The 71,422-nt window shown below is 46.0% G+C and overlaps 2 protein-coding genes across 3 annotated transcripts in view; both read left to right on the top strand.

Moving 5' to 3' along the window:
• The window catches only part of UBE2J2 (ubiquitin conjugating enzyme E2 J2), a 13,000-nt gene extending 7,585 nt beyond the window's left edge, over window positions 1-5,415 (top strand). The window contains exon 7 of the mRNA XM_048824959.2: window positions 1,628-5,415. Within this exon, the coding sequence (XP_048680916.1) occupies window positions 1,628-1,912 (285 nt within the window). The 3' untranslated portion in view covers window positions 1,913-5,415. The remainder of the gene's footprint in view (window positions 1-1,627) is intronic.
• A 5,745-nt stretch (window positions 5,416-11,160) lies between these two features.
• C1QTNF12 (C1q and TNF related 12) lies at window positions 11,161-51,039 on the top strand. 2 transcript variants are annotated; one of them, XM_048825155.2, is made up of 8 exons: window positions 11,163-12,489; window positions 28,332-28,451; window positions 30,117-30,228; window positions 31,552-31,733; window positions 37,382-37,490; window positions 39,151-39,241; window positions 48,011-48,089; window positions 49,420-51,039. In XM_048825155.2, the coding sequence occupies exons 1-8, from the start codon at window positions 12,319-12,321 to the stop codon at window positions 49,516-49,518; spliced, it is 963 nt and encodes a 320-aa protein (XP_048681112.1). In that variant the 5' UTR covers window positions 11,163-12,318; the 3' UTR covers window positions 49,519-51,039. The 2 variants fall into 2 exon arrangements, with proteins under 2 accessions (XP_048681113.1, XP_048681112.1); XM_048825156.2 differs by lacking the exon at window positions 28,332-28,451 and having other exon boundaries at window positions 11,161-12,489.
• The last annotated feature ends 20,383 nt before the right edge of the window (window positions 51,040-71,422 follow it).

Raw genomic sequence — 71,422 nt, 5'->3', positions numbered from 1 at the left:
CTACGTTATCCGTTACACATCTGTGTGCATTCCATAGTGCAGTTTGTTGCCATTTTTTCCCTTGGGGCCTTCTGAGCTCTGGGGTCTCATCTCCACTTCCTCCTCCCCTCGGAATTAGTCTTGGACTGAATCATTGGAATCTGCTTTCCCTATAATTAGCTAGTGCAGTTACCAGAGAACGTGAAATCCTCTGTCCTTCACAATGCTCTCTTCCTGATAGTCCCAAAATGATTAAGATAAGCAGTTTGCTACCCTATTGTGGTAAAGATATTGTTGTCAGAACATGAGTATCTATACCAGGGGTGGGCAAATTTTTGGTCTGAGGGTCGCATTGGGGTGCAAAACCGTATGGAGGGCCAGATAGGGAAGGCTGTGCCTCCCCAAACAGCCTGCCCCCCCACCCCCATCTGCCCCCTCCCACTTCCCACCCCCTGACTGCCCCCCTCAGAACTACCCACCTATCTAACCCCCCCGACTGCCCCGCTCCCTGTCCACACCCCTGCCAGGCCCCCCAGGACTCCCACGCGTATCCAAACCCCACTGGTTCCCTGTCCCCTGACCGCCGTCCCCCCCGCCCCCCTGAACCGCCACCCCATCCAACTGCCACGTGCTCCCTGACTGCCCCTCAGGACCCCCTGCCCCTTATCCAACCCCCCGGCCCCTTACCATGCTGCTCAGAGCAGTATGTCTGGCAGCTGCGCTGCCCGGTCAGAGCCAGACATGCTGCCCTGCGTGAGCGCACAGCCCCACTGCCCAGAGCCCTGCTCGCGTGGCGGTGTATCTCCAGGGGGCGGGGGCTAGCCTCCTGGGCCAGGAGATTTACTTGGGGCCCTAACCATGAGACGATGCTCTAAGGATTCCTGTTTCTTCCGTTTCAGTTCTTTGAGAATTGTTGGGTTATTCATAACTCTTTAAAAGTACTTGAATTACATTTTGCCACACAAGGGTCTTCATGGTGGTGAATATAGAGGGGGTCTTAAAAGACTTTTTCTGAAAAAATGTGTCCCAGTTCTCAGAAAAAATTCAAATTATACGTTTTCTACACCTGGTTTAAAATTTTAAAAGTGAACATTTAAAAACTAAACCTAGTTTGGCTACATGACAACCACGCAAAGATCTCATAGTTATTGTCTGCAAATATTTGAAGGTGTAAACCTCCAAAGAGTGTGAAGAATTTTTTTAGGTCTATTCAAATGGATATAAATAAATAATCGGGTTATATTAAGAGAAAAACATGTAGGGTGAATATTATGGAAAGGTTGCTAATAGTGAAGTTCATTACTCTGTGAAATAGTTACCTCGAGAAACTGCGCAATCCCCATTGTTTAGGACATTTAAAGTGATACAGAGCATTGGAAAATATAGTATATGGAACAATCCAAGACTAGATGGGATCTATATGACTACATGACCTTCCATCTCTTAACTTTTATAACTTCATTATGGATAACAAATGAGCAAGAAGCTGTCTCTGTGGAGCTGCACCTGGATATACATTAAGAAGGAATATCTTCTGCATCAGTTTTGCTTCTTTGGATGGATAGACTTTTTAATAAGACACAAGGTGACTTGGCAGAAAGCTTAATCCACTTCACTTCCAATGATTCCTCTCATTTTTTTCCTCCAGGAGATCAAACAAAAACAGAAAGCACAAGAAGAGCTCAATAACAGACCTCCACCCCTCCCGTTACCGGATGTTGTCCCAGATGGGGAAGCACACCATGGTCAAAATGGAATACCGCTTCTTAATGGGCATGTACCACTGGCAGCTGCTAATCACCCAGGTCTTCAGCAGGCCAATCGTAACCATGGACTCTTAGGAGGAGCTTTGGCGAACTTGTTTGTTATAGTTGGTTTTGCAGCCTTTGCCTACACAGTCAAGTATGTACTGAGAAGCATAGCGCAAGAATGAGGAACATAACAGAAGTCCAAGACCAAATTAGTGGTAGTTGCAGAATGAGTGGGACTCTGGGCATCAGACTTTGACACTGGGATAAATATTTGTGCTACCATGATGCAGGTAATATATTGGTTGGCTCATGGGTTTAGTTTGGAAAATGAAGCAGGTGTGATTTGTTAGGGAAGAAAAAGGTGTTCTGCTCACAGTTCCTTTGTCCTCACTACAGTTTTAAGTGGTTCACTAGCAAGTCAAAGCATTATTGATGTGAAACTGGCATTCTGAATGCTTTGATTTTTATAGCACTTACCCCCTTGTTTTCTGAAATTAAAAATCTTTTAAGTAAATGAGGCTTTTTACCAGATTGAACAATTTTTAAAATATGACACTTGAAGATGCATATCATATGTTCAGCGTACATTTTCAGCTGAGAATTTCATTTGCGAAGAGTCAAATGGTACAAGTTTGGAATGAGTAAAGTGCAAGTTTCCTCACTGACTTTACTTCCAAAAGGCCTGGTTAATGTGAACGTTGATGTTACAGAAAGCAGCTAGTTCACTTTGTAATAGAGAATGAATGTCATTGCATATGTAGTCAGTAACAGTGATTAGATGAATTGGAAAGTAACACAATGTGTGTTGGTTAAATATGTTTTGTCTAAATTGTCACAGTAACATTTAAGAAGGTTTACTTTGGCTACAAGAAGTGCAGTTGCCAGCCCTTGAAAACCATTTGCACTCAAAAAGCATTTAAAATGGGTTTAGTGGTGGTGCTCATAAGCAGTTTTTTCTTTTAACTTTTTGGTTTTGTTTCCTTAATTACAATTTTCCATTTTGGAAATTAGTGTGATTTAAAAGTGAAACAACTTGTGCTCAAAAAGAAAACATGTTTGCCACTGTTCTGTTTAAAATATCTGCAAAGAACAATGAAGAATGTCGTATATTTTTTCAGAAGAAATATCCTTGGATTCTGGGTTTTCCGGTGAGTGAAATGACATTGCCCCTTTAGGGCCTAATGAGGAAAGAAAAAGGAGACTGAATACTGAGCCAGCTTTTCAGAAGACTAGTGGATTCCTCTGAAGTGCTCTAATTACAGTAAATTTAAGCCATTTATTTGTAATCAGTTCAATTTAAATTACTTGACCCTGTTTTCAAACTCCATTACAAAAAGACCTTATTCTAAGAGACTTCTTATTTTGCTTGAATTATGGAAGCCCTCTGCTTCTATTCAATTTAATTCTTAGCCATGGCATATGTCCACTGGATGATGATTATATTCCAGTGGGTGGTAACGAGGTTATGGTAGCATGAATATGTACTAAAACTATTTGCGTAGTTTACAGACAGAAATGCTACTTTTACAGCTCAGACTTTATTAAAAATTGTAATTAAGGGAAAATCCTTATGACTTTGTCCAAATGCTGTGACTTATCATAAAGGCAGTCTTACTGTGCCTTTCATAATTGGCAATGACTTCTAGTCACCCAGCAAATGAAATATTCCCTGTTATGATCTAGCAAAGACTGTAAAAGAAGTTGGCAGAATGGAAAGCTCTGCGCCTAACCTCATATTGTGTTAAAATGTTCTAAAGAGCCCAATAAATGTTACCTCATGTATTTAAGAATGTGTTTTATTTGGGCTGTTTGTTTTGTTTCCTTTGGCAGGTTTTTGATGTTTGATTTTTTTCTGTTTGGTATTTTGAAATTATTGGATTGCGGGGGAGGAGTGTTAAACCCATGAGCCATGTAGCTTAGATAATCAGAAAATATGTGCTGTGACCAATTCTCTGAAATAGGTATGGATTAGCAGAACTAACAGAATAGCTCCAGACGAAAGACGTCTTAAAACAGATCTTATTTGGAGGTGGGAGGAGAGCGTGTGCTGGGCTTGATTTAAAATGTATTTATAAACTGTTAAAAAATTGGTTTTGTTTTTGATCAAATTTTATTTATAATTGCTCTTTAATTTGCCTCTTGTATGTGCTTAATCTGCTCTTGTAAAGAGAAGCTCTGGTTGTATCTTTTGTTTCTAGAAACTGTTCAGTTCTGTCAGTCTTGGGAAAAAGAAATGTTGTCTTGTCTCTTCTGCAATTATGGTTTTAAAGACTGATTTGCAAAGTATACAGATCTGTAGCAAAGGTTGAGCTGCCTCTTATATCATCATAACATTGAAATACATTTCAGGCTTTTCGTTATGCCTTCTTTTGCTACCATTGTCGTTCCCTATAGGCAGATGTTTAAGCAGACTGCTACCCAGCATTGTGTATCTTTCTCTCATGAAGGCTCTTTGGGCCACAGGAATGAAGATCAAGGCAAGGAGACCTCGGCTGTGGTACATTCATGCCCTGTGTGAGTGTATGGTACTGTAGGTGAAAGAATTAATAACATCAGGAGGATGTTGTTCAAAAATCCACCACTTTTATTGCATGGCAGTAAGTTGGCCTCGCAGTTAGCCCTGGGTATTTGAAAGTGGAGTCCTTTTTTTTTTTTTTAAAGTGCCTCAATTGGGAACGCAAAATTGATATTACTAAAGAACCCTAAATATGCTGCATTTTTTTTTTTGAAAGTTTAATTCTTGATTCTTTTAAAAAAGTGGAGCTCATCTCCGGTTAGTGATTTTTCTTGAACACCCTGAAGAAGGATGAAAAGACTTGGTAGTGATTGGGGGGCCACCTGTGAAAACACGAGCAGACTTGCTGCACCCTCCCAATGTTTTGGTACATGTCCTTGCCTTTGGTAGCAGAATATTTATCCCTTCCTGGGTAGGTTTTAGTGAACTTAAATAGTATTTCCTATGGTATGCCGTATCCGAACTTTGATTTTGTTACCAAAGTCAGTAGATGGAATTAATCATTCTTTGCCATGCAAAAATGTTGATATCATGCCCTGAGGCAGTATGTTATCTTAATGACATAATAAAACTGAAAGTTGTCCTTTTGTGCGTCATACTGGAACAAATGGTGTCTTGACCCTTCACTTCTATGCTGCATTTCTTTAGAGTGCTGTAGGATTGCAGTGCACAGTTGGTGGGAAAGATTTGCACCTCTCTTGGGTCACGAGACATCTCAACTGTAGCCTTCTTAAATTTTTCGGAATTACAGGTTTTGGACTTGTGTGTGATTAAATTTTTCCCCAGTATTCAGTTCACGAAAGTTACATCACCACCTATTCTTGATGCCTCAGCTGCAAACTTGAAGCATGTTTTTGAGGAGTAGAAATGACTGCATTGTAAAGTTATCCATTCATAATAAAAACCAAACTACTCATGTTTAAAATGCATGTTTTTCTATGGGACCTTTTTTTTGCGGGGGGGGAAAGGGAACATTGGGAGAAAAAGCTGGAGATGTTGGATGGACAGGAAAACTATTTCTAAGGCAAAGACAGCTGACTTTTTGCCACTGAGAAAACAGGTGCTGACGACAACATCCCCACTTAAATATAATGACAAAACATCTGGCATACTATTTTTAATGATGACTTTGGAAGAAAAGATGTTCAATAAACCAATTTAGAAATGACAGGTGCTTGGCTTCAATCTGGTGGTTTATTTGACATAGGATGTTCAGGTGCACTAACCTCTACGAAGTACAGGAATTAATGTTTAGCAGCTACTTTAGTTCAGTGAATTACTCTGCCAAAAGTAGTGTGTGTGACTGGCATCTCAAATTGTTGCTTTCCTCTGTACATTAGTGGAGCATCTCATGTTTGTTGTTCTTCATGCTCTACTGTAACTAATCTGGTTTTACAATGCAGAAATGCCAGCTCATATTGCTGATGCACGTTTAAATCCTGACGAGGAATAACTACAAATAAACGTAAGATTGAGCAAACTAGTGTCACATCTGCATCTCTGAATGCCAACAGTGTGTAGCCTGGTAAAGGTAAGGAAGAAATAGCTTATTGAGGCTGGGTTTGGGAGAGAAAACTGCATTTCAACTTTGTGCTTCATTCATGTTTAGTCAATTCATGTCAGCCCAAACACTTCCCTGTGAAAACTTCTAATAAACCATATATTTTCCAAGTCCAGCTAATACCTTGTTCCTCTAGTCCATTTATGCCTGGAGGTGCCTCAATTCCTATGCAAACTTTATTCATCAATATCCTGTCACCACTGCAATGCAGCCACCTCTGTGGTTGGAGCACAGCATCCAGCTAGACATACCCATCAGTCTTTCATCTGAGAAAGGAATGAAATGGTGCAATAAGAAAAAGGACAATGAGTTCTAATTTGTCTTCCGTCTGAGGCAATCCTTCTGTTGAGTGAGGGATAGCGTAGGTTTAGATACTGAGCAGAGTGGTCCTAGGTGACTAAAAATAAAACTTGAAAGCTTGTCTCTCGCCCACAGACGTTGGTCCAATAAAAGAGGCTACCTCACCCGCCTTGTCTCTCTGAAAACACAACTTTCTCAGTCTGAAACAAAATATTTCATGTTCCCAGTATTCCCTCCTGCATCTATAGTAGATGGCTATTTCCATCCTCAAGTTATGTGCTAGGTAAAACAGGTTAATGGCATTGTGTCACATATCTTTTAATTACAGGTTTCAGAGGAACAGCCGTGTTAGTCTGTATTCGCAAAAAGAAAAGGAGTACTTGTGGCACCTTAGAGACTAACCAATTTATTTGAGCATGAGCTTTCGTGAGCTACAGCTCTTCTACTCTATAGAATTTAGCAGTTTGTAATAATGGGCTAATTCTAATATGTTGCATTTGTTACTCGAGAAAATCCATGGAAGTCAATACATTTGATCTGGATTCACACCAGTAAGACACTGTGGTCCATTTGTATCTTCCCCAGTTTCCTTAAACTAGTTCTTTCCTCTTCAAGATACCTGCATTCCTAACTTTTGTCCAAAGAATTGTATAAAGACTAGAACAGCATATGTGTGTGCAGAGCACTTAGCCCTGGAGTGCTTCTGAACTTGGTTGTTTAGAAGGACAGAAGCACCCATCACTTCGGCTGCCCTAAACAAAGGATCCAGAGCCTGCCAGTACTTGTGAATTTAATAGATAATGCATCCGAGACATTGAGTCCAATAGCCACGGCCCAAACATAAGGCCTGCTTCTGAGGTGAAATACATATTCATAACTATATCACTTGTTGTAGCCTCCCAAAATTTTGGGTCTTGTGGGAGGATAACCCCTCATGTCATTCTTCAAAACTACCCCTCTTTGCCACAAATGTGGGGAATAATTTTCCTTTTGCTGCAGCTGTATGAATGCTTAGATGTGAATCTAGCCAGTAGGGGGCATTGGTGACACACCACTAGAACCATAACATGGCAAGTTTCAGTTGCAGAAAGTCAGAGAGAGGAAGTAGAGGATGTGAGAAATTGATCTCCGCCTGCCTGCCTGCAGCAGAGAGGAAGAAAACTGTTAGGATAAGGAAGTTGCAGTTACCAAGAACTGTTCCTGTTTGGTAAGGACAGTCTCAATTTTAAGAAAGACATAATGGTTTCCTGCAGTCACACTGGAAAATACATCTACTTCATTGCATTTCAGAGGGGCTAAAAGTGTGTCCATCTTCTACATTCCAATTATCCCTGCTAATAGCTTTCACCTGTTGACATCTATGGAACCAAACAACAGCAAAGGAACTGGTAGGGAAGGAAAAGTGTGCCTCACTCTAAATTCCTTGTTTGTAGGTTGTGTGTCCTTCCATCAAAAGCCCAGAATTTTTAAAAAAGCCATAAATCATAAAAATAACATTCACTGTTCCGTTTATCAGAGAAATCTCTGCTTAGGTAATTTTTTTTTAATGTGTAATACTCCAGGAGATGGGAACAGATCTTTTGATGCTATTCTGGTTTAATGAGTAAATGTTTACAAAGGGTTTTTAACCCCTTCCCCTCTTATTACAGGATTGTTCCAGTTTGGTTAATGGTCCAGTGAAGATGGAAAGACTCAGTGGGAGTTGGACTGGGCCCTAAATATCCCGCCCCATATGTCCCATTTCCATAATGAACCATTCTGACCTGTTGTGTAATTATGTATTTAGGGTGTATGCTGTAAAATAATTGAGAATTTTTCTTGATCTTACAGTAGCTTTGAAATAGAAAGAATTTGGCAATTTCTCATTCTTGCAAGATAATAAAAGCTATCAGACTATGCGATTCATTAATTGCTTGCCAATGGTCCCTTTATTTTTTTAATTTAAATCACTTGTTTTTAAAGTTACTTGGGAACAAACAAAAGCACCTTTCCCTATTGCTCCTATAACCTTTAAAAACATTCCATTGGATTTCGTTGTCTTCAAAATTAGTAATAAAATAAAAACATGGAGCCCTTCACTGAGATTCTCTGAGTCCTTTTCCCCATGCCAGATTCCTGATCGTGTTTTAAGGACACAGAATGACAAGAGAAACTCGAGAGTAATGCCCAATATCATAAGATTGAGTCTTGGCTTAGATGTGCCTTTTGAATTGTGGTGCTTTAGTCACTGGGTGGCACTGTAACACCATCTAGGTCTTTCTAAATGAGATCTGGAACCAGATGGGTGGAGAATAGAAGGGTGTTTATGTTGGAATCAAAAAGAAAAGGAGGACTTGGGGCACCTTAGAGACTAACCAATTTATTTGAGCATCAGCTTTCGTGAGCTACAGCCCACTTCATCAGATGCATGCATCTGATGAAGTGGGCTGTAGCTCACGAAAGCTCACGCTCAAATAAATTGGTTAGTCTCTAAGGTGCCCCAAGTCCTCCTTTTCTTTTTGCAAAGACAGACTAACACGGTTGTTACTCTGAAACCTATGTTAGAAGTGTACAAGGGATCCATGGAAGGAGACTTCCCGAAATATTGAATGTGGCGTATTCTGTCATGCTAAAGTATGTTATGAAAAGTGATTGCAGTAACCGAAACCCTTGACCTTTCTTTGAAGCGGCTGTTTGTTTCAGACTTTCTATAACCCTTTGACCTAGGACTGTGAAGCTGCTTGTGTAAGCACCCAAATTGTGACTGGGTTTAAACAATGGGATATGGGCATCGGTAAGCCAAAGACCTCAGCTTTCAGGGCTGATCCAAGTTGTTCTCCTCTAGATCTATATAGTCCATGCAGCAACAGTGTAACCTGGCACCTGCAGAAGTGTATGTATGGGGCCCACTAGCGCATTAGCAAATGGAAAGCAGGATCATTAGTACCCAGGCCTAGGGTCTAGGCCCCATTGACTATATCTGGAGCAAGCAGTGCCTGGGGGATTCCAAATTTCTTCATATCTTTTGAGATTTGGAAATTGCCACCCTGTCATTGTTGGCAAGATAAAGTGACTTTGGAAGTAAAGGTGAATCACAGAGGTAAAGATTCATGAGAGTCAGGGAGGGGGTGTGGTGTGGTGACCAGAGCACATGACTGTACAATTTCCAAAGGGGGTAAAGCTGGGAAAAATTCTCCCTCTCAACTAGTTTGGGTGGCTTTAATATTCAATAACATATGCGTCTGACAATGCACGTTCTTAGCTTGTTGCTTGCTAGCTATGTTTAGCTCCGCTATTTCTAAATTCCCCAACATTTGAGAAGCTAATGCGGCTTGCTCCAAATCCTCACTGTTAGAAATCCCATAGATAATGGCTGGGGACTGGGAGCCAGGGCTCCTGGCTTCTATTCCTGACTCTATGTACCAGTGCGTGGCTCCCTTCACTCTTGTGTGTGAGTTTCCCCCAGTGTAACATTGGTATAATGCTGCCTACCTCGTGGGTATGAGGCTTTGTGTTTTCAGGTGCTTTGAGATCCTTGGCTGGAAGGTGCCGCGAGCTGCAAAGCGGTTCTGTTTGGGTGGGTGGCCTGGTGTTGCTTTGCGTGGATGCTGTCCTATGTCTGCATGGGTGCGCAAGGTTCGTGCCCTGGAGCTGCTGGGGTGCTCTTATACTGAGTGGGGCAGGCTGCTTGTGTCTCTGCATCAGCAAGAGAGGTTGGATGGGGGGTGGGTCAGCTTATTGTGGAGAAGGGCATAGGCCATTAGTAGGATCTGTTAATGATTTGGGGTGGGAGGGTAGGATTCCTTCTCCAAGCCCCTAGCGGATTTCCCATGGGCATAGGGTGCCCTCAGCATGTGGCGCTAGGGATGAGAAAGGGGACACTGCGTGCAGCCCAGCACAGCCCGCACCAGCAGACTAAAAAAGAAATCGCCCCACTCCAGCCTCGAGAATGTCATTTCTTGCCATGGTGTGTGGATCTGTCAGGGCTGTTTAGCTGCAATATGACAGATTGTCCTATTAATGTGTCATCAAGTGCACTTTTACAAATTCATGGCTTGTCTACAACTAACCTGAAAAGGGGGCTTAAGTATGAGAAGGCGCCAAAGAAAGTTAAATATTATTAACAAATAAGACTGCCACATAGTTTTGATGGAATGTGAGCTGGGGGGGGGGGGAGGTGATAGGTTGTTAACTGTTTAGCTTCTCTATCTCTGTGTTTCAAAGATCTGGGTTTGTGCTCCCAGCTCTGACACTGACTCACCCTCTGATTTGTGGGTGGGTGGGGAGGAGAATGTTGCTTTGATGCTCTCTGCCTCAGTTTCCCCATCTGCAAAGTGGTGAGTAAGGGTCCTGGCCAACCTTTGTAAAGCTCTTTAAGATCTGTGCTTAAATGTGCTGTGCAAGTGCTAAGTTGCATTACTTGGAGGATAATCTCAGTCATGAAAGGGAGTCATACTCAGGAAAATGGAAGTGCCTTGTACTCTAGTGGATAGAGCAGAGGACTGGGAGTCAGGGCATCTTGAATTTTATTCTTAGCTCTGCCACTGCCTTGCTGGGCAACTTTGTGCCACTTCACTGGTCAGTCCCTCAGTTTCCCTATCTGTTAAAAAAAAAGGGGGGGGGGTTGTTATTCCCTAGCTCGCATGGCATTGGTTAACACAACGTGTCCACACACGTCCGCCCAGTGCTTCGAGATCTTCCTCGGGAAGGCAATGGGGAATGGCGACACGGCCTTTATTTAAAGGCACGGTGAATGTGAGGGGGTTTGGAGAAAAACGTTTGCATGGAGTGAAGTTGAATCGAGAGGAAAAGAGGAGCCCTGACATCTGGATGTGTGTCTGTTGTGATGCTGAGTTCAATTGCAAGCCACATACTTCTAATGCTGCCACATTCCCAGGGGCAGTTTTGCGATTTTTCTGAGATAATGAAGGGGAGTGTGGTGAGGGGTGCTGATTTAAATCTCCCTGGCACAAGGGCCAGGTCCACTTACTGGGCGTCTCTAATAGGAATGTGAAGAGAATAGGCTTGACAGCTCATTAGAATGTGATCCCGCCCCCTTGTTTTCTTTCTTTTTTTTTTTTTGTCTCTTCAAGTGGATGGAAACACTCAGGAAAGAAGTACTTATTTGCTGAGGTAGAGCAAAGGCTGAGGAGGGCTTTGCCAATTTGCAGCTGGAAAAAGGAGCACGGAGAGAAATCAGAGATGATCGAAACTTAGAGAGAGAGGTACCTGAAATCTTGCATGGGGTGGAAAGGAGCTAGGAAAGGAGACACAAGACTCCACATCCTGACAGCTGTTTACAACATTGGAACTGATTGCTCGTCCTCTTATTAAAGCCAACGAAAGACAAAGCCAGACAGGGTTTGGCTTGGGACAAGTTTGTCTGCTCCTAATAGACCTAGGTATCTCGGATTCCTTGTCTCTCCCAATTTTAACTCTTGATGCATGCGAGAGATCAATTCTCTCCCTAGAGGACTGAGTCCTTGGTTGGATTCTGACACGTTCTGCTTCTCCAGGAGAAGAGCGATTGTAGCAGCTTTGGGTTTTCGTTGTCCAGCATTGATGAAAGAAGAGAGAACCGATGGGGGCTGGTCATTAAGGAAGGGGTCCAACAACTAAGCTGAGGATGGGCGGACCCCATTGAGGCACCCTTTGAATGGTGCATAAGGGTTTAAATGACAGAAGGTGAAATCTCCCATTGAAAAGGAACAAACCCACAACCCCCCTCCTGGGCTCATGTGCTGTCACTTCTGGCCTGAGCTACAGTTGCCCTGAGCCATTTGACTTTCTAGGTTTCATAGTTGAGTGAATTTTAATTGAGATCTGAAGACTTGGTGGAGGTGGGGGTGGGGTAAAAATTTTAAGGCAGAGTTGGGGGGAAATCTCCACGACAGTTTCCATTTATGAAAGCTCTGCGGGGCTGAGCAGACTGACTTCCTTCTTCCCCCCCTTTGCCTGATCAAACTGCAGCTGTGGATCAGAATCTGCAAACAAATAGATCCATGTCGGTTCAATGTATCCAACTTGAACAGAGGATCTCTCCAGAGACAAGCGCGTTGGTGCGTGCTGATTTGACATCATCAACCAGAGTGGATCATCTTCAACAGCAGTAACTTCAATAAGAAAAAAAAAAGAAAGAAAGAAAGAAAAGAGCCATCTGTATTTATTATTTCGTTTTGCTCCTGGAGAGTATTCAGCCTCAACTCAACACCCCCTTCTAAGAAAAAGCCAAAATGAGGGGCTGGATCTGGCTACTTGTGGCAACTTTACTGTGCCAACAGCTCTCTCTCTTTAGAGTGATGGCAGCAAAGAAAGAGAGAAAGAAGATGAAAGAGCCCAATCAGTATACAGAGCCCTTCAATGCGACCCTGTCCAACAGTGAAGAACTGCATGGGCATCCCAAGGTATGTATTACAGTAACCCATGTGTAGTCAATGCACTGAGTAGTTTCTGGATGTAATGTGTGGTTGGATTATTTTTTCATTGATCCACCCAGTCTTTTAACAAAGTCCCTTCCTCTTGCAAGAGAGAGGTGTTTAGAATATTCTTTCTGTGGCATGATTTCTCATCCCCTCCCCCCCGCCCCCGCACGCCCTCAAATGACCAGAATGCTAGGGATGCTGATGATTTATTACTTTATTTACTTGCATTACTAATGTGCCCATCCTGGTAGTATCTGATCATTTATTAAGGCACCTGGTTTACGGGAAGTTTGTTTTAAGTATGCAAATTATCCTTGCTCAAAAACAGCTGTTAGTTTCCAAGGGGATATCCGGGTAGCCCCGAGTCAATTGGCCATCCTGATGCTAACATTCCAATATCATTAGTGTGCGTCTGTTGCACGCAGGCTTTTTGAGCTTGGGATACGATGCTAAAGCAGACTTAGATGACAGTGGTCTGAGCCCCTGAGTATGTCTGAGCCCTGTCTGCACTACAGCTTCCACCAGGGAAACTGCACACATTGGGAATTACAGGTCAGAAAAGTCCTAGTGTAGCTAGACAACCTCTGTCAGGAGGTATCCAATCGCTGTTTGTGTTGGGAAGGATTTGAGACTGTAGTAATAATGCATGAAGGCAGATGTATATAGTAGGATCCTTGTGTGAAAGATCAGCATAGACTATGTCTAGTACATAGAATCATAGACTATCAGGGTTGGAAGGGACCCCAGAAGGTCATCTAGTCCAACCCCCTGCTCAAAGCAGGACCAATTCCCAGTTAAATCATCCCAGCCAGGGCTTTGTCAAGCCTGACCTTAAAAATGACATTAATGCCTGCTAATGCTGTATTACCAGGCATAGCAAGTGAACCAGTTCTGCAGGGTGAACCCTTTCCAGTAAGTGTCCGTGAGAATCAATCCCATCTGAAGGCTGCAAAAATTTGCAGGTCAATTGTTCAGGGATCCCAGAAACCCTTTAAGATACAGCCACTGAGAATTCGCATTGAGTGATGGGGTGGGGGGTGGAATTAAAAGCAGGTCCGGGGATTAGGAGCAAGACAGAATGAAAGGGAACTGCAGCAGTGAGAAAGAAGGGAGTAACCTCCTCCATCACGCAGTCCCTTTCTCTCTGACACACACACAAAAATGTCCCTCGTTTCAAATGTAGATGACCTCTAAAATGTGATTTCTTTGATCACGAGCATTAGGGGCGGCAGTCACTATAGCAATGGAGGAACAAACTTGTCAGAAACTGGGGGATGGCAGGGAGGGTGCATTAGAACAATTGGGCTGACATTCTAAATATCCCATTCAAAGCCATTGTGAGAATAATTGGTTAAGGTTGGGCAGGTCTGGGAAACTGTCTTCTATATTAAAAAGCTGGTGGCTGCTCTTAAGTGATCATTAGGGGAATATAGGCTGTATTTCTTCCCTTAACCTTGCACTGCTTATTGCAGACTTTGTCCTTGCAGACTGTGTTAATTCTTGGCGGGCTCATGCTCCTGATCTCAGTCCCTTCTCCCAGTCACCTCTTTAAATGTGTCCTTCTCCTTCTGCACGCTGGCCCAAATTCATCATGGTGTAACTCCGCAGCAGTCCATTCAGGAATGAATTTGGCCTGCTGAGTAATTTATCAGACCGTTAGCAGTGTGTGTCTTGCTTTCAAACTTAAACAAAATCTAGTCCGGGTTGAAATTGATATAGCAATGTAGGCATTATTGCTAGAAGTAGTGTAGCTGTTTCAAGGCAACACACACACACACACACACACACATATAGTAATTGTTTAGAAGCTGCAGCTTCTCAAATTGAACTACCTTGCTGCTTCTATGGCAAACCTTTTGGCTGCTATAACAGGTTGGTGGTGCAGTGAAGACAGCATCTCTGAAATAAAGATAGTGCCAAAACTAAATTCAAACACTCCGGATCTTGTTTGATATCCAGATCCAAAGTTTGCAACTTGAACTTCTCATATGGAGAGATCTTATAAAGTGAAGAAGTCTCAGTTACTAGTTAAGGATTGTTTCGCAATATATCCAGACTGTGGCTGAGTGTATATTGTATTTACATTTATATAGCACCTTATGAGCCAAGGGGTTTTAGACAAACTATAAACATAGAGCACCACTGAGCTGCATCCACCTCTGGGGTGAATGTCAACTGCCATCTATAACAAGCAACACTTTGATCAAGGACACCAGGGCAAGCAATTAAGTAAATTGCCACAGGACCATGCAGGAGCTGAGTTTTTAAGGTCTCATCTGAAAGACCCCACACAATAAACAGCTTGAACTTTACATATCTACTTCTGAAGCTGACCCTGTCAGGCTTTGAATCTGTGGGCCCAAGGAGTCTAGAGGTTTCATACCTGATCTCGAGATCACAAGATGCTTTACAAGGTGCACTGTGTGTGCAGTGCCATTGAAATGAGTATCTTCAGCTCTGGAGAGGAAGGCTCTAGCTAACCAGTGCACAGCTTGCTGCATGAGAGATATGATACATGTTTTAATACAGACTGTGCATTAGATGCAATTGTACTAAGCTGCCTATCTGTAGGCACAGGCAGCTCAATGCAATTAAGACTAAGTATCCATTAGTTGAAAATAATATTTTACAGCATGGTTAAATTGCCAAAGCTTTTGTTTAAATCTGCCTTTAAAATCTGGTGCTGCCTAAGTGTTTGATCACAGTAGAAGTTCACTTTATATGGAGAATTTGCAAAAGTATACTTTCCCCTTAGCCATGGAAATGCGGATCCCAGCACCCACTCAGCAGAAAATGTCAGGATGAAGTAACAGGCCCCTGGTTCTTCCTTTCAATTCAAAGTGATTGACTGTTGAAAGACAACTGTTTAAATACCCTATAAATAATATATGTGATGAGGGAGATGAGTAGCCAGAAATTAGAGGTTTGTACTTGTAATCCATACCTTACGGAGAATGGTAACTGGCATGGTTTGAAGAGGCAATTACTCTCCTTAGCTAAAAGAAAAGGAGTACTTGTGGCACCTTAGAGACTAACCAATTTATTTGAGCATAAGTTTTCATGAGCTACAGCTCACTTGAGTGTAGAGATCAAGCAGCATGTAAAGGACTGCATGATTTGTCTGTATTGTTTAGAACTCAACATATTAAAACCCACTTCGGAAGTATCCCTTCTCAAATGCTGGATGATGATATCCCTACCTCCAGGGGTGGGGTGTCAGAAATCAAAGCTTCTGGATCTCACTCATTTAGCTTGATCACTTGCTGGAAGCTGCTTTTTCATGAAGACTGAATTAGCCTCTTTGGCCACCACTAGGATTTGAAGATATTACCTTGGAGGAGTCTCATTTGGTAAAGGTGACCTGCCAAAGAAAAGAAAAAAAATCTGGCAGTGTGCTTTTTCCCTTTGGTATTGTGCATAAAAAAGGCTTAACCGTTTGTTTTTGTTGTTGCTTTTTGAAAATCAGCGGTCTTTTACCATACAAATTAAGATCTTGTTTACCCTTGAAGACTTTGTGATCACCTGGAGAAGGCTCAAGAAAGTGAAATCTGATTAGCTGAGAGGAGAAGTGATTTTTATTAGGCTGCTTAAAACTCAAGTGTGTGTTTTCGTGTGTTTAACTAGATATCTGGGAGGCCCATCTTTGTGGTGAGACCACACCCCGGCCTTTTCAATTAGGGGCTGAGAAAGCCCCTGAACATACGCTGCCTCTGAACATACACAGCTCTCTGGAATCATCCAGGGAGACCTCTAACTAAATCTGGGAAGTGGAGCACTTGACACTCCTGATATTCCTAAGGACGAAATACTATACATGTTTAAAAAGGGCAAAATCCCATTTCCCCTTCCCCCCCCCTCCAGCTGGGTCATTTTTAAAGTGATTTGTCTTGTTAAGTATGTGCAAAGAGCTCTTGTCTTTAGCCCAAGGATGGACTTTCCAAGCCAAGGACATGATAAATTGATAGAGATGGTCAGGGAAACTTGTCTATGAGGCAGTCCCGTTTCAGTTTGGCTTGATGCTTTGGCCACCCCCATGTCATCCACCAGCCAGGCTTATACCCTCCTTTCCAAAGGCGGTGCAAGGCTCCCTCACCCTGATGTGCAGGGACCACCTCCAGGAACAAAAGGGGAATTCTGTCTCCACAGTCCATTCAGTCCTTAGCTTCACTGCTGAGCTTGCCAGTGGTATCCATACCCACTCAGTATGGTGCTCGGTCCCCTTTTAGGGAAGGCTGGGCCTGAGGTCAAGGAGCTTTGGCTAACAAAACTGGCTCTTTCAGCTCAGCCAGAAGAGGCTCATGCTTTCAGATACAGAGGCCCTAGGTTCATTCCCTACTGTTGATCCACCCACATCCAACAATGGAGGGGTTCAGGAATAGTTACTTGTCTGATGGGAAGATGGCATTGCCAGGCTAAAACAGCCATCATGTGGTAGCTATTGACCAGTGCTGCTCTGGGATGGATCTGAACTGGCTGCCAGGGGAAGTTAATGCTCTTTATCCTATTACCAAGCCATTGAAATGTCTAGTGCCCCTATCCTAACTCCTGTCCCAAGATAATGGCTTTACATTAGCGCAAGTAACTGATCTATGTTTTCCCCCCAAAGGAATCAGTTATTAAATCCTTTATTCTAGGCAGGATCTATTGTAAAAGGTTTTTTAAAAAATACCTGAACAGAGCTGGATCTGTACTTAGATTCAACTGCTGGAAACAAGAATTGTACTTATATTGCAGCACTCGGGTATGACTGGGCTTTAAACCAGAACCTCCTGCCTAGGTGTGTTGTCCTGTTTGATGGTTTTAAAAATCTCCCTGGGCAATTGCACTGGGTGCAAGAGAAGCCTTTTGTGAGCTAATTTCTGCCTACCCTGACCACCTGAAGAGTAACAGGTTATACTAAAAGCAGACTAGATTATTTTCACACACAACATGTGAATAATGATGACATTGGACTGCATGTTACCTGACAGAGGTTAGTGCTCACTTGATCATCATCTTTTTGCCTTCACTGGCATCTAGCTAAAGTGCTGCCCTGCGTGCCCTAAGAATGCATGAAGCAAGCTGGCTAGGAAAGGGTCATTTCTAATAGGGCCTTTCAAATGGGAGGGTTTTACAGATTTGGCCCATGCAGGAGTCACATTCTGCTCATCGCTGTGATGCAGCCACCTCTGGGGTTGAACACCTCTGCTGTTCAACAGCAGCAGTGTAGAATGAGGAGAATATTGTGTATCCCACTGAAATTGTGGGGAGAATTTGAGGTAAGCGGAATTTTACCCTGGTTGGAGTTGGTGCCAGAAGTGTCTATGTATCTTTTAATAGTCACGAAGTGCTGCAGGAGGTACCTGGTTTTGTATCTCCTCTGAGTGCTATTTTGGGGCACTTATTCAGCACCACTTCCTTCACCACTTTGGTCTTTCCTTGGCAGTCCCACAATGAGGTAGCGCCTAGGTGTGAACCTGCTTATCTTGTGAGATCTGATAAGATCAGGGCTGCAGGCAGAAAGCTAATTATCCTTGCACTCAGCTCCCATTAAAGGATGTTTGGGAAGCCAAGAGTGGGAAAATGATGGAGGTTGGAGCTAGCAGAGTTTGTATTCTTCCATCAGCCATAGGAATTGGAACTGGCTGCAGCCTAAGGTGAACAGGCAGATGGAAACTGAAGGGCAGCTATGTTACTCTGCTCAGCTTTCAAGTTGTCTTTGGAGCTTAGTTTGTCCATGGCAAATTAATAGGATTCACACAGATGGGAATTTCAAAGGTTTGAGGGGTTTGTGTGTAATGGGTCAATCTTCCCTCCTTCCCCCACCCCTGAACAACCAGTGAACCAACTGGTTTGTGAACAATGTAAAGGCACGTCTGCTCCAGGCGCTAGGTCTAGTGAGAAACTAGACCTTGATCCTTCCCATGGACACTGTTAGCTACGGGAGCCTCATTTTGATCCACTTGAAGAAAAGAATCTAGGGGAGCCTTTTGATGGCAGAACCCAAGTCAGGCTTTCACAGCAGCCAGCAAAAGCAAATGTAGCGACCGACATCATGGGGCTACTAGCAGGGTCCGAACTTGGGATTTCCAGCACTAGACTCACCAAAAAAAATTTTGTAATGTTTCGGGTTGAAGGTTTGGTTCAGTTCTTGTCTTAGCTGAACAGATTCACCAATTCCTGAAAAATAACCAGGACCTGGTCTACCTGGGCTTTTTCATTTAATCTCCTCCCCCCTCGATCTACTTCTGTGCCACTTTTTCCTTTCTGTTTGAATCCTGACCAAAACCCAACAGTCCTTCCATTTAGCCAGTCCGTTGGAGTAGCACAAAGCACATACCACCTGTGGTCGTGAGATGTGCATGTTTGCCTCACTTGGGAGATTGTGCACTCAATTAAAATTCAATTCAAGGAGACTTTATTGGCATGACAAGCTCTATGGGTATGACCCAAGCTGTCTGTCAGAGATGGGTAGAACCCACTCAGGCTAGAGGGTTGGTGTTTGATACCCTGTGTCATTACTGTCCATGCCTGACTCACTGTGCTGGGAGCTGTAACAGAGCTTTCTGCAGTGCATTTCCCAACCCGTGCTCTGCCTGTAAGTTCAGGGATCTCTTCACCTGCCACTTCAATACAGCTAGCTCCGAGTCCAACTCTGCCACCTTTGTTCACCCGGAGTAGCACTTACTCCTGCGAGTAGGCCTACTGACTTCAATGGGATTCCTTGTGGGAGTAACGGTGACAGGTGCATGCCCTCAAAGTGGATTAAGGCAACTTTCTGAGCGACACAACAGTGTTGGAGCAGGGGAATGAAGAAGAATTCCTCCAGTTAAAAGCAGAGGGCCATTTTAGAGAGGAATTCCAGTTGGGATTTGGCTAGGAGACTGAGCTTAACACCTCTGCTGTAGTGAAAATTCTCATGAGATCCTTCAAAACCACATGTGGTCAGGTCCTTGGTTTTACGTCTTGTTACTAACCAAGAGTGTGTGTAACCATGAGTTATTAGTAGCTGCCATGGGATTTGTCAGGCTAAAAAACAGCGATATATCATTTTTAACTAGTTCCAAACAAAATACTTTACTGGGGTAAGTCATTTGTTACTAATTGTACAATGGGCCTGATTGCGCTCTTGCTAGTGTAAATCAGGAGTAACTGATGTCCAGAGGCTTCACGCTCCTGTAAAACTGGTGTCATCAATAGCAGGATCAGGCCCAATTTGTGGCTAGTCAAAGGTTAATTAATTTATTAAGAGAGCAGGGCTTGTTTTCCTAAACCAAGAATGTTAACTTCAGTTTACCACAAGAGTTTTAACACAAACCATAGATACTGTGGTTCTTCATTGAAGAAAATGCTTGACACTAGTGAAGATAGCTCAGTGGTTTGATCATTGGCCTGCTAAAGCCAGGGTTGTGAGTTCAATCCTTGAGGTGGCCATTTGGGTCAAAAATTGGGGATTGGTCCTGCTTTGAGCAGGGGGTTGGACTAGATGACCTCCTGAGGTCCCTTCCAACCCTGATATTCTATGACTCTAAGAGGGGGACAAAGGAGTGGAGAATCATGGCCAATGGTGGGAGACAAGTTCATTAGCCTGTTCAAAGGTAAGGGGCACTGCCACTGTACAACCATTCTCTCCCTCCCCTCACAATCCTTTCCTGTGTTACTAATGATCCGTGAAGTTATTAAAGGAGCAGGAATGTATTTAATGTTGACTTGTCTACCTTGTAAAGTAGTTTGTTTACTTTTTTCATTTCACTCACTCAGCACAGATGCCGAAACAACACTAGCTGGTTTCATTTTGGTTTCCAATAGAGTTGCATCAACCAACTGGATCCCAAATGCACTTTAACTTCCGGGAAGTTCACATCTTGCTCAGGATACAAACTTTGATGCTTTGAGGTCTCTTCCAGTCCTACATTTCTATCACTCTGTGATTCAACCTGCAGTGCTATCGACAGTTCATTCCATGATGGGTGAGGCCAGGCCAGAACTTAAGGCCTGTGTGGTGACAGCGGGCTACACAGGTTGTATTAGTCAGCCCTGGAGGTAGAGAGCCAGACGGCATCAGAGCGTCTGTCCGATCACCCAATTGCAGCCCAGTCTGTTTCTTATCTACCATAAGGGACACGATGGAGCTTTAAAAAGAAAAGGAGTACTTGTGGCACCTTAGGAGCTTTAGTTTCTTGTCTGTTTCACAGTCTGGTTCTCATGCACTAGCAGAAACACTTTTGTATCTGGGTTGCAAAGTAATGTTAAAAGGTCTGATCCAAAGTCCACTAAACACTTCAACGGGCCTTTTGGATCAGGCCCCTAGGACCTGATTTTCATCCACGTGAACGAGAAATCTTCCACCGCCTCCAGCGGGGCAGCTTTGGGCTTATAAACAGCAAACCATGATGCCGGGCCCATCTCCTGCAGCAGCCTTTGCTTTGCCTGGATTTCGAGAGAGAGCGCTCTCAGTCCCGGGCAATACCTGAGTTGGCTGCAAGCTCTTTCTGGCTGCCGGAGCCTGCCTCTGCCAAGAAAAATAAAGAGGCTTGCATGCTTATTCCGAGGATTGCTCATGCATGCCATAGTAATTAAATAATAATACCACAAGGATGGAACATTCATTTTAACCGTCAATCACCCTTGCGCTGGAGAAATTGGGGAGTGCCACGGCTGCCTTGCAGAGGGATTTGTAATTCAAGGAAGCTGCTGGAGTGATGGTTTTTTACTTCAGGAGGGTTTCTTTGTCATTTCTTTCGCTGGGATGTGCCATCTGGGCTTTTTTTCCAGCGGGGTGTCTGCTTTCTGGCTGACTTCCGTTCAGCACATGGAAGGCTGAAGACAGTCATCCATCTTTACTGTAAATGGATGGGTCAGCCCAGAACCATCTGCCTGTCTGCTGATTATTTAAGCAGCAGGGAGAGGGCTTTGCACCTGATCTGCAGCCCAATGAAGTCAATGGGCATCCTTGGGTCTGGCCCTTATTTGCTAGCATGGCTCAGTGTATTCTGATCCCTAAGGAACCAGCCTGTAGGTGACACTGTTGAGCTTCTGCCACATGAGCCAGCCCGTTCCACCAGGGACCAAATAATCCTGCCTTCCTTTCCGCTGGAATCCAGTCGTGCTCTTGTTTTGTTCTGATGAGGGCTTGAGGGAATATACCGCACCACCTGAGCCAGGCACATTTATTAATAGGCCATTTCCTTCTGCTGCGTGAGCTGCACCACAGACCCACAAATCCCACTCACTGGGGGAAGAAAGGCACCAGTTTCCCTTGGCCGAATGTCAGGCAGACACTTGTCAGCCCTTTCATAGGGAGACTTTAACCTCCAGAAAATTAATAAACAAACAACAGCTGGGCACGACTGACCTAGAGTAAGATATGGAGATGCTGCATCCACTCAGTGTCCAAGATGGGCTTGAATTGGAATCTCAGATCTGAACCCCCTTCCATGCCATGAAGTTCAGCAACAACCTTTGTCCCTGTTCTTAGATGAGATCCTTATTCTTGGTGAAAAGATATGGACCAGAAGTTTTCACAGGGCCTCTCTGATTTCCTTCCTCCTGTTTCAAAAGGGGCTATGCAATGTAGGTACCCAGCTCCCATTTACTTTCAGTGGCATATTGGTGCCTAAATCCCTCAGGCTTCTTTGAAAATTCCGGCCATGATAGCAAATAGTCAAAGGTGTAGCTGGAATGAACAGTTTGCTAGCTGTAATTTAGCTGATAGGCTAAATTACAGCATGCAACTGAACTGCAAGTCAGGTTGAAAAATCAGAGTCTGCTCATATATAATTTGCGAACAGAGAGGAAGACGAAGTTCACTGAATAAACAAGTTCTTATGAATAGTTAGTCCTGCTCTCATTTCAAAGATGTCTGCTAAACCTGAGTATGTGGGGGAGTGTACCTGGCAGCCGTGACTCTGACACTAATTACTTGATGACAGCGGAATGCACGAACAATATGGAAAAATGATGCAGGATGCCCGCACTTTGGCTTACAGTACAGACACAAGCATTTTACAAGTGTCTACCTGGAGGGAAGGTGGGCTGCCGGAATAGAGCAATTCTGTGGGAGTGAATTCTGTCTGTGGATCATGCCCCAACAGAAAATCACCTGCAAGCATTTGTTGAGAAGATAGAAACATGGATTTGGTCCCAAGGTTTTCTGAGACACTGCCCTCCCCCCTCAATTCCACAAAACATTTGTCACTTTCTGATTGATTGCTGTGTAGAGGCTTGTAAATCTTCTATTGACTCATGATGTTGAAATAAAAAGAATGGTGGTGACATCATCTCTCTGATCAATGGATGGATGTACCCGCGTGCCAGGATTCATGCCTGGGGGGAATAGCTTTCTGGATATGCATCAGCTTTGAAACAACATTCTTAATAACCACAAGATGGAATTCCATCAGACTCGACTCAACCTGTCATCCTTCAGAAGGAGATGAACTGAGTTCCAGATAGTTTACTTTCCCGGGGTCTTTCAGATGAGACCTTACAAAATGTGGTCTTCTCTCAGGGTGGACATAAAGATAGGATTTGCCCTGATGTCTTTAGTCAAAAATTTCCAGCCCCTGCTTCCTTCTTCTACTGCTGTTGTGCTATATTCCAGTTATCTAATACTGTCCACCTCAGGGGGGCTGCATTTTTGGCAATGTATTTTTGGATTCTTCAGGGTGAAAACAATCTGTACATGTAAGACAGTTACATCGGTCTTATTAAAATAATGCACAGGGGCAGTACTCCAGAAAGGGCTTGTTGTGTTAGACAAGGTGGGGGAGGTAATATCTTTTATTGCACCAACATCTGTTGGTGAAAGAGACAAGGTTTCAAGCTCCACAGAGCTCTTCGTCGGGTTTTAGGCAGCTAAATGAGATGGAGCAGTGAGCAAACCTGGATGTTTTGCCAATGTCAAGCTATTTCCTCTCGGGAGCAAGAACACTGCAGATATTGAAGCATCCATATCGATTTAGCCTGGGTAAAGCTGGCATGTCTGATCAGTACCACCCCTCCATATAGCATTGCAAATGCACACAATGCTTAGCAGACATAGACTGAGCCCTGGTCTACACTACAAAATTACTTCAGTATACCTACATTGCTCAGGGGTGTGAATGATCAATAATACACTGACCTATGCACCCGCGTAGCCAACCATGTGCTGGTGGGAGAGCTTTTCCCAGCGACTGCCTCTGATGGAGGTGGAGTTATGAAGCCAATGGGAAAGTTGTCTCCCATCAGCTTAGAGCGTCTTCACCAGACAAATACAGCGGCGCACCTGCATCGGTGCAACTCCGCCCATGTAAATTTCTAGTATAGACCTGCCCTAAGCAACATTTCCTGAATGGAAGATTTTAACTTTGAAACTTTGAGAGACTTCTCCTTTCCTCTCCCACTTGTTCCCACTTTGTCCCTTTCCCACTCTCCATTATGTTGTCCGATCTGCTACTAGATAAATCGCTATTTACTTGTTTCAGACTCAAATGGACTCTTAGTGGTCTAGGAGTCCTGTCTAATATCCTTTAAATTCACTGCTGTGTTTTACTGGTTTCCTGGTCCACACCCTGGCTTCCACCTATTCGGGAGGGGGAAGCAAAGCGCAAAACCACTCGCTTCTTGGATGAATTCCCAGGATCGACAATAGACACTTTTTTCAGATTTGATGCATTCTTTCCAGTATTTCCTCTCTTCAGCTCTTTCATTAACAAGTCTAAATTCCAAGGCATGACTCATTAATCTCTGGGCTGTCAGTTTGCTCTAATGGGGGCTGAGAATACTGGGGCTAGAGATGGACTTGTATTTTCTTCTCCTCGCTATGATGGAAATTTGCCAGACTGACATGCAAATGGATTGGGACCTCAAAAGTCAACGTCCATTTGTTCTTGAAGGGGGGGGATTGGACAGCTCAAAAAATTTGTAACAAAGGGGCCACTCTGCCTGCCTTTACAATGCAGCTAAAAATTCAATCCTAAGTCAGCTGAGTATCAACCAACAGGTGAGGCCATCTGCGGGCTGTTGGGCAGGCAGCCTTTGCAAGATGAACACGGAAGTCTTGCTCTAGCTCCCAGTAAACAAGGGGCCAAATTGCAAAACTCTCCATCAGGAAAAAAGAAAAGGAGTACTTGTGGCACCTTAGAGACTAACCAATTTATTTGAGCATGAGCTTTCGTGAGCTACAGCTCACTTCATCAGATGTATACCGTGGAAAGTGTATATAAAGTCTGCTGCAGTTTCCACGGTATACATCTGATGAAGTGAGCTGTAGCTCACGAAAGCTCATGCTCAAATAAATTGGTTAGTCTCTAAGGTGCCACAAGTACTCCTTTTCTTTTTGCGAATACAGACTAACACGGCTGTTCCTCTGAAACCTGTCTCCATCAGGACAGACCCCATTTCTTAGAATACGGAAGATCCAGGATTGGAACTGGTAATGGATAAGATCCCTTTTAGCCTCTCAAAGTAATCCTTCCCGTTCATGACTGAGGCATGTTGGCAGGGAGTATTATGTTGCTGAGAAGTCTTATGGCACTTCCCATAGTGTATATGTTCTGTGCTGTATAAAAGGGCTTCATTGCTCATGGCTGTCAGTCCTGGCATCTTTCCTTACAAAACACCATTGCTGGGGGGGGGGTTAAGTTAAAAAAGATGATGGACCATTTCAAATAAGGCCATAGAATCTACCTCTCCATAACTCTGCATGGAACCAACCACTCCCACCAGAATGTCCTATCCTGCCATAGGAAGGCCGAGAGGGGTACCATCCTGGGGCTCAGAACCATAGCACACAGGACAACCATCCTGGGGGGGCCCCTCAGAACTTTCACATAGAAACCTCATCCTCACCAGCATGACATTTATGGCTTGTGAGGGCGATTTTTAGCCCAGGATCAAAATGTCAACCGTGGCCCAGAAGGTGGAAACTGTATCCGCTGCTTGTTAAAAACGCCATGCAACAGCTTCTTGGAGGTACCCATTTGCGATGCACATCTTATTCTATTGGTTCTATAAAATCCGGGAACTGAGCTACATGTTCTTGAGCACCATCGACTGGCTCTTTATCTGTTAACTAATTATATGCCTATGTAACAGACACAGAGCCACTCCGGTAATGCTACTGACATGTCGGATGCCAGTGAATCCTCTAGTGCTATGGCTAGAAGGAGACTTGTCCAGTAGGTCTTTGGTTGCTTTTTATTTGTACTGGACTCTCAAAAAGGTTGTGCGTGTTCTTGGAAGCCTGCTGTTAGCTTTCTGTCCCAAACAATGGGGTGAGTTCCCTTCCCCTTCCCCACGCAGACCCAGATTAGTAAGGGACCTAGACATTAACACATCCTAATCAATTTGCCCTCTCCTTTTTGACACTGCATTCTAGCGCTTCCCAGAAAGTACATGGCATGGGCATTAGGGATTAGTGTTTAGTCTGGAGAGCTGGGGGTAGAATATTAACCTGTTTCCCCACCTGCCTACCTCACAGAAGTCTTCTGAGAATTAATTAGCAAAAGGTTGCAACAAAGCCCAAAATAAACGCTAAGGGCCTTATTTTCCCCATTTGGCCCCTTGTGTCGACATTTGCACCTGTGCAAAGTGGCTACTCAATCAGAGTGGTAGCATTTCACACCTACTTCATGCTCACTCTGTGCAGGTGTAAATGATGACACAAGGCGGATGGCAGTGGAGGATCAGACGCCAAAGGGTTATTAATTGCTTGTTGCAGAGATACCACAAAACATTGTTTCAGTGTAGCTCCTGTCTGAACAGTGGCAAGGTTGAAAAAATTTCCCAGTGACAGAATGATAAATATATATATCTATATATACACACACATGCGCGTGCTGTTTGGAATCCAGAAGACATTCTGCACCAGGACAATTTTGTAGTCAGATTATAGGCCTGACCCTGTCTCTTTAAATTCAGCCTTGTTAACTCTAAAAGAATGCACATGTGTAACTGGGGTTGCCTCCAGTGGACAGTAGCAGTAATTTCCCCCAAGCCCATTTACTTATCAGCACCAGGTAAAGCTATAAACATTCAGCTTTGTCACTTGGTGCTAAGTACAAATGATTTGCAGCCTCCCAGCCGAACAAGAGGGGGGAAAGTGATGCCACAGGCTGTACGTGGCCCCCTGTGCTGTTGTGTTTCTTTGAAGCCAATCCATCGAGGCCATCTTTGACTCCGTGAAATAAAGCAAAACCAACGGACTGGTAAAACACGGGTGGAAACTGGGGTCAGGTCAGTCATTCTAGAATAAACCTGTGGGCTTTTATCAGACTCCTATTTGGCTGCTTGGCTGGCAGGGGGCCAGGTCTAGCCAGCTTTATTGCTGGTTGGGAAGTTTAGGGAGAAGATCCTGTGATCGCGCCAGTGAAAATTCAATTTGAATGTGAAATGCCGTTTGTATTGTAGCACATGTGCCCGCACTTATATGTACATGCATATTCCTCTGCATACATGCTTGTGGGTGTGTGCATACGTATTTGTGCAGGCATTATATCACATGCCATGTGCGTACATTTGTGCATGTACACAGGCGACATGGCTTTTGTATCCATGCACGTGTGTGTGTGTGTGTGTATGAGCATGTGTGTGCATATGTCTGCCGCGAGGATTACTTAGGTGTTGGTCCCTATGGACTTGGCAGTGAGCGTTTTATTCCTCGCAGCGACTCTGGGGCAGAAGGATGGTGTAGTTTCATCTCCATCGCTGACTGGTGGGTGACTTTCATCAGGTCATGTCACCTCTCTCTCCCAGTGTTTGGAGACTGATGGGTGAAATGCCCTTTAGGAACCCAAACCATGGTCGCTATTTTAAATAGCAAGGGGTTCTGGCTTTGGGATTTTCTCTTTTCTGATGCCCAGTGTTTACTTTTAGACACATTATGGCCCAGGGGGATTTGATCCTGATATGGGAAACTCTATGCAGATTGCACATTGGATGTGCATGAATGTAAAAGGATGTTGAGCCAGGGCTAGGAGGGAGAGTGTCTTGCTGGCCGGTGTTATGCAGACCTCCTCTCCAGCTCTGCCAATGCAGTTTGCTCCTGATGTTGCTTTGGTGGCAATGGGCCTTCCCTGGGTTGCTTAATTGTGCAATGGGTGTGAAGTGTAGACAGCAGAGAAGCCCCATCTCCAGAGGTCAAGAGAGAAGCCAGTGTTAGAGATTCACTACACCACGTGGAGTCCCCACAAGAGCTAGTTCAGTAGGAAATAAAGATTCATGCCTGGCTTGGTGCTCAGAATTATTTCAGGTGTCCAAATGGACTCTACTTATTATCTCTATCCTAGAAGGACCCAGCCAAGATCAGCACCCTATCCTGCTAACCCAGGGTTCCTGAGACTCAGTCCAGCCCTAACCATTGGACCACACTGCCGCTCAACACTCTGCACCTTCCTCCCACATTGTTCTTTGCATTAAAGCAATGGAATTTCTTGTGTTTAACAATTTATTATTTTTTTTATTCCAACTTTTCATAACGCAGCTTCTGCAAGCTGCAGCCTGCAGGCTCCCTCTCTGCTCTTATGATCTGGTCTGGAGTCCTTTTCCCCACCCTCCCTCTTGACCTCTGCAGCCAGCCCTCCATCCTTCCACAACGAAAACTGCCCCCTCACTCATCCGAGCTTCAATTTCTGACTTGCTCTTTATTGGAGCTAGGCCTTGAACTGCCAAGTTCAGTTCCATCTGTGAAATAAATGTCCTGCAAAGTTCAGGGTATTTAGATCCAGGGGGTTGGTTCAGGCCCCCTTTACTCATTAGGGCCCCTGTTGGATACCAAACAGTAGCACAGTCCGAGTTTAGGATTCTTGTCAATGGATGAAGACACACAATGACATCCAATCTTTGTTCTCGTTTCTCTTTAGATTCTAGAATCTCCAGATCCTCGAATCACAGATCCGCGGCGCACCTGGATCTCATTTGTACATCGCCCAGACGATGGCAACAACTCCAAAAGGAAATGCAAAGGGAGAGACAAGAAATTAGTAGGTTACCGCTAGATATGACACCGCATCACAAAAATCTGTGTTCTGGGCCCAAAATTTCCCCTCGTACGGCTGTTGTAAAAGGTGCTCTTTGTGTGCCTTCCCACCCCAGAGATAGCTGCATTTTAGTGGTGCTATATGTATATATAGTTTGTAAAGCGTTTTGGGAAACTAGGACAAAATGTGCTATATAAATGTAAAGCGATAGTTGTGTCTGTATGCATGAGTGTGTGTTTGTGTATTCATATATGTGTTTATATATACTGCTATTCTCAAAAAATCTTTTCAAATTACCTATTTCTTGTGCTGAGACTTTCCCTTTAACTGACAGGTGTTAAGGATCCATAACAAAGTGTTTTAGCCTCCACAGGCACAAGATATAGCAGTATGACCTAGTGGATAGAGCACTGGATTGGCAGTCAGGAGACCTAGGTTCTATTCCTGGTTTGGTCACTGCTGTTCCGGGGAGCTTGGGCAAGTCTCTTTACTGTTCAGTGCCTCAGTTTTCCCATCTGTAAAAAGGGGCTAATGATACTGACCTCCTTGGTAAACTGTTTTGAGATCTACTGATGAAAAACGCTGAATAAGAGATGGGTATTATTATTATTTTTCAAGGTTGATGTGTTAATCAGTTTAGGACCCAGGTCTCTCACGGAGATCCGCTTCCAGGGGTACGGAGTAGTTATTTCTCCTTTCCAGGAGCCCTAGCTGACATCCTTGACAGTCACACCAAACGCCCAGCCTCACGTATTTATGCCATCCTTATGTCCTTGCCATATTCTTAGGCTTGGAAGGAGTCGATTTTTATCAGTAAATGCCAGTAAACGTCGATTTCACCATCCACATGCAGATCGAGGGGAAAATATTTCCATCCATCGTGACTGAAATTTACAGATAGGCACAGTCAGAAAAATTAAAAGGAGTACTTGTGGCACCTTAGAGACTAACCAATTTATAAGGTGCCACAAGTCCTCCTTTTCTTTTTGCGAATACAGACTAACACGGCTGCTACTCTGAAACCAGTCAGAAAAATGCCACTTGAGAACTAGTCCCACCTTGACGTGTATGAAACGTATTGTCGTGCTGGTGTTAGCAGGGTGCCCGTTAGGTAGGTTTGACTTCTTGATCTCAACATCTACTGCCGTGAAATAATTATCGTTGGGCCCTCTCTGCGAAAATTGAAATGGAAATCGATTAAAAATTCTGCCAAGTCTAACGGATTTTATGTATCTATGCAATAGGGTGGCTCTGCTGCTGCCCTAGGGAGCCAGCAGGTGGCGCACATGGAAATTAACAAACCCAGCCCCCAAAAGGCTGGTGACATGCTACCATCAGTGATGCTGGAAGGTGAAAACAGAAGCAGCAAACCCAAGTGTCCCCCGCCCCCGGTCCCCAGAGACCCAAAGTAAGGGCCTGGCCTTGCAACCTCTTACTCGCATTGCTACTCAGGGGAATAGACCCCTGGCTGGCATTACCTGCTGGGCAGAGAGCCAGCACGAGACCTAGGTGCCACATCAGACCTTTACTTGAACCTGTCGTGAAGAAGGTCTACTCAGGTGACTGGTAGCTCTGCAGGATGTAGCTCTTCATTTCCAGGGGGCTTTTGGTGTGTTGTTGAGAGTTACTGCCTGGATCTGATTCCCATTGTCTTGGCTCCTTCCTTAGCGTGGCCTTGTCGGGCCCCCTGGGCCGCCGGGCCCCCAGGGACCTCCAGGAGCACCAGGGGCTGAAGTCACCCAGGAAGTCCTGCTGCAGGAGTTCAAGGAGATACTAAAAGGTAAAGGCGCTTGGAGCCGCATGTCTGTCTCTCCTTCTCGCCCGCAAATGTGGCACTTACAGCAGAGTCCCAGGTTAGCAGGAGCTCTTCTTGTTAAGGCCCCGTTTCAGCACAGTGCTTAAGTATGTGCTTAAATCCCATTGACTTGAGTTCACAAAGCCAATGGGGATCTGGGCAGGTGCCCAGCTTAGCTTGTGTGCGGAAGGTTGCAGGATTTGGCCCAAGTCGGTCAACCTTTCCCCCTCTTCCCATCAATGATACTGGGGAGAGGAATGGCTTAGGATGGTCCAGTTAAGTGTAATAGGATGGAATGAACAATATTGCCAATGACACGTGTTCATAAATCAGGAGACAGGTGTAAACATCATAAGACTGGGGGGTGGGGGAGATTGTGAACACTTTTTATTCACCTTCTGGATTTGGAAGCATCAGGGTGCAGTGGGGTCACATTTTCAAGTTTTATCCGTGCAACCATGAGGGCTAGAAACATACTTGTTTATCAAAAAGGAAAGCGCAGATTTTCCCATGATTCCAAGAAGGCCAGGAACTGGCGCTTCAGGAACAACCCCAAACATCGTGAGATTGGTGCTAGAATCATGAGAGTTGGCAACACAGAGCTAAGCCAAGTACCTTTTTGTGCAGCGCAACTGCAATAAAGTTCCAGAGTCAGATCTTTTAGACTGAAATGGTCTGTCCCAAGGGGAGTAGTGAGAGTTCCTTCGACTGGGTCATTTAAATTAGAACTGGAGAAAGCTTTGGAGAACACGTGTAGGGAACAATGTATGGACTAGAAGATGTAAGCAGGTCTGTCCATACTGGCCACGTTACTATTACTATTATTTATTTATTTATTTATTATTTATTTATTATTACTATTATTTATTATTTGTATCGCGCTAACATCTAGGACCCCATTGTGGTAGATGCTGTATAGAAGAAAAAGATGGTCCCTGCCCCAAAGAGTTTATAATCGAGTTTAAGACAGGAAACAACAGAGGGTTACAGATGATCGGTGGGGGAGCACAAGGAAATAAGACCATGCCAGGCAGTGGTCTCAGCAAACTAGCTTCCTAGCTGTTGTCAATTTTTTTTGTAGGCATTATGATAAGGGGGGGATCTGAAGGTGGGACAATGAGGTGGCTTTGCAGATATGTTTGAATGTCATTGGCTGCCAGCATAAAAGTGCCTCAGTGTAAATAAATATTAAAAAAAAAAAAAGTTTTTATTAAAATTGTGTAAATTAGAAAAATGCTCTCTCCTTACTGCTTGGATTGCTTTGTCCAAATCCAAGCTGGCCTCCCATTCAATCTCTCTTCTCTTCAGAAACCATTGAACGGCGGGCATCTCTGGCTGTCTCAGCCCACCCCAGCCAACTGCCCCCACTCCTGCTGTCACTGGAGGAGACCTCGCCCTACAAACGGGTGGAGGAAGCGTTCCACTGCAAACTGAAAGGGCAGGTCATTGTGGACAAGAAGACCCTGGTTGAACTTCAGAACTTCCAGTCGGTGAGCCAATGCCACAGCCTGTACTTGCACTGTCTTACTCAGCTCTTCTGTGATGCCTTTTGCCCGCAGGGCTCTTATGGAGAAAGGGAGAACTGATTCCAGGAACCCATCTTAGGCCTGGCTGCTGGGAGTGAGCACTTGTCTTAACAGCTGGTCATGGTTGGGAGAAGTAACATCTTCGTCCCCACCATGGCCAGTTCTACCCCACTGAAATTAATTGGGTGTTTTGTCATTGACTTCATAGTGAACAAGAGTGAGCACTATATCTGCTTCCTGAGTGCCTACTTTGATCCTAAAACTCCTCCCCTTGCTCACCTCCTACATCCAAACAATTGTCAGTTAGGTCCCCATTGTAGAATCTTTATTACAGCTAATTCTGTTCTGTTCTCTTGTATCTAGGTTCTTACACCATGCTCATCACTGTAGTCTCTGATTGCCTTCCAGTAGTTATTATAAGGGTTTGTCTGCACATGGAGTTATTTAAGACTAGCTATTCCAGATTAACTCCATGTGTGGACACTCTTATTTCCAAATTAGTTAATCAGGAATATCTGTTCCATATTATATTCATATTTTACCCTATCCCGGAATCACTTTCATGTGTAGGTAAGCCCGAAATGGCAGCAAGGACCTTCCTGCACGTTCCAGGCCCCTGGTGTGTATGTATGACTCCAGCAGTTACAAAAATCAGCATTTGATGTTTTGTTCGATGGGTCACACTTTAGATTAAGCTCCCATTTATAAATGGCTTAGGAAGGGTCACTAAAGGGTTAATCAATGTGATAAGGATAGTATAGATATGAGCAGCATGTTACCGATGGTTACAAAGCCATCGGTAGGAGGTGCTATTGATGGTTTTAAACCAGAGTTATAGGCAACCTGTTGGCAGTTGATTACCCATGTATTAAAACATCTATGAATCCTTTATACATTATTTGTAAATGGAAGGGTAATGTAAAGCTTGCCTGTTAGCTACAAAGGTGGGAGAGAGTGCTAATTATTCTCATTATTACAGCTGGGCAAACTTGATGCAGGCACAATGGACATGCAATTCCATGACGCCATTTTTAGAGTCATTTTCCAGAGCCCGACCGAGATTTTTAAGGATCTTAACTGGCAATAAGTAGGGCTGTTGGTTGCCATCAGTCACTCAGTCAACAGTCAGGTGTGTTCATGCTGTTAATTAGTGACTGTGCTGCACCCCAGAAGTGGCTGCATTTGCATGGCAGCTGTACAGACTCCTGTCTATGAAGGGGCCTATCCAACAGATCTTATTCAGATGAGTAGACCCATGGCTAATTGGACTCCTCAGGGCTGCAGGATTAGAGACACAGGTTGTAGACCTGCAGTGGGGACTTCTGAGGCAGGGTGAGACAGCTGCCCAGATTTTCTGCAGGTGCTGGCACAGAAGCAACGTTGTACTTGAAGTGTAGGTTGTACTTGAAGCATCCCAGCGAGAGAGAGGTGCTGCCTTGTTAATTAGGAGTGAGAATGTGAATAGACCTCTTAGCAATCAATGTGTGGGCTGGGGCTTCCCAAGCCTTGTTATCAGCGCAGTGAGTCTGATTACTCCTGGCTCCAGAGCTGATGTGGGAAGGCTGGTAGGTCAGATGGGCCTCTGTGGCCAACGCTTCATTTCCGCTTCTGGACAAGAAGTGCCTGGGTTTAGCTTGTTATCTAAGGCAGTGTCTCTCAACCAGTGGTATGTGCACCCCTGAGGTACGCAGAGGTCTTCCAGGGGATACATCAACTTGTGTAGATATTTGCCTAGTTTTACAACAGGCTATACAAAAAGCACTAGCAAAGTCAGGACAAACTATAATTTTATACAGACAATGACTTGTTTATACGGCTCTATATACTATACCCTGAAATGTAAATATAATATTTATATTCCAACTGATTTATTTTAAATTATATGGTAAAATGAGAAAGGGGGCAATAGTTCAGTAATAGTGTGGCTGTGACACTTTTTTGTATTTTTATGTCTGATTTTGTAAGCCAGTGGTTTTTATTGAGGTGCAACTTGGGGGTATGCAAGACAAATCAGACTCCTGAAAAGGGGTACGGCTGTCTGGAAAGGTTGAGAGACATGGCTCTAAGATATTGCTCTTGGTGATGGCGGACACTCTGAGAGCATCATCTCTGGGGAAGTCGGGGTGAGAAGAAGGAAGCCTATTGTCACTGATTTCATAAAACTAAGATCTCAAGGGTTTGATGCTTACCCAATTAAAGTGGGGAGGGAGCAACTCAGCTCCTGACCCAAAGCCCTTTGAAGGTCATGGAAAGACTTCCATTGGTTTCACTGGGCTTTGGATCAGGACTTAGCTGTTCTAAAGTCTCCAACACTGGAGAGCGTCTCCTGACCTGGGGTGCATTCAGAGGGCAGCAGGGCTTTCTTCTCCCTGAGGCAGAGACTTCATAAGTCCCGTCCCTCTGTACTATAGCGATTCCCCAGTGATATTCCCCGGTCTTACTATATCCTCTCCCCCCCCCCCACACACACACACCTGCTGCTGCTCTTACAGTGCCCTCAATCCTACAGCATCTGAGATGAGCGGGTGGTATTTTTTCCCCTCCCTCTGAGCATTGTCTACAATGCTCCAAGCACTCTGCTCTCCCAAGACCATTGCCTCCCCTGGATGCGTTGCTGGGTGGGATCTGAGTTACTACAGAGAGTTCTTTCTTGGGTGTCTGGCTGGTGAGTCTTGCCCACATGCTCAGGGTTTAGCTGATCGCCATATTTGGGGTCGTTAAGGAATTTTCCTCCAGGGCAGATTGACAGAGGCCCTGGGGGGTTTTCGCCTTCCTCTGAAGCGTGGGGCACGGGTCACTTGCTGGATGATTCTGTGCACCTTGAAGTCTTTAAAAAAACCATGATTTGAGGACTTCAATAGTTCAGACATACGTTAGGGGTTTGTTACAGGAGTGGGTGGGTTAGATTCTGTGGCCTGCATTGTGCAGGAGGTCAGACTAGACGATCATAATGGTCCCTTCTGACCTTAAAGTCTATGATTCTATGATTTTGCACAGGGAAGCTTAGATCAGGCACAGCTTGTAGTGTGCAGTGAAATTCCGGCTTTACGTCTGATTTGACTGAGGTCCAGGGAACATCGCTGGAGTGATGCCAGACTCACCAAGGCTAAGAGGGTTCTCAATGTGATGAGAAGCCTTGGGTAGGTCCAGGAGGAATCCTGGTATCTCTCATGTTTTGAGGTCAGGCTAAACTCATTCTGACAGCTGAATTTTAACACTGGCTAGGCGGTCAGAGGGCTTTGCTGTGACTGCTTCACAGACTAGTTTCCGTGTTCTTATTCTAAGAATCCGTCAATTTAATTTTTAAAAAGAAAATCTTTCCATCAGGCAGCACCCAGCCCACATCTTAAATGATGCTTGATTCCCTATTCCCACCGGCAAGTAAATTACACAGTGCGTGTGAGGCAGGGGGAAAGAGAACCTGAGCTTGGATTGTGGAGGAGGGCTGGCACTAGCTTGTTATTTACATGCTTTGGGGCTGCTTGTTGAAATTAACTGAGAGCAAGTTGCAAATTTCTCGCGGATTACTCCCTGCAGCAATTATGGCAGCTGTGAAATGAGTTGTGCTAATGTCAGGCAGCGAACTCAGCAGGGAGTTATAATTGGTGTGGCGTTTGCTGAAGCATACTGTCCAATGAGTCCTCTTCCTTCCAACATTCCAGATTGTCTGTTTCCCCTCACAAAGAGTAACAAAGCCGCAGAGGACATGAAGAAACAGGAATGTTTTAACGGCAGTAATTTACTGGTGCCTGCAGTTGCCTTCCAAATTCAGCCAGCGGTTTTGGAATTAAGTTGCTTCTTCTGTTAGTTTAATTGCTTTAATGAGAAAGGAATGGAGAAACTCCCTGGCACAGTTCTACCTACACACACGGGGCCTGACTCTCCTCTGCTTACAGGAGTATAGGTCAGGCATCACTCTGTCAGAGACTACGGGGCCACATTGAGATAAAACCAGCAGCAGAGAGAGTAAAGCGCTTTGAGAGCTAGGAAATACAAGTGACTCGCACTTGAGAAATGTTGAGAATGATTTTTATTTCAGTTGGTTTTTATTTTCTTTCTGTTTAAAAACCATAAGAAGAGCTCTCGGGCTCTGTGCGCTCTGCCAGGGATTTAAAATGGCCACCTCCAATGCATGTTTCAATCAGCTCAACCCTTCTACCACACAGCAGCTCTTCATACAAATACCAGCATATCCATATGTCTGCCACCGCTGTGTCACCTCAAAGATGAGGCCAAACAAACAGGCCCTGGAGTGCACTGGAAAAGCTGGGGGCGGGAGGGCATTTGAGGTCCCTGGGGTGCTTACAGAACATCCTCTGTTGGACAGCTCTTCCTTGTTGTATGAAAGGGGATCTCACATCAGTGCGGTGATGGCAACTTTGGCAGTGTATCATGGGGAGAGAGACTTTCTCTAAGATAGGTCTACTCGTGTAAAGTCATAAGCATAAATACCAGGCAGTTCAGTTCTGTCAAGGTTCCTTAGTTCTATGTGGGTCTGGATGTGTGTACAGATAACTTAGATGTGGTACGTGTATTTACATATATAAGCACCGGGACACTCCAGCAGCCGTTCCGCCTGCTAGAATGGTGCAATATAAACCTTGCAGAGGTAGTGGGGATAGCGCCTGTCCCGACGCGTTTAAATTTCACATAATGCCCTTGTGGTGGAGGCAGAGTCTCTGAGTAATTTGCTTTGTTGGCCCATCAAAGCTGTTTCTGATTCTCCCTGACTCCAGCCAAACCGATCTTGAGTGGGCCAAAACTAACAATAAACACGTCGCATTGAGTTTATTTTAGCTTAAATCAGATAATCCGCTGTGAGTCTGACTTGAGACCACTTCCTTGCGCCAGGAGACGCTGTGCTTCGCTCGAGTTTTGCCTGCTGTTTTCCTCTCGGATCCAAACTCTGAAGAAAATTAAGCTAAATATAGATTCCGTAAGAACTCAGCAAGGCTGTGCAGTGCTGCTGGCGTGAGAGAATCAGTCCTGTCTTATCAAAGCCTAGAGTGGTAGGAAACCTCTGGAGGCCCTGTGTTATTGTCTCCTCTGTGTCTGCATCACAAAACCCACACACAGCTTGGCACTGCAGAGACCCAGGACTGCCGTAGCGGGGGTAAGGCTGGTCAGGAGACTCGGGAGCACTAGGGAGTCCCAGGACTGGAACAGTAGGGGGCACTACAAGTTCAAGATGTCAGTTCTTGGCAGAGCGAAGGGGCTCCAAGGACTGGAAGAGGGGGCGGCAGTACTGGTGTTGGAAGGGGGGGATGCAGTACTAGAATAGCAGAGAGTCTGGGGCAAAGTGCATCAACAGAGCTGCGTGGGGGAAACCTGCACAGCACTCAGCTGCCTACACCTGATACTGGCCAGTTCTTTTAAATCCTCCCCTTTCCTGGGCATGAAATCCACACAGAAGAAGAGCCCTGCCCATGATAGGATAAGTTTCTAGGGAGAAAGGAGAGGCCTGGCAATCCCTTCCCAACCTTCACACTCATCTGCTCCTCGCTCACACACACTTTTTCTCCCTGCGATGGGTAGAGATAACGATGGTTCTGATTGCTGGGGGATTTTGTTCAGCCGTTCAAGGTTTGCTGTTCTTTTTTTTTCCCCTATAGCCTTTGGCCAAAGGAGCTTTCCTCCGGGGATCAGGCTTGAACCTGGCGACTGGGCGCTTCACAGCAACTGTGTCTGGCATCTACCAGTTTTCAGCCAACGTTCACATTGGTGAGTGTTGTCCACTGGAACCTCTTCCAGTTTGGCATGGTGAGGGACTCTGGAGCTCCTCAGACTGCCTCATGGAGGCTATTCAATCTGAAGCATGTGTAACGACCACCCATTGGCATGAGTCGTCGGTATCATACACTTGAGCTAGCAGAGTAACTCCATTAGGTGGCAGCAGCAGTAGGGTGTTATCCTCTAGCGACCAGCCACTAATGGTATGGGAGGCATGGCATGCACTTTGCCACTGTATTACATAGGGGTTACACCATGTCAGGGTTCCTTCCCCACTCTGAACTCTGGGGTACAGATGTGGGGACCCACATGAAAGACCCCCTAAGCTTATTCTTACCAGCTTAGGTTAAAACTTCCCCAAGGCACAGATTCCTTTCTTGCCTTCGGATCACTGCCACCTCCAAGTGATTTAACAATCAGGGAAAGGACCACTTGGAGTCCTATTCCCCCAGAATATTCCCCCAAGCCTACACCCCCTTTCTTGGGGAAGGCTTGAGCATATATTCTCACCAATTGGTTACAAAGGGACTACAGACCCAAACCCCTGGGTCTTAGAACAATGGAAAAATCAGTCAGGTTCTAAAAAAGAAGGATTTTATTTAAAGAGATAAAGGTAAAAGAATCACCTCTGTAAACTTGGGCTGGTAGTTAACCTTACAGAGTAGCAGAAAATTCAAAGAGCACAGAGGAACCCCCTCTCTAGCCTTAGTTTCAAAGTTACAACAAAACTGGGATAAACCTCCCTCTAGCAAAGGGAAAATTCACAAGTTGAGAAAACAAAGATAAACTAATACCCTTTGCCTGGCTGTTACTTACAAGTTTGAAATATGAGAGACTTGTTTAGAAAGATTTGGAGAACATGGATTGATGTCCGGTGCCTCTTAGTCCCAAGAACAGACAGTCCTCTCTGCTACCATAGGATGGTGCAGTCTAACGAAGGGATGGCATTTCATAACTCTACAGACATTTTCCTGCCTGTCTATAGGTAACTGTGCATCAGACCTTTACGTGGTTTTTGGTGCTGGCTGGAGCTGGCTGAATTATTCAGAGTGAACAATTTCCCCATTGACTCTCCAGAAAGCACAGTGTCCATGGACAGTAGATCACAACCTTGACTCATTTTTTTGCCAGTTGGAATTTTCTGGCAGGGCTTTCATATGAATGTGTTTTGCCCTTGGGATTGCTCAGGAACTCTTCTCTGAGAATAGCTGTGTGAATTCGCTGTCTGAATGGCAGAGGACTTTCTCGGACTGGGTGGCTCTAACTCTTTACCAGCTGTCCTGCTGCCGCCCAAAATAAATCTCGTTTCTTAATCAGCCAAATCTCGGTTATGGGCCCTAAATTCACTTTCGTATGAAGAGAACTTGTCCTCCATGAATGATTGTGGAAAGCATGGGCTGGGCGTGTGCAAACAGAGTCAAACACGGCTAAATTGAAAGGACATTCAGAACCCACCAAAATGTTCACTGATGCTTTTTCCTTTTATTCACTCAACAGTGGTAAAGGGCAGTTCAATGAGAAACCGGGGGGTACTTCTCTTATGGAACCATGACATGCTGCTTACAGCCTAACGTGGTTGAAGATTCGCCATGTTGTAGAGGGAATTTGTTTGTTTTTCTTTCTTTCTTTTCATGGTTTGCTTCTTTCCAAGACCACAGTGAGCTGAAGAGCAAAGTGCAGCTCCGAGCCAGAGACAACGTCCGTGTGCTGATCTGCATCGAATCCCTCTGTCATCGATACACGTGAGTCACTGCAATGCGGTTGTTAACCTGTCACAAACTGCCCCTTTCTCAGCTACTTTTGGCAAATGCCATGGATACCCTCTGTGAATGCGGGACAAATCAAAAACCTACTGGACCAAACATCTCAAAAGGCCCAGGGTGTTGATCCTTTCAAATTCAATAAACAGAATGGCTATTACCCCTGGATCTCCTAACAAATAAAGCACTCATCCCTCCTCTATGCTGTCAGGGTTCAAGGCTATGATGAGCTATGGCAATGTTGTCTAGTGCCTGGGGGAGGGGACACCAAATCGGGACTGGAGTCTTTGTGGGCTAGTTAATGAATTTGAATGCATGGACTCTATGAGCAATGGGGCCAGGATTTTGAAGTCGATGGGAGTTTTGCCATGGTAATGAGACCAGGGTTTCCATATTGCTGCTGTGTGAGATGAGACAAAGGAAACTGACCTTCTTCTTAGCCCTATGGCTTTTGGCCTCTCTTCAGGGCTGGGGTGAATCCATCCATGTGGCAGTTTTAACTGAAGCTGCCTGACTTATTACCTGATCTGCTCGTTAGACAATAGAGGCCTTTGATTTTCATCACTGCCCATGTGAGACCTTTACAAGCCCTCAAGAAATTCACGAAAAGGCATTTCAGACTTAGATGAAAAACAGCGAGAGAGAGTTTTCTTGAATTGGCCCTAATAAAAGCAGTGAGAGGAAATTTCAGGGGGAACTTCGGCCCAAGTAAACTTGGCAGGTGGACAACGTAATATATTTTGTACTTGCCCACAAGGAGCATCAGCCTTGCTGCCCTACCAGATGAGATCATAGATATAACATGTTGCCTCCGTTACTGCATGGCACTCTCTCTTGGGATGGCTGAGGGGTGTGTTATTAAAGCCGTGGGATACTGCTCACCAACCTCTCCCTTGGTCAGAAAGGCAGCATTCCAGCAGCAACCTGGGGCTGCAGAACTCGGCTATGCAAAGCGAGATCACTGTTAATTTTATAATGCCATGGTTGCCCTTCTATGAAAGCTCTGAATCCAAGGTCACCTAGCAATTCATGAGTATCTCTAGGCTGCACTTTATAGTCACTCAGAACATCTCAGCAAGGCTAGAACTCAGGTCCCCCTGTTCCAAATATTGAGTCCCCTACCACCTGAGTAAGCAGAGAACCTCTGTTAGTAGCATAAGGGCTGATACACAGGTAAGCAGTACGAACACCATCCAGGAGAGGAGCTTCCCCCCTTCAGCTTTAAAAACATGATTTTCTACCACTTGAGCCACTAGCTGGCAGCACTATTAGACTCTTTTCTTCTTCTGTGGACTAGTCACTAAAGAAGGACAAAGATCCATGATCTTCTAGTGTGGGTTATATAAGCACCTACGCATAAACATGCCCCAGTCAGAACATTCATGGGTGGTGTTTGTTGTGGCAGAGAGAGTTGGTTTTTGTTTCCTCAGAACTGAGAGTGAATTGCTGAGCTGGTGCCTTTTCCCATTGATCCCCAGCTTTGCTAGCTACAGGAAGGCTTTTTGCCATTCCATAATTGCTGAAAAAATGTATGCTCCACCCTATGAGAGATCCTGACCAAAAAAACCTTCAAACAAACTTTTTTCCTATTGGATTGAGGTGCCCGGCACCAATCCGAAGCTTGTGATCTTGAGCCGAGAAAAAGTGACTTTGATCTTTAAGACTAATCGCTTAGGGTGAAATTCATCCCTGTGCAGGTCAGCACAAGGGCTATGCCCCACTTAAATCCTATTTTGAGGACTGATCTTCTGCAGAGGGGTACATTTCATATGAATTAGGGATGCTCTAGTTCAACCAGAAGCCATGCCCTTGATGTAGGAATCACTGGGTGAGGTTGTCTGGCCTGTGTTACACAGGATGTCAGACTAGATGATCAACATGTTTCCTTCTGGCCTTAAAATCTATGAATCCTGGGTGATTAGCTGACATGAAAGCATGTTTCCTCTTTCCCCACCATGCACACGGAGAGGTCCATTCATCTTCATCTGTATCCTTGGGCATGGGACACTCCAGGAGGCAGGATAATGGATCTGATGGACTAATTATCTGACTGGTTTAGAAATCCTTGTGAACTAGACTTCACCAGGGATGAATTTTGTGCCCAAAGAACCCCCTGGGAAATAGGATCTGTCTTCGAACAGAAACTTGGTCAGGCTCTTGAGCTTTGTGTACATTTTCCCATGAGCTCTTACTGCTTGTCAACGGATGGTGCTAACCATTGTGTGTACCTAAGTAAATATTCGGTGTGTCCTCGACAAAATGGGCTAGAATTGAATTTGGCCGAGGGGGCTGAGCCGAGAGAATGATATAAAAGTGTCAGAAAGATACTGTGTTTCCAGGAGGCAGAAATGAGATTATGGGTCTGAAATACAGGCACTGCTGTGGCTTTTACAAGTTTTATTAGCTGTAAATGGAGTTCCTTCCCTGCCCTGCCTTCAGACAACCCACACCCACAAACTGCTTCCTAAATGTAATAACATAAGTGCCCTGCTAAACCCTGGGGATGTACAAGTTGTCATTATGGTAACCGACCCAACCCACGGGCCTATCAATCTTTCCGAGGAAAGCCTCCCACAAACGCATCCCTCAGACTTCACTGCACATGTGCAGAGTGGTGCTAGCATGTTAATTTGGGGTCAGGGAGACTATGGTTTTATTATTTCACCTGCAGCCCATCTGGATAGAGCTTAGCATCTCAATGATGCTGTCCTTCAAAATGCTAGACCGATCAGGAGGGTGGGTGGGTGTAGAACAGGTGATAGTTCCTGATGCTAAATGTGCCAGGACCTCTATAAAAGCATGTCCCCCCCCAGGCACCCATGGTCACTGGGATAAAGACACGGAGAGACCCCGCCTTGCAAACTGAACCCCATAACTCAGGGTGAGCATTGAGTTTTGATATGGTGCCAATGATTGTTAAATTCAGTGGCCCCCTTAGTATATGCCAGGCCAGGGAGGACTTACAAGAGATGTCATACTGTTCCTCAGCGACCGAAATAAAAACCCATACCATAAAAAGACTCTGGGGTAGAATGTTCTAATATGCCTCAGTGATTTAGGAGTCCACGTCCCATTTTCAAAAGTGACTTTGGAGCCCACGTCTCTCAGAAAGTCAATGGACTCCTGAGGGCCTACGTCGCTAGGACGCCGACATCGCCCCTAGTGAAGAGCATCAGAAAAACAATTACTAGAATCTGGGGTGGGAGGGAAGTGCACGTACACTGTTCTCTTTGCAGGATCAGGGCCAACGTGTGCGTACAGACACAGGCTCCGTTCTCACCAGCCAAACGAGTCGCCAAGGCCCTTACAACCATTATCTCTGAAAAGGCAGGCTTCTCCCTAGGGAGCTCGGACAAACATACAAACAGGCCTGGCATTTTGCCCGGCAGAGGGCAGTGCTTCTCCCCGAGGGCAGCCAGTCCCTTTCAGGGTTCGCTCTGGTCGCTTTTCACCGTCGGAGGATTCCTGTTTAGAACTTTCCAGGGTTGCTAGACCCGCCCCAGCCCACCTGCACTATTTGCCCCAATTGTAGCGAGACTTGGGCAATTAGAGCACTGAAAATGTGTCAATAAAACAACGTTACGGGTGTGACTTAAAGCCACTAACGCCATTAAGCGTGTTGCCGAGCTGGAACCTCCACTTTCCCTGCCCTGTGCCTGGGATGGTTGTAAATGGGATCGACCTCGCCTCAACTTTATTAGAGAATGAAATTGAAATGAAGCCTCGTACCTAAATACCAGGTGTCGGTCCTGTGTTTCATTGGGCTGTGGAAAAGACTCGGTTGGTGCCCAAGTACCCATTAGTAACCAAGGTAACGATGAGTGCAGAACGCCTGCTGACCTGCTGGAAAGGCGAGGATCTTGCTAACCAGGGCAGCGTTGTTTTGCGGTCTGCTGTAGAGTGGTCCTTGGTGATTTCAGGGCTCAGAAAAGTGAGGAGCTGATGGGGCCTAAATGAGGGATGAGGGGAAATGTTTCCCCCAAATGTTTTACTGGCCCACTCTGGGCAGCTGCAGGACTCAGAGCCTCCCACTTCTGGACCCACTCCCCACACTTTTTTGTATGTGGTTGCATGACCTGAACCAGCTAGAATCAGGCATCTGAGCAAGCTTCCTTCATAAGTGCTCAGTGCATCTCTCTCCCAGCCTGCAGCTTAGCCTTAGGGTGACCAGATGTCCCGATTTTATAGAGACAGTCCTGATTTTTGGGTCTTTTTCTTATATAGGCTCCTATTACCTCCCACCCCCGTCCCGATTTTTCACATTTGCTGTCTGGTCACCCTCCCTGGCCTCTCCTTGCTGTCTTACCATCCTCTCCCTACTAATTATATTTTGGGTGCAGGACTCATTCCCTTAGCCCTGAGACTCTTATGGGCAGAGACTGCCCGTCACACTGTCTCTCGAATACTTTTATTAGGTGGGAAAATGTTCCTGATGGAAGAACCCGAATGGTGGCCAAGGTATTTTTCAATGGAACCCTCAGCCAGTGGGTATCAGTGGTATCATCTGAAACTCTCAGCCTATTGGTGTTGCTCTCTGAGGGCGAAAGGCTATTTTTACTTCCACTATGATGCTGGGGTGCCAGTTGTTCCCATGATTTGCTCTCTTAATAGTGTGGCAGAAGATGGATCTGAGGACTTTTTTTCAATGCCCCATTATCATGGTATCTGAGCCTCACAATTCTTTGTGCCTTTACCCTCACAGTGGTACCTTGGTAAGGTATGGAAATAGGACTATCCCCATCTTTTCATCTCCAGCACAGTGGCTTGCTCTGGGTCGCGCAGGGCGTCTGTGGTGGAGCAGGAAATTGAACCCACGTCTTCTGAGTCCCACATCAGCACCCTGACCGCTGGACCATCCTGCGTCTCTTGGAACAGCTGAGTTCCATTTCCAGTTTTAGTTCCAGTTCCCAGTGCACATGGAGCTGTCCTGGATTTCCCCAGGCATGTTTTCAGTGGTTTTTAAACTAGAGTGACCAGACAGCAAGTGTGGAAAATTGGAACAGGGGGTGGGGGGTATTAGGCGCCTATATAAGACAAAGCCCCAAATCTTGGGACTGCCAAATCTCGGGACTGTCCCTATAAAATCGGGACCTCTGGTCACCCTATTTTGAACTGAGCTCTCCTTACTCAATGTCCTTTTTGGATTTATTGGGCCCAGGAGACCATTATCCTTGTTTATTTAAAAGGCTTGATAGTTTCAGAGCCACAGGCACTTGGGCCTGATTGTCACTTAATGCCTTTTAGAGAGGGGAAGACAGATAACCCATTTGTAAAAATTAAAAAGGGTGGGGAGCTCTCCTCCCTTATCAGGTTCTCCACACTCCTGACTGCTTTGATGAAGGCACTTGTCTTGAGAGAAAACAAAGTGCTTTTCATCAGGGAGGCTCACTCACCTCCCTCAAGGACCTTGTCTGTCTGTCTCTCCACACTACAGCATCAGCCTTGCGAGGAGCAATCAAGTATTGAAAAATGGCTGTCAACAGCAGATCTCTTTTGACACGGCTGTCGCGAGCAAGGCTGGTGCAAGGCTACCTTGTTTTCGTGGATTTTCTTCTGAGAGCTTAGCCAAAACATGCCACAGACTAATCCTTCCCCCAACTAGGAAATTAGGCCAGATATCATCGAGAGCACTGCAACCTTCTAGGATATGGCGCAGCTGTCTTCAACTGTAATTTATGGCCACAAGCCCTGGTCCTGCAAAGGGGAGCCACGCAAGGCAAGCAGACCCATCCACACATGCAGTCCCACTGAGGCTGGTGGGATGCCATGCTTAGCGTAAGGGTCCTTTTTATAGGACTGGAGCCATAACATGGTGAGGGCCTTTGGCTCTAAGTAGCAGCTGCCATGACCCCTGCCTTGTTCTTGCTTAGTCAGAACTGATCGAAGGCTTAATCACCACTCCGTAGATTAGAATAAGATCCTGTAGGGCCATGTCCACTAGGAGGCAGAGCTGTGTTTCCACTGGGTGTCTACCATGGCCCTCTTCGAATGGTGTTGAAAACGGTTGTCCCATCAGGGTCGTTCTACAGCAAAGCCTGGCAAATGCCAGGTTCTAGCAGAGGCTGTTCTCGCTCTCTGACAATGGGTGAGGACCCGACTGTCCCTTGGAGTGGTGAGAGAATGGGAGGAGGGGTAGGGGAGCTTTTCTGTCATTATGGGACCTGTTCGGACGAGCATTCTGCTGGCACTGGGTGAACTGCAACCGAAGCCAGCCTGTGGAATTTGCTAGGGATGCCTGCTTATGCAGTCATTTGTTTTAGGGAGCTGAAAGAGCCTCGGGGCTTCCAGCTGAGACTGGGCGAGAGAGGGAGGGTGAGAGAGATTAATGAAGGAAAGTTCCGGCCCAGGTTTGGCATTTGGTAAGATATGACACACAGAAGTAACTCCCTAGTCGGCTCTTGGTGCCAAGCGGTTTGTGCTCTCTGGGGCAAATAGTCCCCTACGCAAGTTATCTCCCTGTCTGAGGGCTGGAAACGCCATGTGTAGGCACTCGCTGTGTTTCTTCACCACCTCGCTGTGGAAAGGAGCGGGGTGGGGTTGGCCTCACGGGGGAAGAGGCTGGAGGTGCGACCCACTGAACAGGGAAGATCTGGGAGGATCCAGCCAGGTGGAGGCCATGTGTCTCTGTCCTGCTTCCTACCTCCATGACATGCTGTTGGGATGGAGCTGTGCTCCTGTGGATTATCCCCGTAACCTCCCCTCAGGGAGTGTTTTAGAGCATGCAGGGTGACATGGAGGGACAATGCTGGCTAGGTGATACAGAGCTTTCCAAACAGGCTCTGACTTATTGGCACTCGGAGGATGGTCTGGCCCTTGGAAATGATTTTCTGTCCATTACGATTGGGCCTGTTAAAAACACCAGGCCAACATATCCCTCCCATCCAAAGAGCAGGCTCCCACTACAGTGCACTCTTTTCCATGAACATACTTTTCTTTGTGACCATCATGCCTACAAAGCAATTAATAAACAAGGAGCAATAAAAGGATGCCATAGAACCTCCCACCCATAGTGCTTGGCAAACTTGACAAGCTGATTGGAAGCAGAGTCACTTCACTCATCACTGAAATGCAGCTGGTTCTTGGGTGGAAGGAGGCAGCAGTTTAGGAGCAAACAGCAACACTGCATGATGGTTCAAGAGAGAGGAACAATAGCGTTTCCAGTGGAAACCACAGGGGGTGTTTTCAGATTTCATCTGAAGGATGGCACCTGCAGCTCACCCCCTTCTCATTAAGGTAACCAACAAACAAACAAATGCCAAAACAAAGCTCACCTCCCTTCTTACCTTAATGTTACCCCCCTTCTCTGCTTCTCTAACACTACTTTAATGTTACCTCAGTTTCCCGATACTGTCTGGGGCTTCAGGAGAGTATGTTCTATCACCTTAAAAGTGTCTCCATTCTTCCTAAAGAGGCTTTCTTTCCTGGAAACACTCCCTGCATTCAGGGGATTGACCGCTTCTTAACCTTACATGTGTTCCATCACCCAACTTTGTGTGTAGTCGATAAATATAAATGATCATTCAGACCACAGTGACCAGTTAGTCTAAATATGAGCACGTCACTGGTCCTTTACGAACTTTGGAGTTGTGCATTATCCTCTATTTCAGGGCACGCTTCATGGACTCTTCTTCCTCTCTTCTCCTTGGTCCACAATTCATGTCATTCCTTTTTTGATGTGTTTTTTTTTTCTTCACTAAAATTCTAAATTCCCGCTTAGTCAAAGGAATCTTTTTATATCAATGTCTCCATATTTTAAAGCATTTTTCACTTCCTTATCTGCCACTTCTTTACCAGGTATCCCTACAAATGCTGGAATCCTTGGTAGTAATATGTTCACCCGGTTCACATGGTTTCGATGTCCAAACATCCTAACTATGTTGTCAAAAACAATATTTCATTTATTAGATCACGCCTGCTTTCTGAGGTACCCTGGGAATGGCCAGAGTTCCTGGTGACGAATCTGAAAAGATAACATCGGTGGTAGGCCGGATATCCCTTATCTAGTTCAGTGCTAACATTAGTCCCACCAATTCAGCTATCATAACGGCTACAAAATTAGATCTTCTTTTAGGTTTCTTAACTCCATTCTCAGGGATGCAAAAGACTGTTTCCACTCAATGTATTTTTTTCAATTTAGGATTCGCCTGTGTCTGTGTGTGTGTGTGTGTACATATGGCAATGGTGACTTCATTTGCCATATATAAATGGATACACTTTACCTGCGCTGTTGTCCACAAATATCGAGGTGTATTGCCCAGCCTGTATGTTCAAAACAAAAGGGGGGAAAGGAATTGGATACGGCTACCCAGTGTGTAAGGGAAAGCGAAAAGCAGAAAAGGCTGTTGTTAGGCTGGACTCGGGACACCAGGACGGGGTGGTTTCAGGGAGCTGCTCAAATAAGCTTTTGTAGGTTAAAACCCACTTCATCTGATGAAGTGGGGTTTAGCCCACAAAAGCTTATGCCCAAATAAATTTGTTAGTCTCTAAGGTGCCACAAGGACTCCTCGTTGTCACCCCAGGGTTTCTTGCAGCTCCCTCTGAGGCACCTGGACTAGATGGACTACTGGTTTGATCCAACATAGCAATGCCTACGCCAACACTGGTTCCCCACCCCGGGAGTGTGGAAGCTCTTTGAGAAGGGGAGGACTGTGACTTAAGCTGGACGTCTGTGTTTCTGCGAGGGTGTTTAGCTGATGTGACCAACTGGCTGAGTTAATGTGCGTATTCTGTTCTTCTTTGGCTGCTGTTTAGATCTTTGGAAGTTATTGCTGGTCTGGAAAGTAACAGCAAGATCTTCACTGTTTATGTGCATGGGTTGCTACAGCTACAGGTAAGAGGGCTTGGAAGATAACGATGATACAGTCCGCACTCATTCAGTACGCAGTGTAGTTGTTTTGGTCCCAGGATATTAGCGGGACAAGGCGGGGGAGGTGATATCTTTTCCGGGGCCAACTTCTGTTGGTGAGAGAGACACGCTTTCGAGCTTACATGGAGCTTATTTCACTCACACACACACACACACACGTGCATGCACACACATGCACACTTTTCTGTCTCACGGAGGATGGTGGGATCACAGAGACCCAAAGCCGCAAAGGTATTTAGGCTCCTAGCTTCCTTTGTGGAGTTGGGCAAGAGTGCTTTATAGCATAGGCGCTGACTTCGTCTCTACCCAGGGGGTGCTCGACCCCACCCCCGCCCCAGACCCGTCCCCACTCCACCTCTTCCTCCAAGCCCCTGGCTCTTCCCGCTCTGCCACAGGCCCAGCCCCCTCCACCCCTTCCCCCAGGCCTCCACCCCACCTCGCCTCTTCCCACCCAGTTATTCCTCTTCCCCTGAGCGTGCCCCATCCCCGCTCGTCCCCCTCCCTCCCAGCACCTCCTGCACGCCGCGGAACAGAGAGCGGGAGGAGTTGATCAGCGGGGCCAGTGGCAGGTGAGAGGCACTGGTGTGGGGGGCTTGGCTGATGGCCTGGAGCACCCACGGAGTCAATGCCTTTGCTTTATAGGCATTATTGAATTAAGATTCTCAACTCAACTCCCTTCCCCTCCCTTTCACCCCCGATGTCGTAGGGAAGTGTTATTAACTTCATTTTAGGATTAAGGTCCCATGAAATTAAATGGTCACCCAGGGAGTCTGGGTCAGGGCTAGAAACAGAAACCTGATCTCCTGGGTCCAAGTTCCCAACTTTAACCACACAATTAATCTTCCTCCTACAAAACTGTGATATTAATTATAGTAAATACATAAACTCTTCATCCAGCCATTTCACAGGGCTTTACCAAAGTGGTTAAGTATCATCATCCCGATTTCATAGAAGGGAAACTGAGGCACAGAGCGCCACCTGTCCCAGGTCACCCAGCAAGACAGTGGCAGAGTAAGGAATAGTCATCTGATTGGCGCTTGGCTGCTCTAACCGCTGGACCGCACTGCTTCCACAGTCTAACCATGTCAAGCCCAGAAACGTGTACAAATAGAACTGAATAGTAACAAGCTAGAAACACAATGCTGCAATGAAAATATTTGACCAGCTCCCTAAAACCACCCCGTTCTGGTGTCCTGAGTCCAGCCTAACAATAGCCTTTGTTGCTTTTCGCTTTCCCTTACACACTGGATAGCTGTATCCGATTCCTTTCCCCCCTTTTGTTTTGAACATACAGGCTGGGCAATACACCTCGATATTTGTGGACAACAGTGCAGGAGCCCCCATCACCATTCAGAATGGATCGGATTTCATGGGCATGTTTATGGGCGTCTAACCTGGATTCCCACCACAGGTTGGGTGGGGAAGGACATGACTCAAGGAGCCTTGCAACATACATCTTACTGAAGAACCCTTTAATCTGACCCGAGAGGACTGCTGCCTGTTACCCATTGGCATCTATTTTTAATACAGTGAAGTAAAGAGCCTTTCCTTCTGCAGACACTCAACTTGCTTTTCAAAGGTTGCTGCTTTTAAATGTCTACATCAGTTCTGCCTACAAATATATTTTAAATAATAATAATAATAATTAAAAAAAGAACTGTATATTATTTAAATTGTCTGTGCTTACCAAAAGCGCACAGCGCAATATACCAAGGTCTGGAAGGGTTACATTGTAACTATCTGTATAACACGATAGCGCTTGTATCCGGCGTGTCTTGGGGATCAATGGGTTTGGTTTGAGTTTCTTTGCAAACTATCTAACAAAGCAAATATATATATATATATATATAGACGGATTCTGTGTATTTGGGAGGAAGAAGATAGGGATTTTCCAGCAAACTCTGCAGATGTCACGCTCTGGACAAGTCGAAAGCCCCACTTTCCGTCCTGGATGACTGATACACAGCGTGCTGACTGCTTTATCTAACATCAAGCCCGAGTGTTGCCCAGTGTAATTCTGGGGGCCCAAGGATGAAGTGACATTGTTACTTTATTTCCAAGGAGTTCCTTAATCTCTTGACAAAGCTGAACGTTTCATATTGGCCGCGTGATTACTTTTTTATGTTAGGGTAAGACAAACAAGCAAGGGCAACAGTTCTGGCCAACTCTCTGCTTCCCTGATATTCTTATGTTTTAATAAGATATATATGTATTTTTAGTCACATCCATATATGCAGCATCCCCTGGGCCCCACATATTAAGTTGTAAACATGTCAGGAGCACAGTTGCTGGTTGCCAACAGACCTGGAAAAGGCTGGGGACTGGAGGCCCCAGACTGGCAGTGTGAAAGTTGTCTTTTTGTATGGTGCTAATTTGGTGATGAAAATATCTGAGCAACAACAAGGAGTGCAACTCCCCTCCCTATAAAAGGCACCATTGAAATCCCACCTATTCCCTACTTTTAGGTATTAAGTGCTTCAAAGGCCTTGTAAATGTCACCTGGAAGGCACCAAATGAGAAGGTCACAGGATCAGGGCTTGTCCAGACCCCAGTTTGCAAAGGTAGGTGCATAATAGGTCCTGCCCCTCCCAAATTCCATGGTTGCCTGGCGCTAAGGTGTGAAATCCTGATGCAGGTGAAGTCAATGGGAGTTTTGACTTCAATGGGGCCAGGATTTCACCCATGATCTGGAGACTCAGATAACCTTTGAGGTACATAAAAGCTCACTGGATGCACCTGGGTGTTGATTCCAGAGTCAGTAGATGGGATTTGGATGTTTTGTTAATGCAAACTCTATAGAAAAATGGCCCTGACAGATAACTCTAAAGAGATCCTGGCAAGGCAAAGAATGGGATCGATGTGCCTTTTAACATTGATCTAAACTGATGATAAAATAAATGAGAGATTCCAAATACCTAGTTTGGGGGTCTTGTACTTGTCTAATCTACCACCCTCCTCACCAAGCAATGAACGCAAAGAATCCATGGATACCATTTTTGTGATACCCACAGAAACGCGGTCCACTCCTCCCTCTGCTGGCTCTATGGGAGGAGATAATCAATGAGCCTCCATGCTCTAGTGAGGCTGCAACACGCAGCTGATCGATTTAAGGCACTGGGGGAAAAGTTGCGGTAGAACAGAAATTGATTCTTTGTATCAGCTACTTTCTAAACCCAGGGAGAAAAATATCCAGCACAGAGGCAGGGGGGAGAATATTATTTTCAGTTTGCTAGGTGTCTATTAAAAAGCAATAAAGAATTGGAAAACCTGGCCTGAGGGCATCCCTTTAAACACAGGCCATATTCATCCCTTTAGTCAGCAGAGTTCCCTGGGGAGGAATCTGTCCCAGGCATGGCTGCAGACGTATGAGACTATCTCTGTGACAGATATCACCTGCCAAGGTGTGTTGTACACTGTTATCCTCTCAATGCACAGTAGTTTGCTGGTCCCTGGGATCAGGCAACTGGTGGCAGCCCAGGCCTTGGTGGAAATGAATCAGTCCAGCAGTGAGGACAGACTATTCACACTGCGTGATTACAGAGTACAGGTAGCCCAGGGAAGTAGCCTGTAAGCCAGTGTCTATCCCTAAACCACATTTTATAGTGTGTGAATACTTGTACTCAACAGGGCTTTTTCACATATCTTGCTGCAGCGTACTCACTGAGTGTTGTGCCATTCAAAGTGATGTTATACATATGAATCGTGAACAGTCTTCCTGATCTTGGCAAATTGGAGTTGAAATATTTATTTTGTCGTAGAACTAAAATGCTTGTTTGACTTGGCTTTTTTGTTTTGTTTTATTGACTTGGTGGTTTCCCCCCCAGTATTCGCCCTTGGTTAGATTTTACCTACCTGCAGTGCCCGGAAGGGAACAAGCCCCCCGCGTTATTTATTTGTATTACGACAATACCTAAAGGACCTAGCTGAGTTCTGGGCCCATTATAGTGGGCGCTGTACAAACACATAGCAAGAGACAGTCCCTGTCCCCCAGGAGCTTACAATCTAAATATACAAAGGGTTGAAAGCGTGAAGGGAGAGGAAAGTGACTTGTCATGCAGTAAAGCCAGAAATAGAACCATGGTCTTCTGTCTCCCAGGCTGATGTACCATCCATTAGACCAATGTTTCTCAACCTCTTTGGTCCTAGGGACCGGCTTGCTGCCTTCCTAAACTGTGTCAGGCAGATCTCCAGGACCAGAGCCGATCCACGGACCAGCCATTGAGAAATGCTGCACTAGACCACAGTGCCTCTCCAACAAGTAAATAATTTGTGGTATGAATTTAGCACTGGTGGAATGGCTCCCACTGGCAGCCCTAGGGGGATTAAAGTTCTCTCCAGGAGCCTGATCCCTAAGGCCGCTGAAGTCAATGGGAACCTTTCTCCTTGACTTCAATGGGCTTTGGATCAGGTCCTTTATCCACAGCACAAACCAGGGTGGAATAGCTGCCCCACGCATTGCCCTGATGTCACTGGAAGGCTGCTACTCTGTGCCTCAGGGGCCTTGGCCACGCATCTGATTAGACACGTTAGAGAGAAATAGTCTGTCCAGTGGTCAGAACAGGGGAGAGGCTGCAAGGCGTGTTGGTGGCAAAGAGCCAATACATAAGGGGTCTAGCAGTGAGCTGGGAACGTACCAGGCTCTGGAATAAGAGCCACTTAAGTGAAAACAGAAGACTCCAAAGCAGGACGTGGCGGGGGGGCGAATGCATCGAACGGCCTGAGCGCCCTTTGGATGCTGTGCAGATTGATGGTGTGAGAAGCAAAGGCTCAGGGCTTCTCTGTCTGTTGCCATAAAATTTATAGTCCAAGGAGAAACGCGAGGGCTTGGGAGAACCCGAGTTCAGTGCGAAGGAGACGTTGTTTATAACAAAACCCGAGCACCTGAGCTTGTGGTTTAATGGCCAAGAGTGTAAATCCCACCCGAACAGCCCCCAAGGGAAGTAGAGTCGTGGCAGGACAGAAGGAAAAACTGAAACAGGCACAAAGGAAAGGGCTTTGTTTTTCTCCTCAGACCTGCGGAGATGTCAACGTTTGCAGGCTGTCCCTTGTGTGCAGGACCCACTAACGGGTCTTTAGAGGGGAGAGGCTTGAACCAGGGGGTTGAGTGGAAGTGGGATTTATCAAGGCAAAGGCAAGTGACGGAACAGAGGACAGGAAGGGGGCTGCTGGGTCGTCAAGACCTCCTATGGCAGGCAGCCCCATGATCTCATCCCATTCAGACACTTTGACAGCCAGTTGAATGGTGGAGCAAAGCTGTGCTAGGCATAAAATCATAGACACTAACCTCCTCTTCACCAGTGAATGATACCACTTACTGCTCTTTGTATCAGGGTAGCACCCAGAGACCCCAACCCAGATCGGGGCCCCATTGTATTGGGTGCTGCACAGCCGTGTAGACAGACCGGAAGAGCTCATGGTTTCTGCATTTAACATGAAGGGCCCCAACCCACACCGTGTGCCATGCTGTGTTACCAGTGTTTGGGGTCATTACTGAAGGTTACTCTAATCCATGTAGGGGTGTGTGGGGTAGGAGGTTGTTATAAGCAGACAACAGGGCAAAAACTTGTCTTTTCAGCTAAAGCCATTATGCCCAGCTCTGAACATCCCAGATCCTGTCATTAGAGAGCCCCTGAAACTTGCCATATGAATTAGGTTTTGTCCTAGTGTCTGTGGGTAACGTTTCCCCACTCTGCATTTCACTAGTACTGTGTGCTATGGGACGAGAGGCCCTCTATAAAATATGATGAATAGTTATTTAAGCTCCCTAGTCTGGTCTGTTTCTTGCACCCTTTCCTTTTTGTGTAGCTTTGCTCTATATTCTGTATGTTTTACATTCAAGCTGTGCAGATTGAAAGAGAGGTGCTTGCTGCATGACCATCCCAGCTAGGAGGTGTTAGCAGAATGGGGAAGGCTGGGAACCGTTCACTGTATTTTTTTTTTAAACCTGTGAAAAGTCTTGGGTTGAGTTCTGGACAAAATTTCAGGGAAGCAGCAGGGGATGTTTTTGCTTTACCTGCATGGGTTTACCTTTTCCTAGTAGCGAGGCGTCCTGAGGGTGTACTGTCCCTTGAGACAGGCATGGTCTCAATCCCAGCTCTGACACTGGCTCACCCTATGGCCTTGGTCAAGTCACTGGAATGGCCTGTGCCTCAGTTTCCCCATCTGTAAAATGGGGCGGGGTGGGGGGATTACTTGCTTGCTTCACAGAGTGACTTGAGAGAATGAATCAGTCAATGCTTTTAAAATGTTTTCAAGAGTAAACGCTCTATCTAGCTATCTATTCTACCCAGCACCAATCACGATAGTATCTAGGCACCAGACACTAGTCTAAGAAAAGTTCCATGAAGGACTCCCCTATCTCCTACATGGTTTATCTATTATTTAAAGAGATTTTCTTTCTTTCTTTTTCCTGCCCTCCTGTAAGGCTAATCTTCTGCCCCCACCTTTGCAATAAAATGCCCCATGCATTGTGCTCTAAAGACAATTAACATATCAATGCTAAGGGTCACCCACCCACCCCGCAGCATACATAACTCCACTGAAGTCAACGGCTCTGTCACTCCCCCTGCCCCCTCCCCCCCCTCAGGGCTCTTCGCTTTCTGCAGAAGTGAGTCGGTGGCTCCCTGCAGCAGGGGTACTCCCCAGCAGGTGTGTATGGGGTGGGGGGGCTGGTAACCGCTGCCTTGCTCTCCCTCTGCATTGGGCCTGCAATGCTGAATAAGGCCCTTTGCAATGGGGGAACTGCACTGAGCCCCTTCAGCTAACCTGACACAGATCAGCCCTTGGATGGTAACCTCACCAACCTGATCTGTGTTAGAACTGACAGTGAAAGGCTCTGTAACCCCAAGGCTGTCCAGTCCCCATCCCCCTCCCTTACTAGCTGCTTAGAAGAAGAAGGGAAAAAAAGCAATCTCCCTGGCACCTAGACAGTACAAGACTCCAATTTCAGGCAGGCTGTGAATATTTTCCCTGGCTGGGAGCTGACAGGTTATGGGGTTTTAAGCCTTATTCAAATTTCAGGTTTTGTAAATGATTTTGATGCCACACTTCAGACTGACTCCACGGGTATTTATGTTGGATTAGCAGCAGATTGCCTGCCTTTCCTCACTTGATAGAAGAAAGCCCAGCATATGTAAACTCCCCTTGAATGGTGTGCTATTAACCTTCAAGCAAAATGATTCGTTTGTCTTATAAAACTCTGTTATAAATAGGGACGGACTATAAATCACTCTCGGGGCCCATGATGAAATCGCACAGAAATGGAGCGCATTCCCAAGCCTCTGTACAGTGGGGGAAGGCGGCACACAGAAGGAGGGAGAGATGGTTAGTGAAAGGGTTAGCTAGGCAGTCTGTTGGGAAATATGAAAGCTCTTCTGAGTCTGTGACAGGAATGAAAAAGCGGGGTAGATCAGCCCAAGATGTGCTTTAGACATCTCATCTTGTATCACATTTAAGAATGACATGGGGAGTATAATAGAATGAATGTACTTTGGCACTGTAACTACCTTCATGGAAAAGTCCTCTGGATAGGATTTCAGAGGGCTCTACAGATATTAAAGACGGGGGACGGATTCTATACAAATAGCTCTTCCTAGCGGGCGCTGCTTTGTGCCATCCTTTACACCTGCCCAAAGGAAGTGCAAGACGCTACCATTCCGATCTGGTAGCATTTTGTTGTTGTTGTTAAACACTCATGCAGCACGCCGGAAAGGAGAACACAAGGCACAAGGCACAAGTCAGGTGCGTAGAATTCAATGGAGAATCAGATCCTGGACCCGTTCCAGCAAGGAAGGGGTTAAAATCCTTCCCCAATAAGCCAGCATCCTCGGCTGGCTGGGCAGGAGTTCCCAACAGGAATGCTGATGAGTGGGCAGCTGAGGCCCTGGGAGCGGGGTATTTAAATCCGCAGGGTGCTGGTCCCCTGGGGAAATGTGTATGCCCTTTCAGCCTGCTTGGTGCCTGAAGGAGCCAGCTCCCCATGCTCTGTTACTGCGGTTCAATGCGTCTTCAGCCTTTCTTAGGGCCTTAAAAGGGCAAAACATTTTTCCCTTTCTCCTCTGCAGCCAACTGTTGTAAAATAACCTGCACAGGTGCCTGTGTGCCCCCAGGTAGCTAGAGAGGGCTGGGAGAGGCAGAAATGAGTCTTCCCCTCTGCCTTCCCTGGGAAGGGGCTCGGAGGGAACCCCTACCCCTCAGCTAGGGGTAAAGCCCTCTCTTTACCTTCTGTCTTTCTCCAGGGCTCTAGGAGCTGGCTGCAGGAGAGGAGGAGGTCTTCCAGCTGGGTAAACAATTCTGGCCACCGTTCACTAAGGGCAAGATTTTTCTCTAAAGCGCTGAGTGATTTTTGGAGCCTAGCCTGAGGCACCTTGAAGAGGCCTGGTTCTCAGAGGGCAGGTGCTCAGCACTTCCTGAGATCTGGGCCCCAGAGACACAAGTCACTTTAGGAAATCTTGGCCTAGATGAGGTCTGAGCTCAGACGGGGTTATTTCTCCTAGCGCCAGCACCGAGTTCCCAGTTGTGACAGGCCAGCCAGGATGACAATTATCCTGGGGAAACGGGTGTGTGTGTGTGTGTGGGGGGGGGGGGGGGGGAATGTAGGCATCTCTTGTTACTGCAGCTCCTCACAAGGTCCATGAAACAGGAGGCCAGCAAAACTGAGTGATTAACCTCGGGGGGTCACCCAATCTGCTTGTCAAACCATTTTTGTGTCTGAAACAATTTCTGTCTAGTGTCCCCTCCCCAGCTTCTTGCTGCTGTGTGATTGCAGAGTGAAAATACTCTTGTAACCAGGCCCTTTCATCTGGCTGTCCTTATGAATTATGCCAACCCAGCCAGCTCCTCTGCTCTGGATGGCAGAACATGGCTTTGCTCTGCCTCCATAAATAACTAATATATCTGTAATTGTTTACATAAGTAACAATCCCTGGAGACATTCCAACTGACATATTTGTGTGGATGTATGAGTGTGGGTGAAAAGAAAAGGAGGACTTGTGGCACCTTAGTCTCCACAAGTCCTCCTTTTCTTTTTGCGAATACAGACTGACACGGCTGTTACTCTGAAACCTGAGTGTGGGTGGGTGTGCATGGGGTGTGGGAGTGGGAATGTATCTGTTTAGATGTGTGTGTGTGTCTGTGTTTCTGCATGACCATAGGGTGTGTGTGTGTGTGTGTATGCCATGGATGTAAGTGTGTTTGTTCATCTGTATGGCTGTATACAAGAACATGTGTGTGCATGCTTTTTTATACAGGCAGATGTGTGTAACTGAGATCCTGCTGCAGGTGTCTGCCTGTGGCTTTGGGTGAGCAGGTGACTGAGTGTGTGTCATAGAGGCATGTGGTTCTGTGTCACTGTGGGGACTGTGAGTGTGTGTCATGGATGTGTGTGGTTCTGCGTGACTGGGTGTGAGCACCTGCGTGTATCGGCTGCATGTGTCTCTATAACTGTCAGGGTGCGTGGGGGCGGGGAGACAGTCACCCGCTAACTGTTTATAAGAAAAGGAAAATTCCTGACATAAGTAGAATAAAACCAGCATAAATCTCAGAACAAAGCAACCAAAAAGGCAATTTGGAACATGCTGGGATAAACAATGTGGACACAAAGCCCATGATGTATTTATCTCTGTCCCACATGCCTCTAGGAGCACCATGCATTCTCCACTTTAAAAGGCATCAACTTCATATGTTCATCCCTAATTCTCTTCTTCCCCTCCATGACTCCCCCACAAGTAGCTCCCTTGAGCTTCACCCCCTTTCCTCAGCCTCTGCTGATTTGGACAGTGACTGGATGCAACTATTTTGCATGTGAGCTCGCCAAGTTGAAACTTGACGTTATTTTGACTCAGTTCCCCAAAGCTCTCCTGTGTCCCAGGGGACAATGCAGTGAGCCGTGGAGATTGGGATCTCCTTTTACTAAGGAGTTGAGCTCCACATGGGGGATCTCTACACTGCAATGTAAATGTGGGTCTGTGGGAACTGTGCTTGTGGATTTGGATTTGCCAAACCTTAGTCTTCACTTGAGTGTCCACACTGCATACAGTTGCTGGACCCAGGTGTTATAGCCGTGCTAATGCATCCACACTGTGCAGAGCTTCTGACTCAGGTCTGGGCCTTGAGCTGCATCCACACTGCAAAATGACAGGGCTTGGATCCTAGTCTCAGCAGGACTCGGGCTCTTACCCACACCCCAGCAGAGTCCTAGGACACAGGTCCTGAGCGCTTGCTGATCCAAATCAGACTGATTTGTGGGTGGACGGAATGGGGGCCGTGTAGACATAATCAGTCTGGTCTGATACCATCATGGAAGTGCCAATCACAGTTCCATAGTTAAGGCTGAATTGAGCTTTGCATTTAGGGCAGATATTTAACCACTTGGTTACATATAAAGGACGCAGGGTCCCTTCCCCAGATGTAACAGCATTTATACTTTGAGTACACAATGGATTTTCTGAGGTTACTAGCTGTGCCCTGTAACTTACAATAATTGATTGCTACCAACCCAATGCTGCCTCTAGATTTTAACTAACTACTTGTGCCTCCCACATAGCAATGAGACGAATTATCTCCCCATTCCCTCAGCCAAACATGACCCTAAATGGACCCCTCCACCCCACACCCAGAAGACGCTATGGAGATATCTGTGCAGAAGTGGGTGCATTTGGTGTTCTGACAGTCTCCCCTAGACAGTCTCCAGTCTCCTACCAGGGAGGCACTTTTAGAAGCTTGTTGTGTTTTTCTCCTCATTAATATTAATAGAAATGTTAGTAAAACAGACAGAATATTCCAGTTACTGCTGGATTTTGGTTTAACATAAGAATATTTTTGTCTTTGTGATAACCAGCCCGTCTATTTCCGTCTGGGGCTCTTGCTTGCCTAAATAACTTGTGTGCTTAGCTTCAAGTTAGCACAAAGGCCTAGAAAATAGTCAACTACCATGATGGCAAGAAAGAAAAAACCATAGATATTTAAAATACATGGAAAAAGAACAGGAGGACTTGTGGCACCTTAGAGACTAACGCATTTATTTGAGCATAAGCTTTCGTGAGCTACAAAATGCAAATAATAAGGACTGCCTGGCACTGGGTAGCTATGCAGTGCCTAGCATGACGGGGCCCTGATCTCAGTAGCACAGATATTTAGTAATACAAGCCAACTTCAGATTGGGCTTTAGCTCATACTCATGTGAAAAGCAAGAAAAAAATAGCCCCATGCCTTCAGCCAAGCACAGAGCATTGGCTTGTATTTCCAGGCATTGCCACACATTTTGTTGCGGCTTTTGTTGGGCTATAAATCAGGCTCTTAAACTCTTTTACAAGGCACCTGTTTATTTATTAGGCACGTTTATTTTTTATTTAAAGTCATGACTGTGGAGCGTATTTCTGGCCAATAAAAAGTACAGCTTTGTTTTGTTTTCGTAGCAGCGGGTCCAGGATCGTGTCTTTGTTCCTTGCCCATCTGACATTTGCTCTCCACCCCAGAGGTGGCTGCATTCAGCATATGTAGCTTGGAAAGGTCTTTGCATAGAAAAGTTCTATAAAGAGGTAAAATATTAGCATTACGAGGACCCTGGTTTACTGGGAAATACATGCTGCTTATAACCAGAGCAGAATCTGACCCTACAAATCAGGACAAGAAATTATTGTCTCTCTCTCAGTCTTGCTCGTTTTCATGGGTGTTCTTTGCCGTACACTTTCTTGGAACTAGTTTTTCTGAAAGAGACGAGAAGAAACGTTTAGGACGCTAGCACTGCTTAGCTGAATCCATACTAGGTTACTGGAAGGTAATAAAATACATGAAGCATTCAGCAGGGAGGGAGGGATGCTGAGTCAGTGCTCACGGCTGAAAGAAAGAAAAGAACTCAGTCCTAAATTCCTGGTAACAGCGCTGTCTCTCACTCCATGGCCAATGACACCCCATTTATTTATAAATGCATTGTAACACCTTCTAGCACTTTTCTTAAAGGCCCAGCTGTGACACTCTCCATCCGAGAGGTACAAGGAAAACTGAGGAAAATGTCTCAGTCCAGCCAAACCAACATATCTACCTGGATCTAAAGCAGATGGGAGAAAGGTCCTGGCCTCTTACACTGAGGCAGTATAGCCTAGTGCTCAGAGTAAGGATCTCAGAGTTGGGACTCTATCTAGGACTGTAGTGTCACCAACTTGCTGGCTGAACATGAGTGCCTCAGTTTACCCACTGCAAAATGGGTGTAACAATACCCATCTGCCCCATGGAAGTGTTCTGAGGCTTTATTAATTAATGTTTGTAGGGCACGTTCTGTAGGATCCTTGGCTGGGTCATGCTACAAGTTTCAATACATGAAAGAACATGCTTTATCTGGGGTAAATCAATGTAGCCCCATTGGCTTGCATGATAGAATGGTCAAGTTACAGCAGCTGAGGATCAGGCTCCTAACACTGTCTCAGGTCTCTCCTTTGACAGGCTACAGCAGGGCTGGTGGAGAGGGAGAGGTGTGCATTTTGGACTTGGAATCTAATAAAATTGTACAGCCCGATGGAATCATTTTTTTTAAATCAAAGTTCTCGTGGGCTGTTGTAATTCTCAAAGCCTCTCTTTCCGAGCAAAGGGTACGGAGCGCTGCCAGTAATCTAAAAACCAGGAGCAACCGTCAATCTCGGGAAAATGATCTCAAACAGTATAAATATCCCCCAACTGGTTTTAGTCTTGCAGCTTTACAAAGGGTAATGGAAATTCTAGAGATGTTTTCAGCTGGGGGTGGAGGGTAGGGGGGATGGCGGCTGGGCTATGAGCCTTTGGGGTAGAAGCCCAAAGGGCAGAGGTAATGCCACGGATGTAACATCCTTATAGGGTAGCCTGATGATTAGGTGAAATATCAGCTAGTCGTGTGGGAAGGCAGCATGTCTCACTGGCACTGGACTGGGAGCCAGGAGACGAGCGTTCTGTTTGCAGCTCTGCCGCTAACCTGCTGTAGGAACTTAAAAGTCACGTCATGTCTGTTTTCCCTCCCACCCTTTCTCTGTATCAGGCTTCACAGATCTTGAACCCAGCTCTATGGGGTTCTGGAAGCCAGCACACGGCAGTCCTCCACACAGCAGCTCCCAGACTGTCACTGGGACCTAAATCCATGAAGCCCATCTGGGGCACAAGCCCCACCCCTATGCTATGACTGGGAGACGTCCAAGGCTCCTGATTGGGCTGCAGCCTCTATTTAAGCCAGAGGAGGCCAGAAGAAGTTGTCCGTCTCTACAAGTAGGCTTCTCCTTGCTGGTCTGATGCTTACCTGGTTCTTCTTTCTGATATTTTACTTTCTTCTTTCTTCTTTCAAGTTGCAGTGGGGGAGGTTTAGATTGGATATTAGGAAAAACTTTTTCACTAAGAGGGTGGTGAAACACTGGAATGCGTTACCTAGGGAGGTGGTAGAATCTCCTTCCTTAGAGGTTTTTAAGGTCAGGCTTGACAAAGCCCTGGCTGGGATGATTTAACTGGGAATTGGTCCTGCTTCGAGCAGGGGGTTGGACTAGATGACCTTCTGGGGTCCCTTCCAACCCTTATATTCTATGATTCTATGATATCCTGACACTTGGTAACTGGTTCCTGCCCTCTGGTCTGTGTCTCGATTCTGATCTCCTCGTATTCCAGCCCAGCCTGGTAACTGGCCCTCGGTCCATACCTGATGCTAACGCCTTGTCCAGGCCACTCATGCCCTGATCCTGGCTTCCTCTGTCCTTAGCCTGTAACCTCTTCAGGGCAGAGGCTGTCTGCACTCAAAGCCTGACATGAGGGAACGACAGTCTCACTTGGGGTGGCTCGGTATTATCGAAATCAGTTCAAGATGTGTGTCCATAACAGGCAGGCGCCCGTGTGTGTGACATGCAGAGGCTCATGCTAATGTTGGTGGAGTGTATGAAACCTTAACACAACCACCACATAACTCAGTATCGCTCTGGGGCACCGTTCTGTCTCGCTTACACCAGTGTCGCTCTGTTCACGTGGCTGGAGTTCCTCGCTGACAACGGGGTGAGAGCTGAACCAGTCCCTGTGTCTCAAAGTTCTCCTGCTGCCTAAAAACAGTGGTGGGCTGCTTATCTAGCCTAAAGTTCTGAACCATGTGCTGTTCAGATGGGCCCTATCGTTCATTTCTGTTCCTGTCGTCCCCTTCAACTGCAATGACTCTAGATCCAAAAGCAGGATTTTCAGACTTCTGACCTCTGAGTCTTTTATGATCTTATTTTTGCCCTTTTATAGTTGCATGATTAAAGCCAAACGCTACTTTATAAAGGTGGTGGTGTCTGACTAATGAAATCCGAGAGGCATGCATAGCTGCTTATTCTCTCCCTCTGATGGCTGGACGGTTTTATTATCACCCAATTGTGTCAGAGCGTCCGAGTGCCTGGGGCAAAGAGGGGTTAATATTTTATGCTGTGTTGAAAGCAGTTAGTTTTACTAATCAGTTTAATTTCTCCCATGAGCAAAAAGTGTGGGACACCCGAATTCTGCACATTAAATCCCATCTCGTGGTAATCAGATATCTTTAGGTTATTCTTCTGGAGGCTAGTCCGTGAGCAATACTAGAGCAGCTTAATTGGCTAGTGTCTCAGCTTCTTAGCACACAGCTTGGTGAGTGTGAGTTGGCCATATCTGAAATTATCTAAAGAAAGCCATGAGCTGTGAGGTCTTCACCGTTCAAAATGGCAGGTTTCAGAGTAGCAGCTGTGTTAGTCTGTATTCGCAAAAAGAAAAGGAGGACGTGTAACACCTTAGAGACGAACCAATTTATTTGAGTGTAAGCTTTCGTGAGCTACAGCTCACTTCATTGAATGCATCCGATGAAGTGAGCTGTAGCTCACGAAAGCTTATGCTTAAATAAATTTGTTAGTCTCTAAGGTGCCACAAGTCCTCCTTTTCTTTTTACCCTTCAAAATGTGTTTTCACAGAGGCATTTAAAACCAGTTGCAAACGTGGTGTGAAGAGAGATGGGCAGTGGAGTTATTTGACAAAGTGAATGCAGGAGACCTGTTGAATTTTCCACGTTAGACTCACAAGATGGTGCTCTTTGTTTCTTTCTCTTGATAGACTTGGGGCATTGGTGTCTTGCAAGGTGAAAGTTCCTTCCCAGCCAGCATACATAAGAATTTACTGACAGAGGTGCTGATGTTCTGCAGAAACCAGCAAAACCTACATGGAGAACCTTAATCCTTTGGCATTTGTCCATGTTCTCAGCACTCTCCTATCTCTCCTGAGGTGTGGCTAGTATTTGTCAAAGAAATTCATTTGGAATGAGAGAGCAAATAGCAAGCCAATTCTACAAGTGGGCCTCCTATCTATTCCCTAAAAAGTGGTGCAGTGTTATACCCCCACCAAGGAAGAACTAAGGATGGTCTTATGGTTAAGAAACTGGCCTGGGACCCATCCATAAATTGACCTTACCTGTTGTTGCTTAGCTTGGGAGACAGGATCTCAGGAGGGAGGATCACAGGTGTAATCAGTGGTGGATTAGCCACTGGGGCCTGTGCCCAGGGGCCCTGGCCATTGGGGGCCCCCCAAAATGGGCATCCCACACCCCAACCTGCTCCTGCTAGGGAGCGTGGGAAGGCCCCACACCCCAACGCCACTCCCCAGCAGGAGCACCAGCTGGGCAGAGGGAGCCCCTGCACCCCAACCCTGCTTCCTGGTAGGAGCACTGGGGGAACTGCAGGCAGAAGGGGCAGGGAGGGGCCCGCACTTGCTGTAGCCCAGGGCCGCACAAACCCCTAATCTGCCTCTGGGTGTAATGACTTCAGGCTCCTTTGACCTTAATCATTGTTGCTAAACTATGCATGTACCCTGGCCAGTGAGGGTGCTTGAAATGGATGGAAGGGAACAAGAGGGTTTATCTGGTACACCCAGAGACACTAAAGGGATTCTCAGTGGAAGGGTTTTTGGTCTCCTCTAGTGTGGATGTGGTTCTGCCTTTTAATCATGCAGTGTTGATACCCACTGGCTCGTTAATTGAATCGCAGGTGTGAACAGCATGTCTGCCTGCCTCACAGGGGAAGTGCCCTCTGAACTAGATAGCTAATTTAAGGTGGCAGCTGTCCAACTGATCTTTTTAAAGCTTGCTAAAGCCTTGACCTGCCTAATACCTTGAGGAGCTAATTGTATGGGCTAATTCCACACTCACAGATGTATCCTAGCTGTTCATCTCACAGCAGAAGTTGTTGCTCAGTTCTTCTGCTACAGAGAATTCTTCAGCAGGGTGTTTTTGTCATAGACAGACACACCAGCATAGCCTTCCTCCAGAGAGCGGAAACGCAGGTGTATCAGAGTCTTCTGTTTCTATAGCAGTGGATCTCAATTTTAGTAAATGGCTAAGCACCAGAAATAAAGTGGGACTCACCTCCCTACAGCCGGGTGCGCTTTTGGAAAAGATTTCTCTCGGGCATATTGAGAAAGGGGCAGGGAGATTCACCCCCGTGCAAAGGGCCTATGCAAGCCCCTGTTAAGAGGGGCATGCACCTCGTGCAGGCTCTGCGCATGGGGTGACTGTTACCCTTGGAAAACCTGCTGCTGCTTTTTATTATCGCTGGGCCTCTGGCCGCAGAACAGCCAGGGTGGATGGCCAAGACCAACAGCAAGAGAGAGGACTGCAGCCAGGCTGGCTCCCTGCGAGCAGGTATTTGTGGAATTGATTTGTACTTAGGCACACGCTCAGTTTCTTTTCTCTCTCTCTCTCTCTCTTTTTTTTTTTTATTTTATTTTTTTAAAGAAAAATGCCAGTGAGACACTGTCCTGCTAGACATCTCCGTGCCAGATCTCCAGCTGTTCCCCTCCGTCTCAATGACTTACATTCTTCTGCCCCTTCCCACCTATTTTAACAAATAGGAGCTGGAGCCTTAAGGTATATTAAGGAGCGATAGGGATCTTTGCTGATAATGCTGCATTGGGCTCTGCATGAGGAAGCCATTAGCTTAAACCTCACAATGAACAGCATCTGATTGGTAATGAGGGATAGGGGGAGGAAAGAAGAGTTGATTTGGGGCTGTGCCAGGGTATGAGTCCAGATACTTATTCCACATCAAAGCCCCATAGAGTGAGGGGGTCCCTCAGGTCTGGGCATGAGGGGATGGCAGCAGTGAGAGCATGTGCCCAGCTGGCCAGCAGCTGCCTGAAGCAGGTGTGTGCAGGCCCAGGAGAGACACTGGCCCTAACGTCTGGTGGGCTTGTCTTCGCGACAAGCATTAACTCAAGCCTTGTCCCTAACTCTAATCCTGCCCTGTGACTTGAATGCCTTGGTGCTTTTAATTCAAGTTGGCTGGCCTGTCGGGCTATGTCCACGCTGCAGCTGGGAGGTGCGAGTCCCACCAGGGAGTGGCAGCGGCTAGGGCTAGCCACCAGAGTGCAAGCCTCCCTGGCCCTGATGTCCACACTGCTATTTTTAGCACACTAGCTCGGGTGCAACTAGCACAAGGCTACCCGGGAATTCTACCCTGCAGCTGTAGTGTAGACGCACTCTCAGGGCTAGCCCCTACCCCTCCAAGTAGCACAGCTCATCGGCTGCTCCTGTAAGCACTCTGCAGTGTGATGGCTATTTCGCAGAGTAGGTGCTCTCACCTGGATCTAGGCCAACGTGAGGGGCGTTCACTCAAGCGTAGAAAAATTGTGTCAACTCTGCAGTGAAGTGAGCATTGTGGGTGTGAGAGAAAGACAGCTGGAATGGTTGCGTGGCTCGCTTTTAACACACATCGAACTGTGTGTCTGGGTCTCTTGCTGTCTCTCTGTCTCACCCCACCAGAGTCCAATGCGTGTAAGGTTCTCGTGTAAGGTGGAACCTCATTAGGCTAGTTCATGCTTGAGTTGTCAGGGGAGACGTACAGACTACTTAAAAAGCATGAGCTCACTTAGCGAACAGGTGGGGATTTTTTTCCCCCTCTGCTTTTCAATAGACACCTTTAGGCGTTCTAAGAAAAGTGGCCAATGCAAACCTTCCCACGGCCAGGGCCCTGGCTAGATCCTCCTCTTCTCCATTCACCCCTTCCCCCTTTCCTCCTTGTGGGTGGAGAGAGGAATCTGTCTCTGCGCTCAGTATTATTTACATGACAGTAATACATGGAGCCCCCCACCACACTCCGGGCCCCAATGTGCAAGGTGCTGTACATAGACATAGTGGCAGGCAGTCCCTGCCCTGAAGAACTAACACTCTCGACAAGACAGACAAAGGTTGGGAGGGAAAACCGGGCCCCAAAAAGGGCAAGTGTCTTGTTCAAGGTTCCAGCAAGTCAGTTGGGAATAGAACCAGGTCCTCTCACTCCCAGCGCAATGCCCCAGCCCCTAGGCCCTACAACCTCTCCTAAAAATAAACCTGTCACATCATAATTTGTGCTAACGATGGGAATGGTGGTGCATTATTTTAGGGAGCGCATTTCATAGCCGCCTCTCAAAAAGCTTTACAATAAACCCACCGAATGGCACTGTAGTCATGGAGCAGTGCCTGGGGCCAGCTCAAACAAATATGATTGTTCTTGTGTCTCTTACCCTTGCCCAATAATAATAGCCTGAAGAAACCACACAGGCAGGGTGAGGTCCAAAGAACCATGTTTCCTGGATAGACACACCACACAAGGCCTAAGTATGTATAGACACACGGTTGCTACAGTTGGCTTCTGGTGGATTCTAAAACCCAGAACATGGTGAGGGCCATAAGAAGACTCACAAGCTATTTAAAGGGCTGCTGCCCTATTCCTATACCCTGCAACAGTATTTGAAAGACTCTAATACTTTCTACTCAAAGCACTTTTCACAAATGCACTGAGGCTGACTAACCGTGGGAGGTGGGTCAGTATTATCGCTGTTCATACTTGGGGAAGCTCAGGTCTGTGCACCTCTTCTATGCACAGTTTTCATACTGCTTGAATTATTTTGGCTTAGAAATCAAAATCGTTCGGTTGGTACAACCCCGAGCCTGGATGCAGTTACACCAGGATTGACCTGCTTACGTTGGTATAGTTTATTCCTGTCTGCTTCCTCTGTCAGTCTGCTTCTGTAGGCATTCCCTGAACATGTGTATGTAGGGGGCGCGTCTGCCAATTCTGAATAGGTAGCCTGGATTTTGGGCTTTGCTGTAGTGTTGGGGTGTTTTTGGCACTCCATGACCCCAGAGGGGAGCCAGAAACACCAGCTGGCTAGGGCACTCATGCCAATCCCGGTAAGGGGGTGGATGAAGGCTGCTAAGCTATACATGGGTAGATGTGTGGCCAGTGGTGATGGGAGCCTTGTTCAGCACTGCCCAGCCTCACCCTTACAAACGGCTCTTGGGGCCTGTCTACATTTGGACATTTACCAAATGGCTATTCCAGAATCATTGTCCACACGGGGGCTTGTACCAAAATAACTACGCCAGACTACTGACAAACTCCTTCCTAGTGTTTGCCACATGGAAATGAATGCACCCTGACTTCAGGACTCCTCAGAGACCATTTCTCTTATCCAGGCTTGAAGATACTACACAGCTGGTTTTTATCCTATTCTTCTGAAAGGGCCCAACACTCCTTTGCTTTCTCTTGCTCCTTCCCTCTTTTCCAAGCCACTGCTAATCAGATTAAATCTGTCCAAACATTTTGGTTTTTTTTCTTGTCGCTTTCATCGCTAGTGGTAAAAACAGAGAGCCAAGCATTTCTCAAGACGACACGGTGAACTCCCCTATGAAAACAAGATGCCATCCAAAAACCAACCCCCTTGCCGAGTTCTGTCGATCTGCAAAGTTTAAAGAATGAACACGCGAGACGTTCGTGTGTGATGCCCCCAAGAAACAGAGGAAGGGGAAGAATTGGTTCCTGGTGGAACCCCGGCCCTTGCCTGGCATAATCAGCTAGTTGACAGTGAGAGGAAGCTACACAAGCAGCGCTCAGGATTGTGGTTTCCAGTACTGACAGGTTGGAAGCTGTTGTCAGGATCATCTCCAAGACAGGGAGTTCCAAACTGGCTCTGATTCCAGTGGACTATCGAGACCAACTTCCTCCCATCAGCTGTCCCAGCTAACTTTAAAGATTAGTCTCTTTCCCCCTCCTCCTCCTGTAGTCCTCCTTTATTGCCCGGTGGAATCACACAGGCGTTTGGGGTCGCAAGGAATGTTCTGTTTTGACTCCGACAGCCGGTGGGAGGGAGGGGGAATGACTGTGGGAGCTTTTTTTAAAGCCGCAGCATCACAGTTCTCAGCATAAGTTGTACAAGAACCAACCCCCCCCCAAATAAAAAAAAAAGGTACATGAAAAAAATACACAAATTTGCTGTTTCCAATTATGCTATGAACTAGCTTTCGTGTGTGTGTGAGAGACTGTTTGACTGCCCTTTACTGGATTGAATCAGAATCCCTCAGCTGTGTTTTATAGATGCTATAGTCTTACTAGGGAACAGAGATTCTTTCTTTAGCTCAAGGAACAGGCTCCTGAGCTTTGGGAGCAAGAAGTCCTTGAGTTCCCTCCCTTCTGTTGCCGTGACTCTCCCTTGGAAACGGACCGTGTGGCTCTGCAGAGGGGAGCCACCGACGTCCCCTGCAGGAGTCGAGTCTTTGGGAAAGTTGTCAGAGTGGGGTTTGTGGAAAGCCTGCTTTCCCTTTTCACTTTGTGTGGGGTTAACACTTGAATTTGGGGGTTCAACAAAATCCTCAAATATTCAGCCTCATCTTAACTCTGGACTCAGGATGCCTGGGCCCTTTTCCCAGCCAGCTGGCATAATCTGGGGGGCAGGGCAAAGTCTTTTTACCTTCCTTGTGACTCACTTTCCCCATGGGGTCAATGAACCCTTTAAATGGGTGAACATTTTGTGTCAAAACTTTTTTTGTTTGTTTGTTTTATGGGGGGGAGTCCATTTTCATGAAAAATGGGGGAGTGTGTGTGAAAACTTGAAAAAATTAAATGAATTTTTTAAAACAAAAATGGAAAAAATTGGATTTTGTCTAAAATATCAATGGGACAAAAAATATTTTCCAACCAGCTCTGCCCTACGCTCCCCAGTGACTTTGGTATCTCTTCTCTCTGTTCCTGGATGTGAATTGTCTGGGGAAGGGTAAAATGGTCTTTGGCTTCCATGGAATACTTTTAGACGAGGAAGCCTCACAGTCCCCAGGGAATTTATTTTAATTCTACATCTAGAAACCCCGATCCTGCAAGGGGCTAGCGCTTTTCGCTTCCATGGGAATTGAGGGCCTGATTCAAAGTAAAGATGGAAAGACTCAAAGGGAAAGACTCCTCATTGACTTCAATGGAGTTTGGATCAGGCTCTGAACTGACCTACGCAAGCTCAGGCCAAAACTATTATACAAACAAGTCAGGTTTCAGAGTAACAGCTGTGTTAGTCTGTGTTCGCAAAAAGAAAAGGAGTACTTTTGGCACCTTAGAGACTAACCAATTTATTTGAGCATAAGCGCATCCGATGAAGTGAGTTGTAGCTCACGAAAGCTCATGCTCAAATAAATTGGTTAGTCTCTAAGGTGCCACAAGTCCTCCTTTTCTTTTTACAAACAAGTCAGCTATTACCTAACATAACAACTCATCGGCTCCTGGACTTGATGGGGTGGCTAAGGGATGAAAAGAATCTTCCCAGGCTATTCAAAGGTAAAATGACTCTGAGGATGCAGAGAGATAGGACTATCTCTGTCTCTCCAGGGGGTGACAATCGGCCATCTGACCTCTTGAGAGGAGTGTCTCCACCTCTCTTAGCTTCTTGGCATGAGCCATCACTCACTTCATAACCACCAGCCAGACTAAGCACTCTGGCCTTCCATTTCATTTCCTAGCCAGTTTCCGTAGCATTCGTTGCTGGGGGGAGGAGTGACTGTGGGAGCAAACCTTGGCCATAGGCGAGAGGCTCATAGATATGTGGAAATAAAATACCAACCAAATGGAATGTGCTTTTCTGCAGCACCTTCCAGCCTCAAATACCAAAGGGCAATGAACTGGATGCTGGCAGAGCAGGGTCTGTGCAGGGAAATGAAGCAACCACTCTGTTCTCAGAAGGGTTCACGTGCAGTTTGGACTTTAAATTTAAGGTGCTGCATAAAGAGAGAATACGCAGCCCTTTACCTACATAAAAAGAGACACATGCTCTGCCTTGTGTTCCAGCTCCTCAGCTGAGGCACATTGGCCCAGCTTTCCAATTAACACCAGGGAGAGATCTGGCCCAATCACTTCACTCGGCCAGCTCCTCACAGCTCCACTGATCTTACTGGAGTTAAGCTGATCTGTCCCAGCTGAGGAGCGGGTGCATTCAGTTCAATGGTGCTATGGCAAATAATGCCAGCTGAAGATCTAGTCTCCAGACAGAGGGACAGAGAGAGAATAAAGAGGGGATGTGTGTATGTGGGAGGGGTTAGGCCTGGCTTAAACAGATGTGTTTTAAGGAGGGAGTTGATGGAGGAGAGAGAAGCCACGTGGGGGATGAGGAGGGAAGGCATTGAAGGGGGCTACATGAGAGGAAGTACAAAGCCAAGAGGCAGAGGAGGTGGCAAAAACAGCACTAAATGTGAGCAGAGCAGCATGGGGTGGTAGCAAGAAACTGTGTGGGGAATAAGAGACCAGAGCTCAGATGAGGAGTGAGATCCCAAAGGCCTAGTAGGTGAAAACTTTCAGTGAGAAGGAATGCTGGTTATCACCTACCCTGGCTGATAATGGGTCCAGGATCTTTACTGATCAACTTCTGAAGAGCTCATCAGCCCAAAGGGAGTTTGCCTTATCGCTTGCACCCTGGATTTAGCATTGCCAGGGCAGCGCTGCACTTCGTGCGGAGCACAGAAAGACATAGCTTGCATACAGCACTCTTCAGCCACAGATCACCAATCACTTTGCAAAGGAAGGGGCAGCATCAATAGCCCTCTTTTCATAGATGGGGAAAGTGACTCGCCCAAGATCACCTTGCAGCAAGCCAGGAACGGAACCAAGGTCACCTGAGTCCCAGGTGAGTTCTAGCCTCAAGGCCACTTGGCATAAACCCGGTTTCCAATCTGAGGATTAAATCCACAAACGCTGAGTTTCGGAGCTCAGACGTATTGACATCCATGTGAAAAACCCCATCAAAAAGAAAGGGAATTCCATGCTTATTTTTCTTTAGAAATGCTTAGTCTTTGTTGAAAGGGGCTGTGGACCATGACTTGTTCGTGCTATCAGTTTACCGGCAATAATGGAGAAGATTTTTGAGTAGTAACTACAGAGCTATGCAGTGATGTAGGAAAGGGCTACCATTCAGGGCCATACCATATAGTCATCAGCACAGGGCCAGATCTGAATCCAGTGCTTGGCAACTGCCGGACTTCACAAGTTGTCCCACTGAAACCTTTGCTCGTGAGTAAC

This window comes from Caretta caretta, chromosome 18, assembly GCF_965140235.1.
Source record: "Caretta caretta isolate rCarCar2 chromosome 18, rCarCar1.hap1, whole genome shotgun sequence".
In the NCBI taxonomy this organism is placed as follows: Eukaryota; Metazoa; Chordata; order Testudines; family Cheloniidae; genus Caretta; species Caretta caretta.
The sequence above is the reverse complement of the archived record's forward strand: the minus strand, read 5'-3'. Positions and strand labels throughout refer to the sequence as shown.

Excerpts from the sequence above, each read along its gene's own strand:
- C1QTNF12 (XM_048825155.2), top strand. The coding sequence starts at position 12,319 with ATGAGGGGCTGGATCTGGCTACTTGTGGCAACTTTACTGTGCCAACAG. Across the intron at positions 12,490-28,331 it reads AACTGCATGGGCATCCCAAG|ATTCTAGAATCTCCAGATCC; the intron begins GTATGTATTACA and ends GTTTCTCTTTAG. Across the intron at positions 28,452-30,116 it reads AAGGGAGAGACAAGAAATTA|CGTGGCCTTGTCGGGCCCCC; the intron begins GTAGGTTACCGC and ends CTCCTTCCTTAG.